Here is a 72089-nt window from a genome sequence, read left to right on the forward strand (position 1 = left end):
TGAAGCATGTGTGATAAAGAAGACTTTTTTTTACCGACTTGTCATATATATAGTTTCATCAGAAAATACTTAAAGACAAGAAATTACTTGAACAATTGCATTATTCAAATAAGTATTCATGCACACACACTCAGAGTGATGAAACTGGAGCAAGAGTAGAAACATCTCAATAATGTTAATTTTTATTTATTTATTTAATATATTAATATATCAAGATTTTTTTTGTGGAACTGTGTTTTAGGTTTTTATATTTATTATAGCAGTGAAACGGGAAGTAAATGCAACTGTACCTCTCTGATTTCAGGCATTTTAAAAATAATTGGACATAATGTCCAATTGGGCATAATGTCACAGATTTTCACTTTTGAAATATAGCATCCCTATTTTAACGTTTACAAATTTTGGTATGTTCGTAAGCTTCCTCATGTAACAAACAGTTAACGTTTAATTTTGCATGTTGTATTAAAAATATCATAAGTATTTAGTAACTTTCGTTAATTCATCGCATATAAACAGTCATCTAAACGGTAGATTTTGACGGAATTTAATTATTCTTTAATAATCGAGGATAAATGTTTGCTGCAAATGAGTAAAGTAATTCAATTATAATTCATCATATATTATGCAGTGACATTTTGAGCTAATAATGTAAATATTGAACAGAATTTCGGGATTATACTTATTATTATTATTATTATTATTATTATTATTATTATTATTATTATTATTATTATTATTAAATTATCAAATGACAAGTAAAAGGAAGACTGTACTCATCAAACGGATAACGAACTTCGTGACATTAATCCAGAAGATTTGAAGGCAGATCTGTGCCGAGTTTCTCAATGGGCGCTTAGGCTTAAGCACTATTTTTTTTTTTTTTTTTTTTACTTCCAATGGACCAATGGTTCCCAAATTCTTCCTGAGTGGCGAAAAAGACTATTAAGACCTGCTGAAATAAAATGAACCGTGAATTTATATTTAAATTACAAAGGCATTTTTTTAAATTTTATTTTATACTTACTTTAGCACGATTTTCCAAACTTTAGATGAAACAAAATTCCTAAACACTAAGATTTTGTTTGTGAATTTCAAACGTGTTTAGAAATATTGGCCAAAATAAGGAGACAAAAAATTATTAAAATAAGTTAATAATGATTACAGTCAAAGTTCTAGAACATTTGAGGATAATTTGAGTTGAAAGTAGAAAATTATTCAACTGGCTTGTAATTTTGTAAAGCAGTTTACATTTTTAAGAATATAAATTAACAATATCAAACACCAAGTTATTTCAAGAAATAATTATACAAAATTATACTTACCTATTATATATTATTATCGTTGTAATGTTATATCGCTCAATCCTCAATATGACATAAACCTAAAGAGTCTAAAATAGATATTGATAAATTATTATTTAACATATATGCATCCCTACCTAAAATTTAACTTGGGATCATATGCACGGCATGAAAGTGTAATTTCGAGGTTAACTCGAACTCAAAAATTCAATGGGTGCTCGGTACCCATTAAATACCTCTAATGGGTGCTTGAGCCCCGAAGCACTCACGCAGTCGGTGCTCTGATCAAATCTATGACCCACTAGACCCGGTGACCCAGGTAATCCAGAGACTACTAAACATCGTCATACACATGAGTATGTAGGAAGGTGCTAAGATAATTCTCTCAAACACGATATTCTCTGTCTTCTCACTAAACATACGTTTTTCTTTTTCATTTGTTGTGTATGTAAACGTATGCGCACTGAAAGATAACTACAAGATCTATCAGGATATAAGCGTGTGACAACAGCAGGAAAGCAAAGCTATAAGTTTTCTTCTTATGAAGGATTCTCCAAATTTAGTCCCTCGAACTTGTAAAACTTGTATTACAATATCAACGATCCCGCTGAGCCCAAACAGAGCTTTCATAAATATTTTTGTATATTATGCGTCCAAAACCACTACATTATATTTCAGTATGGGAAGACAAATAAACATGAGGTTATATTTGAAATGTTCAAGACAAGATACTGTTATTAAGATATGTCACACCAGAAATCAAACAAATGACATTCGAGTTCGAGTAGTTGACACCATTAACCAACTATAAAATTCTGCAGTAATGTTGCAGAGATTCTGGGTCGCCGGGTCAGCTCGGGTCACTAGGTCTGTCTGCGTCTTCTAACACGAATCTAGAAGCGAGACCCAGATCCACGCGTGATCCATGTCAGCCTGTGACCCGTTTCCATTACTGGACTACACAACTTCGCTTGTCTCTCAAAACTAAGCTTTTTCTCCATATTACTTGCTATTTACCTGGTCTATCCTGATTTCCTTTTCTTCTATTTTGTACGTTCTCCAATTAATTTCTAATACAATGTCTCAGTTTGAAGTTATTTATTTGGACATTTCAATCTGTATCTTTACAGATTAATTTCACTTAAATGTTAGTTTCTTGCTTCCCTTCTTTGGTGTATTCATGAGTGCAATTAAGTTATGCACTAGGCTTGTCATGTATGCAATATTACTAAAATGTAAGGCAACCTTACAAACATCGTTCTCATGGGTTTTCTCAGGGTACGCCCGTTTCCTCCCACTTTCTCATTCCACTAAATTCTTCCATCATTATTCACGTGCTTTAATCATCGTCTCCCTTAGTCTACCAGGCATAATTATGGGACGTTAAACTTAAAGATTTCACTTGTTTCCAAGACAACCTTTGTGATAACGAAGAGACTCTAAAAGTTGTAACAATGAGTCGCTCTTACAGTTATGAATTTTAGTTCAGTTATTCCCTTAATACCAACAGTGGAGTTGCGGATCACTTCTCTTTCTTCTTTGAGTGAATAACCGGGATTTCTGAAATAAAACTACTGCTTTCTTCAGCGATCGCTCTGTTTCGTGAAGTCAATTTGTAACAAAACGAAGAGTTCAGAGGAAGAAACATATATATATATCAGTAAACCTGACCAAAACTAAGGCAAAACTTTTGTTTCAACAAGATCGAAACTGAGATAGAAGTGCTTTAATTTGAACCAGGCCAAAACTGATAGAGAACAACTTTTTTTCAGGCTAGATCAAAATTAAGATGGAACTAAGATGCCTTTGTTTGAACAATCATCAGATACCACAAAATCATTGAGGGTCCGCTGATATTCGCTTAAGAAACATTTAAGCAGAACGATCGTTAGGAGAATTTTCAATTTTATAATTGAGTTTTCATGGTTTCCTTGTATTTTCCTATCCTCAACCAGTATTTATTTGTCCTAGTTTTTCTCTTCCACTCTCCAAATTTAAGTATTCACCTAAAATATTTACATGTTATTATGAATTGGGATAAAAGGAGGAACTTACCTATAACATTCCAAAATCTGACTATGGCATTATAATATGAAACAGGAGTAATATTTCCTGGAACTTCTTTAACTAATGGCAACCCTATTCGTAAATCTTTTCTCTTAAAATATTACGGTATTCTAACTACAGTATATACCCACGAGACATAATTTTCGTGATGAGTTAAGGTATGAGATAGAGTTTTTCTAATAGAAACAGATACTCTTGCCGAGACCAGAGACGACTTTCACGATACATTTGCGAGACGGAATATTTTCAATTCTTGTCACATCTAATACTAATAGATGAGAAGTTTCCTTTTTTTTTTTATTTAAGACATACTTATTACAGAATTAGTCTTGCCCTATAAGAGTTTAACTGAATAATAGTTAACTAGCCTGTCCCTTAATTAGAAATTTCTAAGTGTGAAACTTGACCACCCAAACAAGTTCTGAAACCTGTTGTGCTACGTAGCTAACTTTGAATACCGGGTTTCAATAACTGAATATAAAATCACTGCTTCAGGAATCTGGATTAGCAAAGTTGCATTTCAAGGGAGAATGAGAACTTTTGAAAATTGTTGGCTCTAAGTCATCTATCGTACGTAACTATTGACTAGATAAGACATACTTATTTTTCAAGACGTGTCTATTGTAGAACAAATTCTTGGTTTTAGAATCTTTTCAGTAACGAAATTTGTATTGCAAACTGGAACTGTAATTATCTAAACAAATGGCTACTTCTGTTTCACTTGATGCACTTGATCAATTTGTCGTTATTTGTGTATTTTACAAGTTTTTGTATTATTATTATTATTGTTATTATTATTATTATTATTATTATTATTATTATTATTATTATTATTATTATTATTATTATTATTATTATTATTATTATTATTATTATTATTATTATTATTATTATTTGATTATATTGAAATTGTATCAGTGAGACACTGTAAAGAGGATTTAGTATTCCCACATAACCCTGCAACCTGAATTCTTGAAACAAGTAGGCCTACTCGTAATATTGAGACTGAGAACAACATCCTTTCTCCTGATAAATAGTTTAGGAGAAGTGGCTCTTTTTCTCCAAAGAACAACGTGATTTCCAAACAGGCAGGCATTCTTGTTCCTTCCATACATGGAGGTGATCACCCATTGTTTTCTTTCAACTTGGCATGGCGTGGGTGAATTAGTTGGGAAGAGGAACGGGGGGAAGGGGGTGTTATTCCTCCAATTTGTTTTCTATCAGTTTTCTGCACCAGCTGTTTACTCTTCGACGGACGAAGGCCGGGGGAAATGGAGGGCGGGAGGTGGCAATGTATTATCGCATTAAATTAGCTTCTAATCCTTGCGATCTTTGAGCAGACCGGAACCCGATTTCCCCCGTCTCATTAATCTCTGTCATAGTCGACTCTCATTGATTTAAATCACGAAGGCCTCCTCTTCTTTCCCTCCTGAAGTAGATAGGGAGGCAATGCTTGGTTGGTTGGGTGGATAGCTCGAGCTAGGATAAAACCAAAATCCGAAGTAGCAGATCTCTCCACATCCATTAGCAATGATGAAACTATCGGAAAGTCGGTCGTTCTCTGAGAAGACGGATTTAAAAGCCTACGCATGGAGTTTCGTATGTCTCTCCCACACTCTCTCCCCTTCCTTTCTCAATCCATCTTCTTTCTTACCCCTTTCACTCACAACTTTTCGATGTACTTTCAATGTCCCGTCATGTTGCAAAAGAAATTATGTTTTCTTCATCACTAACTTGGTGACGCTCTAGTATAACATGACCAAAGTTGTACGTACTCATGAGTTCGTAACTTCAACAAAATCTCAAAAATCTGTCCTAATTTGAGAATGTTTTCCTCAGCGTACAAAAAAAAAAAAAAAAAAAAAAAGTTTATTGTTTAAAGGTCATATACGTATATTCGGGTCGGGAAGAATTGTGTAAATCAGTGGTGGCCAACGCGTAGATCGTGGTCTACTATAGAGGTAGCCCGTAATGGTTTGTGTTAAACTATCTATATCGCTCATTGGTATTGTGGTATTATTCGCTCTTTCAGGTTATTGAATAGACAAGTAAACCGCCAGTTATGTCTGAAATGAAAGGTAGTTCTCGAAATTAAAAAGGTTGGCCACCCTTGGTATAAATGTATCTCCAGTCAAATGAAAATCCACACTGAAAAAAATTCCTTCTCCGGTATATTGTACAAATATGCGGTATCCTCTTGCTTACTACAAAGATCAGTACGGAGCATACGTTATCCGTATGCTACATAGACACTGCCCTTCGTTGTTACATCAAGCCGTTGCAGGACGTCTAACATGGAACAGTCTTCCGTATATCACATGCATATACTTATGTTACATTCCTCAGCTATATGTTATATACGCCCATTTGTATGTGAGATCCTGACCGCCTATATTGTTTCATACGGAAAGTACGTATAGATGGAAGGAACACTTATACAGAAAGTATTATAAAACATGTGTTTTCAGTTATACGTTTGCTGTACGTCCAAAAACTACAGGATTTACAAAAGTAATATACGATTTTACGTACGCCACATACATTTTTTTCTCAGTGCACGATAACATTAGCAAGTTATCTGGACCACGGAACACAAACAAAAGACATACAATTGTAAAGAAATGTGTTCCCATCGAGTTCAATCTCATTTTTGAAAATGACCACCTCCTATCAAAGCCTTTCTAGAAATTCCTAATAACCGAATTCTTTGTTGCTTTTCTCCTATGGCTCGAATCTAATGTTATTTGTTCGATGTTCACTAGATTTATTCAACTAGACCTTATAAGGAAGCAAACACGAAAGCTTCTATTAATAGAAATGTTCGTGCTATTCGAATGCCTTACCTTATACTTTACTTCTACGTCGCACCTTATATTTGTGTTGAAAAAAAAAACTATTATTCGAAGATACGTTTTCTGTAGTATGTATTTTTCAAAAGAGTTGAGATTTTTGTTTTAGCCATGTTAGTTTTATCTGACAAATAACAACTTTAGTTTGAATTCATTTAGAAATGACTTTTTGAAATGCATGTTTAAATACTTTTTCTATAAAAAAATGTTCCTTCTTTTAGAAATAGAACTCTCAGTAAACTCACTAACCTACAACGCATTGCCTATGCCTACAGTTTCTTTTAAATCTTGTTTGTTTTGTGTATGTTACACTGAGCCACATTAAATGTTCAATTGTTGAAACTATAAGCAATTTAAAATCATATAATATTTAAATGTAACACGGAAAACATTCGCCAAGAGTGCAGTTAGCAGAGTCCATTTTAAGGGTCGAAGTGAATCTCCGAGAACGAACGAAGAGACTGTCTTTTCCCCGCAAAACCGCTGCTGCACTGCCAATTACAAGACCCCTTTGCATGCAAAGCGGGGAATTTCCTGAATTGAGGAAAGCCAACGCGAAACCAGAGCAGAGGCGGAAAAGGAGCCTCAGTGATCCCAAGGGAAGAGTTAAACGTGGTAGACCATTGTGGCTTTTACTTCGCGCATTCTCTAGCATTGGGATTTCCAGCTAAGCAAAAGGGAATAAAACGAGAATTGTTGTTGGGCCGGGGATAAGCACAATTGCTATAGAGAGCAGTTTTCACATGTACAACTTCTTGTATAGCTTTATACGGCCTACGATAATTCTTTGAATTTCCCACACAGAGGCTATTACAAAATTTAAAATTATGCATATAGGAAAGGGGGGCAAGAGTACGCAAATTTTAATTAAACTTATATATTTTGGTAAAAAATAGTTACAACGGAAAACTTTTACATGGAACACAAAACTTGAACTCTCCTTTACGAAATGTGAACTCAACTTTTATATACCTCTATTCTTAGAGGAAGTAGAACTCATAAAATGAAAACATTCAAATTCGTACTCTTGCCCCTATATGTGGGGCAAGAGTACGAAATCAAAGGGGCAAGAGTACGCACCCAAAACAGCATTAACAATTATCAGAGATGAAGGTACTACTCCTTTATATGATGTGCATTGTTCATGCCACCATTCATGGCATCTTGCGCACTTGATCCAGTCTTCTATTGGTGGATCACTGTAAATGATATTGCATAATTGACACTCGTACACTACTTCCTCACTGACCTGAGGAGTTGTAGCTACAATTTCGGTTGTAGCTTTCCTGGTGCAAGATGATGTTTGCCATTGCTCTTTGGAGGGCGCCGTTTCGAAAGTAAGTTCTGCTTGAAAGGAGAGGATGTCAGAATCTCTGATTGACTTCGAGAAGATCAAGATCTACTGGTTGAGTGCTTGGTAGCAGTTGGAGGAGGACTGACAACCACCAAAGGAATGCATGGTGTAAATGGTCCACGTGGGCCCCCTGCTTACCTCCCTTACTCCTAAGATCTAGTTTACTGGTTGAAAGTTTGGTAACCGATGAACGAGCAGCCAGCAGAGAAGTGTTTGATGTGGATAATCCGCATGAGCTCCTGCTTGCTTCTAGTGAGAATCCAGTGTTACTGGTTGAAGGTTAGGTAACAGATGAATGAGAACGAGCAACCGGCAGAAGAGTATTTGAAGTGGACAGTCCGCATGAGCTCTTGCTTGTTTCTAGTGAGGATCTAACGTTACTGGTTGAAGGTTTGTTAACAGATGAATGACAACGAGCAACCGGCAGAAGAGTGTTTGAAGTAGACAGTCAGCATGAGCTCTTGCTTGCTTCTAGTGAGGATCTAGCGTTACTGTTTAAAGGTTTGGTAACAGATGGAGGAGGACGAGCAACTGGCAAAGGAGTGTTTGATCTGGATGTACCGCATGGGCCCCTTTTTACTTCCAGTGAATCATCCGATGAACGATTTTGGGCTCTATTCAGGTCTGATGCTTGATTTTTTGCTTCAGGAATGCTTTCGTCTTCAGTCCTGGCATCTACATTTAAGTCTATCACATCCACAATAGAAGGAAGAAAATCTTCTTCAGTGAACACATCTGGATTCAGTAGGACAACTCCAGATTCTTGAAGGCTGGATACCAATGTTTGCAGCTTTGTAGTCATCATCATCATAGGTATTCTGCCTTTATTGGCAGGTCACTTGCCGCAGCTGAGAAGCTTCCATGCTCCACGCTTCTCCGCTAACTTCTTCGTCTTCGCGTATGATCTTTCTGTTTTTATATCATCCATTAATTGTAGTCTCCTTCGCCCCCTCCCTCTCTTTCCCGCCACCATACCCTCTAGGACGTCCCTCATGATACAATATCTTCTTAGGCAATGTCCCAACCAGTTTCTCTCCCTCTTCTTAATAATATCTAAAAGTGTTCTTTTCTCACCCACCATTTCTAGCACTCTTTCATTCGTTTTACGCTCGACCCAACTAATTCTTTCCATTCTTCTCCACACCCGCATTTCGAAGGCTTTCAGTCGATTTTCATCCTTTACGTAATGTCCACGTTTCCGCCCCATACAGTACAACACTCCACACGAAGCATTTTATGAGTCTTTTTTGTAGTAAGCCTCAGTAAATAAACTCGTGGGATGTTGGGATGGATGGTTCCTCATCCATTTATCACACACAGTTGAATATCAGGATTTCATCGGGTCAAAAAAGGAGCGATCTAATAGTTTCAAATTATGACCGGGATTTGGTGGTAAACTCAACATCACTATCCTATTTTGCCTGCAGAAATCAATCGGTTCGATTGAAATGTGAGAGGTCTGATTGTCAACAAGTAAAAATACCTTTTTCGTAACCGAATTTGATCGCACATGTTGGTGTAAATAATATAACCATTCTACGAAAAGTTGTGAGTTGATGAACCAGAATTAGATATTCCCACAGAACCTGGCGGCGAACCATCGAATAATTCTTGTTTCATTTGTTTTGTGGGAAATATCTGGGGAATAAAGGAACCAGATGCACTCACCATGAAACAGCTGTTATGTTAACTCCAAAATCACTAGATACAGTTTTATTCACAACTGAGTTTTAGTCGCCTTTTGGCACTTTATGAGGAACCGTGTTTATTCCAGTTTCGTATATGTTGTAGGTATCCCGTGGAGAAAAGACGTTTTGTCTTACAAGATATTTTAGACAATTAAAAAAACATTCAACTTGTGGCTTGCTAAAACCACGAGCTCTACCCAGACCAGTCTTTGAAGGCTGTTGCAAAGCACTTGTTAAATGTCTACGACGGAAAGACTCTGTCCAATCTCTTTCTGCCATTCGATTCACACGACTAAAGGATATGGGGCACCTAGTTACGTTCAGCAAAATTGTATGCCATTCTTCTTATATCTTTTAAAGTTAATTCATAGAAGAATTGATCCAGTAATGTGATATATTCCACTAATTCGTTCTCCATTTCTTCGGTAAATAGGCCTACTGGCTTTATTGTACCTAAAGACGTTGCAGATTCTCATTAAAAAAAATAAAGAAAAATCCTTAATTCTCCTTATATCAGTAATAGGAATGCATAGATACAAAAAAATCAGATAATATTTAGACCCTTTATAAAAATATATTTCCAGCTTATTCCATCAGTTACAGAATGCTTGCCACCTACAAGGGTAACTTAAAAACTTCCCGACCTATCCTTGATGAAGCTACATATTGTCAAATGTTAGGTTAGGTTAGCTTCATACATCTTTATAGAATCCCTTACCAATCATTGGGCTGATACCGCCTTATGCAGAGTCGTTTTAACGTATGATTACTAAAGGACTGACCACTACAGGAAACATACGGTAGTCGAACTTTTTAGTATGGCACTAATCACGTGTCAGAATGACTCTGCATAAGGCCCATTGAAATTTATTACTGAAGACTACTGACATTTAAGATAAAAGAGGACAAAGCGTAGTATTTCTGAAACCTGAATAAAATAAGCAAGCGTAACGTTATTCAATAACTGCAGATGTCACTATCTCGCACGTTTATCTGTTTCGAAAACTCAAACACCACCTTAGATACTGTTATGTAAGGAATGGAATTTAGAATAAAAATTTATCCCTCGTACATAAGAAAATATCAGGATTCTTCAGAATTCTTAACGTTAGAGGCTACATATGGGAACCAGTATTCGTAAAGTTTGCCGTCACTCTCTATTACAACGGAATCTACATTCTTTTTTGATTGTTAGTTCTATATCAAATTTGATTCTTTTTCATAGAACAGAAGGGGCAAGAGTACGCACGCGTACCCTTGCCCCGTAGGTATCTGCGTACCCTTGCCCCCTCACCTCACAATTGACTTTCCCGTGATGTTGTACAGCCAACTGTTGGAAGAAAGTCAATTTACTCCATCCTGTCAAACAATGGATATGTTAGAAACTAACGCTTTATAGTACTTTGAAATCGTTATAAAATTGTGTAAGTTATTCATTAACTACTTATGTTCCAATATTATATCGAACTATTAGAAAAACATAAATAATTACCTAGATAGTTTGTAGTTTACCGCAGCACACTCAAATTTGTTTAGGTTCTAGACGCCATTAACATCAAACTCCACGTGACGCATTATTGCCATACGCGAATATATTCACCTGATTTTAGGGAATCGTATCCTTACCCCCCACGTACTCTTGCCCCCCTCTACTCTATATTTCTGCTCTATACAGTAAACAGAAGACTCAATACTTACTTAAATAAACATTAGCTTATATTTACAGAGTTAGTATCATATCTACCGATGTCTTATTTATGTGATATCTTCAAATAGATAAAAGAGTCGAAATGTGGAACAAGAGCACCCTAGACAATATTATTTTACATGAGAAACCGTTATCACGACTCACTTATCTGCTTTCGATTTCGAGCCATTTTGAAAATCGGCATTTATTTTCGCGTATCTAAACAGCTGAAAACGGAAAGCCGCTAGGTGACTTGTGATAACGGCACCTCACGCAAAATAATATTGTCTAGGGCGCTCTTGTTCCATATTTCAATTATCTTTTATCTATTTGAAGATATCACATAATTACTGTAAAATTAGCGGTATTTTAATTTCGTCAGGATGAAGACTCTTTAAGTCGTAGACTGAACACAGCTATAACATAAAGTTTGACAGCAAACATTTACCAGGAGCAATAGAATAACCATTTTAACATGTCTTTCATACCAAATGTTAATTTAAACTCAACATTTTAAAGGATACAACCTGATACAGAATTACTGCACTATTGTAGGCCTACAATAAATTGTATAAAAAGAACGGAAAAATTCCACTACGCTGGTGCCGGAACATCAGATATTTCGGACTGTTGAATGACGGACTAATGGAAATTTACTGTATATCACTTATGACAATTTAATAATATAAATCTAATTTTTTGCTGTTCTTGTATGATTAGTATAATATTATGAGCATTATAAGATCATGTATTCATGGTAAGTGTGATCAGAGACACCCACGGAGGGGGTTCACCGTGTCCGGAACCCCCAAAGCCATCGTAACCCTTTTTAATATTTGTATTTTGTCTGCATCAGGGGCGCAATCATGGACCAGCTACCAGTCCATACCCCGTCCTATCTTAATAGCTCTACAGACATGTGTGCACTTTCTTAATAAAACTATACTTGCTTTAACAGAGATTAGGATTTAAATTTCTAGCTTTCAGCATCTATGGCCATGTTAATCCGTCATGTATGAGGAACAATGTCCCTCGGCAATCACACAATCCGAGGAAAGGCAAGGAAGGAAGCGGCTTGGGACCTGTATGCTAGGTACCATCCTGGCGTTTGCCTGGTGTGAATGAGGAAACCTCAGGAAAACCTCACTCAGGATGGCTGGTCTGAAAAAGCTTTTACACTTTTTCGACCGAGTGTCCACACCAGTAATCGAACCCGGGATCGCTCGCACCAAAGGCGAGAGCGTTAGCGACCACACTACGCCACTGCTGGAATGAAAAGCAATGATTGATGTGGCCTAAATATCTGCTCTTATAGTACATGTCTATTCTTTCTCCTCTTATAAAAACGTAAATTTAAGTTTGTTAATTTCATTCTATGAAAGTTCATTATTCTTCAGTTGCTAAATCTATTTCAAATAATTATGAGATTAGTATTATTTTACTAGACATTAGCTCACTCAATTGAATTGATGTGGCACTTCCCCATACATCAACGAAGATTGAATATCCAGTGCTTTCTTATTAGAAAGTTCCTTCAAATCGTCAATAACATGTCTTTCATACCATTCCTCTTTCAAATTGCATTCACTTTCTTTCTGGACCTCCTCATATTATAACTGTTCTCAGATCACTGTAAAGGACACAGTGACTCAGTAGTAGAGGGATTATTTCTGGTGTGAAAGATCCCTGGTTTGATCCCATGCCATATGAGTCTGTGGTGGACCTGGACTACGGAACAATTGTATCCGTGGATTATATTGTGATTTCTCCGTTTCCTCCTGTATTATTATTTCACTTTTTCATAATCATTCACTATTATTAATCATTCATCTGCTTTTGCTTACAGGGCACAACCGTGAGATGAAAATTTAAAAATTGTATTTATTTATTTTGAGTTCAACGTACGACAATTACGCACCAGGGATAAGGTTGACGGTGATGATAAGAAAGATGTTAATGTTGGAATGATGAAAATGGGAGGAAATAGAAAAACCCGGAAAAAAAACCTACACACACGCTGTTTGTCCACCATAAGGCCCACTTTGTGGGAGCTGAGATCAAACCAGGAACGCTTTTGCGCGAGAGATAAATGCTTTACCACTGAGCCACTGCCTTCCCCTTAATTTTTCTTCAGACCACCCTCATAAATGTCTTTTAGTCTCTTGGGAGTGTAAATGAATTGTTCCATACGACGTGGTAGCATTAAATTCTGTAATCAAATTAACACAGAAACTATTCTATGTAGATATATGGAAGGTTCTCAGTAACCAAATTATTAATGAGCTCTTAAATTTAACAAGAGAATTTAGATCAGGATGCGAACCAAACTGGCCAAAAAAAAAAAAAAAACTAACACCACCACGCTATCCTAGTACATTTGAATGTATAAGAAAAGTGATGCAAGAAACTGCTTACAGTGACCTTAGAGTATCGAATTTTAAAAGATGAGATTATATATATTGACTTAAGAATTGTATTATTTTGTTATGGACTTACATTTGCGTAACATAAACATCAGAGGCACAGATTTCATTTACTGAATAATGTAGTGTTGTTATGTGTTAACGAGTACGATCAAAGTGTACGATCCATGAGAACATTAAAGCTGTCACTCTCTTAATACAAGAGTTACATAATTAACACTGTTCTTTCGAAGTATACTTCAGGATCTTAAAAACCTTGAATGATTTGTGTAAGTAGAGGACAAATGCATGGAGAAGAAGAAGGCAGGTGTAATGGAAGAATTCCTTTCAAGCACTTCTTACTTCGCAGCAGCTATCTTGCAAAGAAAGAGCGGAGAAGGGGAAAGGTTGCAAAAGTGGAATGAAGAAGCGCTTTAATTGCTAATTAGAATCATGTTGACACAAGAGATACAGCATGACTCCCTCAGAGAAGTTTCCAATAGGCTTTTTTCAACTCGTTTTTATTTTCCTCTTCGCTTCCGCCACTTCGTTGTTCACAGTCTATGTCCAGTAAAGGAGAACTGGCAAAGAGAGGCTTTCGAGTATCCTCGAGTATCCTTAAGGATCTCTCTCCGCTCTTCATTTATTGGATGTCCATTTAGATGAAGAGTCTGAAAACGACAAGGACTTAGTTTGAATGATAAACACACCTGAATCAAAGAAGGTCAATCGAAGCTTCGTCATTATATGCTTTTTTTTTTAACCGAATAAGGCATTTTCTTTATACTCATCTTCAAACTAAATAAAACAAATTTGACCACTCACAGGATTACGTTTCACCTTTCCAAGTCCTTTTTCCACAATTTAATTCTGTACTAAGAAATTTCACCCAAATCAACATAATGGTGATAGAAGAGGAATCTCAGATGGGCTTCTCGAAAAGCGTCTTAGGTCCAACCACCCTTGAAAAATGTGACAAGACTTGATGGAAAGTGTTGACATTTCTCTATTTGCAAGCGAGTTCATAGCTCTTCGTGTAAATACATCATATATGCAATAGGTTGCTCACGGTAGCTTGGGTTGTTAAGTGTGAAAACGTGAACATTTATTCACAAAATAAGTATGAAGTACTTAAAATTACAAAAAAAGAAAAAAAAAAGACTGTTCTTTGTTTCATATGGTGTGTTCTGTGCACAAATGAATTGTCTATTTTTCTTTTTTTCTTTTCTTTTTCTTTTTCTTTTTTTTTTTTGTCATTTTCGATTCATTTTATCTTTAAGATCTCTAGCTAAAGCTCCTTTTAAAGTTTGAAAGTTTCATTTCCAGACATAGTAAATAATTTTTATAATAAAATAAACAGACGAAAACCATATTTACGAAGAAATTAAATGTCAACTAAAGGCAGGAAATTCGTGTTAGTATTCAGTTCAAAATCTCTTGTCATCGCGAATTCTGTAGAGGAATTTTGAAGATTAAAATATATAAAACGATAATCATACCCATTCTGTATGGTTGCGAAACATGGTTGCTTACTTTGAGGAAAGAACATAGACTGAAAGTATTTGAGAACAAGATCCTGAGATGAATATTCGGATCCAAGAGCAACGAGAATGGGGTATGGCGGAAACTTCATAATGAGGAACTACATAATTTATACGGTTTACCCAACATTGATAGGGTCGTCAGGAGGCTTAGGTGGGCAGGTCATGTAGCTAGAATGGAAGAAAGTAGAATTGCTTTCAAAGTCTTAACTATAAGTCCAATCGGAAAACGACCATTAGGAAGACCTAGGCGCAGATGGGAAGACAATATTAAATCTCACAGAACTAGGAATACAAAGTAAAAACTGGATCCAGTTTGCTAAGGATAGAAGTCAGTGGAGAGCTTTTGTGAACGCGGCATTGAACCTCCGGGTTCCACAAGCCACAGAAAAAATGAAATCTTTGTTTTAAGTCCCACGATTATGCCGGTTAGGCTAAAGAAGACCATAAGCCATAGAGTTAGTTAGTTAGTTAGTTCATAAAAAAAAAAAAAAAAAAGTTTTAACTTCTCCATGTACCTAAGCATAGAGTACAAACTTTATGTCTCTTTCCTAAAACTTTGGTTATTGGATCTGATTCCCATGTGTTCTGAACATCTTATATATTCATTATATATTCATGATTAATAAATAAGTGTTGCATATTCATGTAATGTTGTGTTAGGAGCATCCATACAGACTATCCACATATGTAGTGGATAATTTAAAAAATCATAGTCAATTAAGCTTAATTAGAAATTTCATTTAAAATAAAGTTGAGATAACTACTAAATTAATGAAACTTTGGCTGTAGAGTAATAAAATATTTAAACTAATTATCGTCATCACATGTATTCTGCTCTTATTGGCAAGTCACTTGCTGCAGCTAAGAAGCTTCCATGCTCCATGGTCTTCCGCTAACCTCTTCATCTTAACGTACGATTTCTCTGTTTTTATATCGTCCATTAATTGTAGTCTCCTTCGTTCTCTCCCTCTGTTTCCTGCCACCATACCCTCTAGCACGTCTCTCATGATGCAGTATCTTCTCAGGTGAAGTCCCAAACAGCTTCTCTACCTCTTCTTAATACTATCTAAAATTGTTCTTTTCTCCCCTACCACTTCTCTCATTAGTTTTCTGCTCGACCCAGTTAATTCTTTCCCCATTATTTTCCACACCCACATTTCGAAAGCTTCCAGTCGTTTTCATATTTTTTACGTAATATTCATGTTTACGACTCATACAGCACAATACTCCACACGAAGCATTTTATCAAAAAGAAATAATTTATTTCCTTCCTATAACTATAGAATTATTAGCTACAATGATTCCAAGAATCAACTTTTCTCACATACAAGACTAAATAGTAGTTTTGGCTCCACTTTCAACAGGAAGTTCTGTCCTTTAACCTTAGTGATCTATAAGCACTTGAAGCAAAGCATTATCCCAGTAGTAAATGATCTCCGCAGTACGGCATTTTCTGTTCTCTTGTTTATAAATTTGCTTTTAATACATACACGTATACATATGGTTATCAAAATAATGGAAGCACCTGAAGAAAATGCAACTTACCTGGTTAATAGGACGTGCGATTACTATTGTCAGTGTGCAGAACATTTATGATTCATTATACAATGGAAGCATGTAAGTCATGAACGATTTCCAGAGGAATATTGATTCATTCCTCATGCAATGCTGCATTCAACTCCATCAACAACGATTGAGTAGGGTATGTGGCACGAAGTCTGAGTTCCAGAACTGACTACAGGCTCGATAATGTTGAGGCCTGAGAATTGGGCGGGCCAAGGGAAGTGTCGTAGTCATTCTGATGTTAATTAAACCACCCCCTAACATATTCAGCAGTATACATTGTCTCATGTAGTAGTAGTGGCCGACGTATATTGAGCCGAGTCAGCAAAAATTTTCGTGACGTCATAGGCCAAAGGTCAATGACCTTGGCCCGGGGTCAATGACCTAGGGGTACCTAGGACCACCCCCTTTAAATTTTGGCAGGGGTACCATGGCCCACCCCCTAAATTTTGGCAGGGGTACATAGGACCACCCCCCTTAAATTTTGGAAATTGCCAAATCTAAAAATTTGGTATGGTAGCCTAGGACCATAGTATGTACCTCTATCAGTATTGGGTGTCTATGTCGTTCCCTTTCATGGGTAAAAAATTGCCAAAAATTCAAATTTCGGAGGTTTTTGACCTAATTTATCCCCTTGGATGAGATGTTTTTACCCTATATAGTTATATGGGCGTATACAGGGGTTCATTACCTTTCATAAGACATGGGTATATTAATGCACCCCTTTAAATTTTTGGGAGGGGTACCTTGGCCCACCCCCTAAATTTTGGAAATTGCCCAATTTCAACATTGGGTATTATAGTATAGGACCCTAATATGTATCATGATAAATTTGGGTGGTCCACCTCATTCCCTTTTAGGGGTACAAAATTGCCAAAATATAAACGTAAGCAATACGTAGTACCACGTGTTTGGTTTTTGGTCGATTTTATCCCCTTTGATGACGTGTTATTATCCTATATAGTTATATGGTCATGTATAGGGGTCCATTACCTTTCATAAGATATGGGTATATTTGTGCACTCCTTTAAAAATTTGGGAGGGGTACTTTGGCCCACCCCTTAAATTTTGGAAATTGCTCATTTTATATATTTGGTATTATAGTACTGGATAGTAAAATGTATTATGATAAATTTGGGTGGTCCACCTCGTTCCCTTCTAGGGGTACAAAATTGCCAAAATATAAACGTAAGCAATACGTTGTACCACGTGTTTGGTTTCGACCCAAGTTATCCCCTTGGATGAGGTCCTATTACCTTATATGGTTATATGGTCATGTATAGGGGTCCATTCCCTTTCATAACATATGGGTATATTGGTGCACCCCTTTAAAAATTTGGGAGGGGTACATTGGACCACCCCTTAAATTTTAGAAATTGACCATTTTACATATTTGGTATAATAGTATAGGACCCTAATATATATATATATATTACTATAAATTTGGGTGGTCCACCTCGTTCCCTTTCATGGGTACGAAATTGCCAAATTGTTAGTACAACCACGTGTTTCGTTTTTGACCTAATTTATTCCCTTGGATGAGGTCCTATTACCTTATATGGTTATATGGTCATGTATAGGGGTCTATTACCTATCATAAGACATAGGTACATTTGTGCACCCCTTTAAATTTTTGGGAGGGGTACCTTGGCCCACCCCTTTAATTTTGGAAATTACCCATTTAATATATTTGGTATTATAGTATAGGACCCTAATAGAGATTACTATAAATTTGGTTGGTCCACCTCGTTCCCTTCTAGGGGTACAAAATTGCCAAAATATAAACGTAAGCAATACGTTATACCACGTGTTTGGTTTTTGGTTGATTTTATTCTCTTTGATGAGGTGTTATTACCTTATATGTTCACATGAGCGTATACAGGAGTCTATTACCTTTCATAAGACATGGGTATATTGATGCACCCCTTTAAATTTTTGGGAGGGGTACCTTGGCCCACCCCTTTAATTTTGGAAATTACCCATTTAATATATTTGGTATTATAGTATAGGACCCTAATAGAGATTACTATAAATTTGGTTGGTCCACCTCGTTCCCTTCTAGGGGTACAAAATTGCCAAAATATAAACGTAAGCAATACGTTATACCACGTGTTTGGTTTTTGGTTGATTTTATTCTCTTCGATGAGGTGTTATTACCTTATATGTTCACATGAGCGTATACAGGAGTCTATTACCTTTCATAAGACATGGGTATATTGATGCACCCCTTTAAATTTTTGGGAGGGGTACCTTGGCCCAACCCTTTAATTTTGGAAATTGCTTAATTTCATCATGCGGTGTCATAGTACTGGATCCTAATATGTATCATGATAAATTTGGATGGTCCACCTCGTTCCCTTTTAGGGGTACAAAATTGTCAAAATATAAACGTAAGCAATACGTTATACCACGTGTTTGATTTTTGACCTAATTTATCTCCTTGATGAGGTCCTATTACATCATATAGTTATATGGTCATGTATAGGGGTCCATTCCCTATCATAAGACATAGGTACATTTGTGCACCCCCGGGAGGGGTACAATGGCCCACCTCTTTAATTTGGAAATTGCTCAATTAAACATTTGGTATTAAAGTATAGGACCCTAATATGGATCACTATAAATTTGGGTGGTCCACCTCGTTCCCTTTTAGGTGTACAAAATTGACAAAATATAAACGTAAGCATTACGTTGTACCACGTGTTTGGTTTTGACCTAATTTATTTCTTTGGATGAGGTCCTATTACCTTATATGGTTATATGGTAATGTATAGGTGTTCATTCCCTATCATAAGACATAGGTACATTGATGCACCCCGGGAGGGGATTCGGTATCATAGTACAGGCCTCAACATGTATCATGATAAATTTGGGTGGTCCATCTTGTTCCCTTTCATGGGTAAAAATTGCTAAAATATAAACATAAGCAATATGTTGTACCATGTGTTTGGTTTTTGGCCCAATTTCTTCCCTTTGATGAGGTTCTATTACCTTATATGGTTATATGGTCATGTATATAGGTTCATTTCCTATCATAAGATATGGGTACGTTGATGCATCCTTTAAAAATTTGGGAGGGGTATCTTGGCACATCCACTCGGTTTTAGAAATTGTTTAATATAAGCATTTGATATCATAGTACAGGTCTTCAATATGTACCACTATAAATTTGGATGGTCCACATCGTTCCCTTTTCATAGGTAAAGAACTACCAAAAATCAAATTTCGGAGGTTATTGACCCCTATTTAGCACGTTATATGGTTTATTACCTTTATATGTTTATGTTCCCTTTTAAATTTGGGAATTATCGAATAACAAAATTCGGTAAACGTTTTCTAGGACCCGTTGGTATTCCTCTTATGGCCAAATATTCAAAATTTAAAGGTTATTGACCGGCTTTATTATTGAATAAGTACAGGATTTATTACTTTTTTCATAAGACACAGGTGTATTTGTGTACCAATCTTAAATTTTGGGAGGGGGTACATTTCTTATTGTCATATCAATAATTGGTAAATGTTCTTTGGGTAAATCATTGTGATCACGTGATCAGTTATTGACCTATGATGGGATTAGGAGTCCAGGACATTGGTACATTGAAACTTTGTAGGATAATTTGAGAATGCGTCATTGGTATTGATTATTACAGCCAAATATAAACGTAAGCAAGACGTTGTACCACGTGATTGACCTTGATGAGGTAGTGTACAGGGATACATAGCTAACCTTATTGAAACTTATGACTCATAGTCTTAAGGGAATACATGCTACAACACTGGCAAAGTTATTGTTGATGCAATTTGATTGGCTGATCACTATCTTTCGTGCAATCTGATTGGTTGATCACTATCTTTCGTGCAATCTGTTTGGTTGATGAGTTTTAAATCTTTGCTCTATTCAGTTTTTAAGTTTTGTTTTACATTTAAAAATCTTGATTTTGTTCAACATTTTGCACTCAATGATAAATATGATCAAAACCGTTTATTTGTTAATCGAATAGTTAAAAACCGGATAAAGTTTGACGGTTAACCGTGAAACGTAAAAATTTTTTAGTTTGAAATTTTTTTTGCTTGAAACATTTTGTTTGAAAATTCTTGCTTTCAAATTTTTTGTTTGAATTTTTTGTTTGAGAATTTTGTTTGAAATTTTGACAACTTTTGTTTCAAAATTTTTTTTGTTTAAAATTTTTTGTTTGAAATTTTTTTTCGTTTCAAAATTTTGTTTAAAATTTTTGTTTGAAATTTTTTCGTTTCCAAATTTTTTGTTTGAAAAAATTTTTGTTTGAAATTTTTTTGTTTCAAAATTTTGTTTGAAATTTTTTTCGCTTCAAAATTTTGTTTGAATTTTTTCGTTTGAAATTTTTTGTTTAAAAATTTTTCGTTTGAAATTTTTTCGTTTCAAAATTGTTTAAAATTTTTGTTTGAAATTTTTCGTTTCAAAATTTTGTTTGGAAAATTTTGTTTGAATTTTTTTCTCGTTTGAATTTTTTCGTTTTAAAATTTTGTTTCAAAGATTTTTGTTTGAAATTTTTGTTTCAAAGTTTGGTTTGTCATTTTTAAAAGTTTGTGCACTTATTAGTAAAGAACCGGAACTGTTTAGAACAAAAACCTTTGACAACATTGTGGTGCAATAGTACACGTCAGAACCTGGGGTTGTACTTGAAATGAAAAAACACAATTCATTGAAATGGATCATTTTATTACACTCCACATACATCCATACCAGATAGTGGTTCTGGATATTGTCGATACAATGTATTTTGAACTTCTTGCACTAGTTTGTCTTTAGCATATAATTTTAATTCCAGTTGAAGTCTTTTAAGGTCTAATGCAATATCAATTGGTGGAAACTCAATGTCCATTTGATCACAAATAAACTGTTTATCAATACAGGTATGCACCCACGAACGATGTTGACAACCATCACAATATCTAGATACATGTTGTACAATATGCATAACACATTTTTCAAAATAGTACTTTTTCAGGAATATACTTGTTTTGTTGCACATTTCCACTGCATGTTTCACACACTGAAATACGCTGATGAATTTGTTCCATTCAGTTTGTGTTAGATACACCATGTTGCGAGGGACATGGAATGTACTCTTTTTACGTAACAGCACCATCTTCTCTTCGAGGACTGTACGCAGCACCACTTCGTGATTTGAGCCTAATGATTTGACTATGGTCACATTTAGCTCATCATTCATTTGGTCGATTCGTGCCATTCTTCACAGGTCAGTTGTACACCAAATTGTTCTGCTTTGCCCAATCGAATCACAGGTTCAAATGTTCTAGCACTGATACCAATCATCACATGTTTTGTTTATTGGATAATAGCTTGCGAAGATGAACTCTTTATCGTTAGAAGTGCACATCTTTCCTCCTGAAAAGGACTTGCTCAAATGATTTCGTGGGATGACACTGTATTTGCTGGTTTATAGTTATTGCTGACGTCATTGGTAAGGAATGTGCTGATTCATGATTTCATCACAGTTGCTGACGTCATGCCGACCAACCACATTCATACAACTACAGCTGACGTCATTGGAATGTACTGATTCATGATTTCATCACAATGGCTGACGAATCTGGTTGTGTACTAAATTCAAGTTGATGACTTCGACCCAAGAGTCTTTTATAGCATAAAGATACAGATCCAGTATTTAAGAAACGCAGCAGTTCTTCTTGTTTTGATGCTTCCATGGGTAAATATCTTGCTGGTAAAATTATATTCTTATCATTTTCAAGCTTCACTACGATTCTTACTCCAAACTTTGTAGGGATCATTTGGCTAGCTAAGGTACATTCTGTTGTAAATCAGTAATCTTGGTAAATGATTTCATCACATCACGTGTGTTTAGAAACTGCAGACAAGTAGCCATGATGATGTTATCATGAATACTAACTCGAACGATACTTATATATGATGCAAAACGGATGACGTTGCATTATCATGTTCTGACGTGTACTATTGCACCACAATGTTGCCAGAGGTTTTAGTTCTAACAGTTCCAGTTCTTTACTAATGAGTGCACAAACTTTTAAAAATGTCAAACCAAACTTTGAAACAAAAATTTAGAACAAAAAATCTTTGAAACAAAATTTTCCAAACAAAAAATTTCAAACGAAAAAAATTCAAACAAAATTTTCCAAACAAAATTTTGAAACGAAAAATTTCAAACAAAAATTTTAAACAAAATTTTGAAACGAAAAAATTTCAAACGAAAAATTTTTAAACAAAAAATTTCAAACGAAAAAATTCAAACAAAATTTTGAAGCGAAAAAAATTTCAAACAAAATTTTGAAACAAAAAAATTTCAAACAAAAAATTTGGAAACGAAAAAATTTTCAAAACAAAAAAAAATTTCAAGCAAAAAAATTTCAAACTAAAAAATTTTTACGTTTCACGGTTAACCGTCAAACTTTATCCGGTTTTTAACTATTCGATTAACAAATAAACGGTTTTGATCATATTTATCAGTGAGTGCAAAATGTTGAACGAAACCATGATTTTTAAATGTTAAACAAAACTTAAAACTGAATACAGCAAAGATTTGAAAATCATCAACCAATCAGATTGCACGAAAGATAGTGATCAACCAATCAGATTGCAGGAAAGATAGTGATCAACCAATCAAATTGCATTAACAATAGCTTTGCCAGTGTTGTAGCATGTATTGCCTTTCGTCTATGAGTCATAAGATTCAATAAGGTTAGCTATCAGATTTCAAATCAATCACCACCAACGATCTTAGACTATGAGCTGTGACTAAAGTTCAATGTATTGTTTCAAATTTCGCACCTTATGTTAAAATTCTGTTTATCACCATTCCCAAATTTAAAGAATACTTCTCTTGATATACCTAAGTCTTAGAATTAATCATATCATTATATGTTCAATAAGGTCAATAATGTCCGTCAATTGTTTACCTGAGTAGAACCAACTGTTTAATGTACTCAAACTTAAGAAGTACCACAACAAAGGAAATGAATCCCTGTACACTACCTCATCAAGGTCAATCACGTGGTACAACGTCTTGCTTACGTTTATATTTGGCTGTAATAATCAATACCAATGACGCATTCTCAAATTATCCTACAAAGTTTCAATGTACCAATGTCCTGGACTCCTAATCCCATCATAGGTCAATAACTGATCACGTGATCACAATGATTTACCCAAAGAACATTTACCAATTATTGATATGACAATAAGAAATGTACCCCCTCCCAAAATTTAAGATTGGTACACAAATACACCTGTGTCTTATGAAAAAAGTAATAAATCCTGTACTTATTCAATAATAAAGCCGGTCAATAACCTTTAAATTTTGAATATTTGGCCATAAGAGGAATACCAACGGGTCCTAGAAAACGTTTACCGAATTTTGTTATTCGATAATTCCCAAATTTAAAAGGGAACATAAACATATAAAGGTAATAAACCATATAACGTGCTAAATAGGGGTCAATAACCTCCGAAATTTGATTTTTGGTAGTTCTTTACCTATGAAAAGGGAACGATGTGGACCATCCAAATTTATAGTGGTACATATTGAAGACCTGTACTATGATATCAAATGCTTATATTAAACAATTTCTAAAACCGAGTGGATGTGCCAAGATACCCCTCCCAAATTTTTAAAGGATGCATCAACGTACCCATATCTTATGATAGGAAATGAACCTATATACATGACCATATAACCATATAAGGTAATAGAACCTCATCAAAGGGAAGAAATTGGGCCAAAAACCAAACACATGGTACAACATATTGCTTATGTTTATATTTTAGCAATTTTTACCCATGAAAGGGAACAAGATGGACCACCCAAATTTATCATGATACATGTTGAGGCCTGTACTATGATACCGAATCCCCTCCCGGGGTGCATCAATGTACCTATGTCTTATGATAGGGAATGAACACCTATACATTACCATATAACCATATAAGGTAATAGGACCTCATCCAAAGAAATAAATTAGGTCAAAACCAAACACGTGGTACAACGTAATGCTTACGTTTATATTTTGTCAATTTTGTACACCTAAAAGGGAACGAGGTGGACCACCCAAATTTATAGTGATCCATATTAGGGTCCTATACTTTAATACCAAATGTTTAATTGAGCAATTTCCAAATTAAAGAGGTGGGCCATTGTACCCCTCCCGGGGGTGCACAAATGTACCTATGTCTTATGATAGGCAATGGACCCCTATAAATGACCATATAACTATATGATGTAATAGGACCTCATCAAGGAGATAAATTAGGTCAAAAATCAAACACGTGGTATAACGTATTGCTTACGTTTATATTTTGACAATTTTGTACCCCTAAAAGGGAACGAGGTGGACCATCCAAATTTATCATGATACATATTAGGATCCAGTACTATGACACCACATGATGAAATTAAGCAATTTCCAAAATTAAAGGGTTGGGCCAAGGTACCCCTCCCAAAAATTTAAAGGGGTGCATCAATATACCCATGTCTTATGAAAGGTAATAGACTCCTGTATACGCTCATGTGAACATATAAGGTAATAACACCTCATCAAAGAGAATAAAATCAACCAAAAACCAAACACGTGGTATAACGTATTGCTTACGTTTATATTTTGGCAATTTTGTACCCCTAGAAGGGAACGAGGTGGACCAACCAAATTTATAGTAATCTCTATTAGGGTCAGTAGTTAGATGTAAGGATGTCCCCAGGATATCCTGTTTGATAAGACTGATTTATCAATGTATTTCCGGTATTGGTATACACTATGTTATAGAGAGACCCTATGTTTTGATATTAATGTTTTCCGGATGCTGATAATGATAAACGTTAATTGGATGTAGTGGAAGGGGGTGAGTGGTATGTTGTTGATAAGTAGAAAATGATAAATAGGAACAGGATGTAGTAGAAGAGGGGTGAGTATCATATAAATGATAATAATAAAGATAAGTTCCGGAAAAACGCGACGTGGCGCGGGGGTGTGGGCGCAGGGACGCGAACGGGAAATATGTGCGGGCGCGGGCGCGAGCGCGTGACGTCATTGAAAATCTTTCTTTAAATATTACTGTTAAAATTTGAGTGTATAGTTTTGTCAGCCATGGACAAGCATCACTTGGTTGAAGAACTTGTTGAGAAGCGAAAGTCTGACGATGAGAATGATACATCTTGTAAAAAGAAATCAAAAATAGAAGACCATCCAGATTCTCCCGATTCATCATTTAATGAAACGTTGTTAGAAAGATATGCAAATAATGTAGAAGTTTATCCTTGCTTATCATCAGATAGTGAAGAAACAAATGATTTATCCGATGACGAAGTGTACGAGTTTTCGGAGGATCAATTGGATTCTGAGGCGGAATCACACGAAGCCGTGGTATCAAATGTGGATACGTCGGCACCATCACCTGTTGCATCGGAATTAGCTTGGAATTGTGAATGTAGTGATAACCAGGTGGATGTAAACTGTATTAGAGATTGTATTGTGAAATGGATTCCTGATGGTTATGTGATATGTTATGCATGTTATTGGAATGAAACATTTCAGTGGGCTCATGAATGTTTTTATTGTGAGGATGACATTTTAGGTATACGTGCATGGTCTGTGTTGATGACTCCTCGTGTACAAGACGAATTGTTTTATATTTACGGATTAACTCATGCTATTGGTCCATTAACAAGAGACTATTTTAATATTACATATGGTGAACTGACGGTTGATATGAATGCACGTGAACATCTCGTACGCATATTACTTGAAAAAGACAGATATAATCCTGATAGTGAATGTGATTGAACTGTGTTAACAAAATGTCTTGCGAAAATAGTATATGTGTATATTGTAGTGATGATGAAATTAGTGAACAATGTGTTTTGAGAACTATAAACGTATACTTACTCTTTAATCCAATTGTACTGAATTCTGAGAACGTTGGTGATTTTGCAGTGCAGTATTTATCCAATGAAATAACTCTTATTGATTTGTTTGAAGTGTTTGAAGAAAGACATAGTGAAATCTCAAGTATAAACTTTATACGAAAAACGCGTGAATGTTTAAAGAACATTGAATTTGTTGGACAAATTATTCCATTTTTATTGCAACGTAAACATGAAATTTCACCATTTGCTAATGAATACATTATTGACATACAAGGTTTCAAGATTTCAAATCATGAATTTATTATTCGTGAATTTTGTTTAACTGCATGTGATGATACAGTAAATTTGCATTGCTTAATAAGATCACCAATAGAATATAATTTACTACCGTTAGGTTGTCAAAAACAAATTGATTGGTTAACATTACACTTACATGGACTAAGTTGGAATGATAAATGTGGTTATACTGTATCACACATACGTAACCTTGTATATCAACTTTGTAAACACGATGCAACCTTTTATTCCAAAGGTGCAGAAAAATCAGTTTGGATTAAAAAGATTTTTGCATTAGATAATGTTATTGATTTAGAAAGGAAACAATGTCCATCATTAAACACATTGCATGCGAACGTATTTAATGATTTGTGTTCGTTTCATGAACAAAATATTAAACTTGAGAAAAAATCCGGATGTGCATTTCGTAATGCACAACAATTATGTTCTTGGTGGAAACATGTAAGATCAACATCATTAACTAATGCATTTGCAAGAATGTGATTATTGTTGTTGTTGTAAATAAAAACACAAGATTTAAAATTGTAAATAAAACATTTTATTAATCTAATCTACTTGTTTTTTCTTTTTTTTTAATATTTTGGTTACATGGTTAAATACAATTTTATCATTTTGTTTAAGATTATTTATATTGAATAAATTTAAACATGCTTGAAAATTTTTCTTGCGTACAATATGATGAAGAAAATATAGAACGAAATATCCACACAAGATTGAATTTCCATCTTGATATGCGGAACTGTTTGTAAAATATATTTTGCAATTTTTATTTAAAAACGTTTTTATTTCTTTTGGTATTGGTAATGCCAGGCTATCAAAGTAATAGCCTCTTTGATTTTCATCAATGAATACACACACCCAATGTGATCCAGTAGAAGCAGAACTGTCCAAGTTTATGATAAGTCCACCCGGTGGTTGCACATTTTTAGGTATTCTATCAATTGCATAAATTCCAGTAATACTTGCACCAGTGAGTTTATCACGAAGTAACACTTTTATTATATCGTCCGTGTACATGACTTTTTGGAACACATCACATTTTATACATACGTGCGTATATGTTGGAAGACTTAGTGACGTATATGAAATATTCTCATGAATTCAATTAACATATTGAAAATATTATTGACAGATATTTTTATAACTTTACCAATAATTATAAATGGTGCTAACGATAGGAAAATACTTTTTACACACTTCATGGTATGACACCTTGCAAACTCTTTTAATAATCAGGCAGTATATTACAATATAGAATGTCTAGCGCCAACTTTGTACCAGTAGAACACATGTAATTTGATTGATTGATTAGAAGTTTACAGTTATACTTCTTTTAGTAAAATGATAATTTTAAAAAGTATTATCGGTATATATATTCCTATCTTTATCAATTTGAATTAAGGAATCGAACTGTGCATATACAATACAAGTTATAGGTTCAGTTAAATTTTCAGAAAAAGAAACTTTGATATTTACAGGTGCATCATGCACAAGGTCCCAAGTGCAGTCATCTAATGTTGCTGTAGGTGATAGGATAAATGCATAAAGAGTATAGCCGTGTGGATATTCTTCAGGAGTAATAGTATGTGCATCATCTTTATAATATAAACCAGTACCGGAAAACAGAGAATGGTAGCTTAGAAGGTACAAATCATTTTTAAAATCAGGGGTAAGAGGGTTGGGAGGAAAAGATTTTGATCCGACCTGTAGCTGCAGTTTGTTAACGTTAAAGTGTTGAAAATGAAATGGATTTAGTTCAGATTTTCCATTAAATGCCGAATTAGAAACAAACCCAATAACGAGACCTTTAGGTACGTTACCCAAGAAAATATTATCAAGATTGTATGAATTAACATTTGCAGGAATAGTATAAGATCTGGTTTGAACTCTTGTGAGAGGATATTTTGTTGTTTCCCGAACCATGTTAGTATTAATTTCCATTGCTAAATGGGGTGCAACATCTATACGTCGAATATGTAAAGTTACATCTTCAAGTTTTACTTTATAAGAAGTATTTGCAGGAGACATTAAACAAAAAGCATCTTTAGTACGATGCAATTTTATACGAAGACCTACTTTATTTACCAGTGCTCGTGGCAATCCAGCAATGTCTGTATACAAACGACCATACATTTCAAACGATTTACTATTTTTAACATAATTAGCACGTTGTTGAAAACCTGTATTATCAGCAGTTAATGTATTGAATTGTTTTGCGGTATCTTTGTACCACATACCTAATTTTAAATGTGTATCAGTAGCATCACGGGAATAATTTAATAATGTTTCAATGTATGCACGATAAGGATAAAATCCTGATGATGAAGTAATTAATTTATCATTTAATGAAATGTCAATTTGACTAAATAATGAATGTAAAAAATTATTGGTTGGTGCTACCTTATCATTTTCACCTAAAGGTGTATCATCGGGTTTTGTAATTTTACAACGAACATATAGATAAAGATATGCAGTATGAATAAATTCACCTGTTTCACCCGGTATAAAAAATTCAATAGGACCATCAGAAGTTAATGTAGAAATAGGACGATATTCAGCATTGATTGAAGACTCAATTGCAGTTTGTGTCATTGGCGTACTAAATAAATCAAAATCATTGGTGCAACATTCTACACTGCCTGAATTAAGTAATGCCATTATGAAAATATATCTTTAACACGATTTATTTTCCTTTTTCGTTTGCTTTTACTTTTGTTTGTGCGTTTATGTTTTGTTGGAGGCCCAAATCGAATAATGGTCGGAGCTTTACGTTTGCGTGCCCGTCTCTTACCACTTCCAGTTAATAACTGACCAACATTGTTAGCAGCTTTTGTCTTTAATGTTTCACCAGCTTCTTTTACACGTGCGCGAACAGACTCTTTAAACGGTTTATCTTGTAATACATCACCCGCTACTTGTATTCCCGTTTGTAATGCTTGACGACCTATCGTTTTTGCACCTTGTTTAAGAAATGGTAATGCAAATCGAAATAAACCTTGGAAAAAACTACCTATGCCATGTCCCCGTTGATATACAGGTCCTGAAAAGTATGGGATACCATGCCCGTAATGTCGTCTAAATTTCATGTTTTAAATAAATTATATTTTATTAGGAGCACGCTTAAAATGAAGTGTTACACTCAGCGTCCCAGAACGAAATGGCAAATTTCGCCCTGCATGGTCTTTTAGTAGTATTTCAATAGTGTTGAAGGAAAATTTTGCAAGTGGTAAATAATGAATATCTTGAAATGTTAATGTTCGCACTTTACCGTATTTCACATTTGATATTGTTCCAATACGTAATAAAGGTGCTTTTGTATCACCTAAAAACTGATATTGTATGATATCAGTATAAATAAAAATTTGATGTGGATAACCAATATCAACGTACGGTTGTTTAATTCCGCGAGGATAAATTACAAGATTTTTATTTTCAGGAAAACCTAATTGTAACGCTAATGTTGGTGACAAAGTAACCGATTCAACGCGTTCATTACAATCTACTTGCACAATAGTTGATAGAGAAAATTTTATATCTTTTGACACTTTATTTAATTCATCAATGATATGATGTACAGATGGATAATATCCACTTACAATTTTACTTTTTTGCGGTTCATTGTTCTTTAGTTTATACCAAATAACATTTTCACCATCGGTAACATTATAACATGTTAAAGGAACGTGTAATTCAGTTAATCCTACATACCAATCGGTTTGTGATAATTGAATATTATTTTTTAGTTGATTTATAAAATGTGACGGATTATTTTTAGGATACACATCGGTACTAGCATTTGAAACTAATGTGATGTAAAAACTATCATCTATACTTTCAGAAATCATTTTCGTTTAAAGTGAAGTGTCAAGTTTGAAGTTCCAAATTGAAATGGCAATTTTAAACCGTGCTCATCTTTTAAGTTTACTTCAATTGTGTTAAAATATGATTTTTCAACTTTTACATAATGTGGTGTGTGAAATAGAAAACATTTTACATGCCCATGTTCAATATTATACGCACTAATTTTACGAAGTATCGGACCAATATTTTCTTGCTGTTTTACAATATCAACACAAACATTAATAATGTTTGGTATATTGTACTCTAAATTACATGGAAATTTTGCTCGTGTTATTGATGGAACTTCTATATTAAAAGGTTTTAGAAAAACAGTATCGTGAGCATAGCTTGTATTTTCATTTAGAAATCCAAGGATATGTTGTAATCCTTCTGTTATACCAATTATACATTGATCTTTTAATTTTAAAGAATGCTTAATGTTAATTTGATTTTTATTTTTATAATATTTTAACATGCGTACATGTTCCGGAATCATATCTAAAATAGATTGAACGGAAGAATAATATCCTGGTATTATATGAATATCATTAATTTCAAGTTCATCATCAATGATGCTTTGAATTACAATTTTTTCCTTTTCACGAACATTATAAAAGCTAAATGGTATATTAAGTTGTGTTAATGCAACATACCATTCTCCTTCACTTAAGTGAATAGGTTGTGCAAGCTTTACTGTAAATGATGACGTTGTATTATTACTAAAAATATCACTACTAGCATTTGAAGGAAGAGTAACATAGAAATCATGTTTTATCGTTGAACTCATTTTGAAGACTGAACAGAACTCGTTTCAATCCATGAATTCATACTTGACGGATAACCTAACCATTTTACATACATCATATCTTTCTTTCGTTTTAAGACTTTTTCAATTAAAAATGTTTTGTTTGAATTAAGATTTACTTTTTGTAATTCTTGTGTATAAAATATACCTTTAATTTCTTCCCCATTCCAATCTTTTAATTTATACGTAATAGGATTTGTTGGAATACATTTATCAATAATAAAAATTTCCTGTGACCATTTTGGTAAATACCCCTTTTCAAACTTATGTTTATATTTACTAACACGTACATAATCACCTGGATGAAATTTACATATTAATTTCTTTTTATCCAGTTTATCACCGTATAACGTATTCCACACTTGATCTACATTAGAATCATTTACTTTAGCAGGTGCCATTTTAATACTTCTGTGATACGTATGATTATAATTTTTTACAAATTGATCTAAAACATCTATATAACGATATGTATTTTTAGCAGTAAAATAACGATACAATTTTTCTTTTAATGTTCTTATAAACCGTTCTGCTAATGCACATTTAATTTCTGAATGCACACTATAATGATTAATTTCATATTCTTTAAATAAGCGTTTTACATGACGATTATAAAATTCTGTACCTAAATCAGTTTGTACATTAAACACGGGTAGTTTAAAGTTGTTTAAAATTTTTGTGATTGCTTTTACCATTTCAGGACCTGTTTTTGTTTTTAAGGGAACACAATACGCGTATCGTGAAAAAATATCTATACAACACAAAATATATTTAAAATTGTTGTTATACTTTGCAATATTTTGCATATCTGCTAAATCCATTTGTAATGTTTCATTTGGTGCACTAACATAATATTGTTTACGTTCAAATACTTTACGTGCTGGTGCATGCAATGTATAGGCATCTTGAGAAGCTAACCAATCTTTAATTTTCTTTTTTGATAATTTGGTTTTCTGTTGTATTGTTTTAATACTAGATAAAGAAGCAGGATTGGTATAATCATAATATAATTTTGATAATTTTACCATTTTCACATTTTATAATCTTTCCAATTTTTAAATATATTGGCTACTATTGACGGACTTCGTGATTTTTTAATTTTATTATGTGATTTTACTATAGGAGTAGAAATAAATTCACGTGGTACATTAAGATCATCTAATAAACTTTTAAATTCATGAATGCCTATTGGATTTCTTGAATATTTTCGTGTACGTACAACATCATTTATTAAATCTATAATATTAGAACCTGGTATTGTTTTTCCTTGAATACGCACTGTTCCTGATTGATCCCAATGAATTTTATTGGAACTTGTTAATTGTTTTAATAATAGGTCTGTTTTCCTTCGTTGTGTTTTTGGTACTGATTGTAAAATATCAGATACAAAGGGTAAAATAGAATTATTCTTTTCTTCAGTTGTTGTTTCAACATCTTTTTCAATAATAGGCAATGTGATAGGATTTTGTGAAACTGATGAAGTATAATTTAAGTACTGTTGCAATGCTTGTTGATACAATTTCCATTTTTCATCAATACTAAGATCATTACGTTTTAAAATATTATTCATTTCTTCATCTAAACGAGATTGATGTGAATCTATTGATTTCATATTTGTATGCATTTGTTGCATAGCATTTTCAGGAACTAATATCATTTTACGAAATTCTGACATAACTACCTTCCAAATAAACTACTTGCTACTGCACCAAGTAATGGTCCTAAGATTAATGGTAAAAATGCACCTCCTTTTTGTAATAAAATTTTCTTTTTCTTTTTAAGTGATGAACGTTGCGCAGATAAAGCACGCAAGATCTTTTTATGTCTACGTAAACGTTGCTTCTGACGCGAATTTAACGGAATGTTTCCTTTTATTGTATTTTTAGCAACTTGTGAAATAGTACGTATTAAATCACCAGACGCATGTTGAATCATTTGTTTCCGCTTTGCACTTTTGCATTTGCACAAAGCACGGAGACTATCAATGTGTTGTTTCACCTTCAACATCTTGAACTAAACTAAACGTAAACTACAGAATTACTGTCTTTTACATTTGCATATACGTGCAGTGTTTCACCAGGAAAAATATTTGTACGTAATCGTAATGCATCACTTGTTTTTTGCGTTAAATCAAATAACAAATAAGTGTGAGGTTGGCGTGTTACTAATTCGAAAACATTTACAACTTGTTTACTATATCGGGGCATGATTTGTCTAGCTAAATATTGTATTTGTAATTTATCACGTGGATTTTTAAATACTATAATATAATGTGCATTTAAACTTATATCACGTGCATGTTTTCCTTTTGGAAATAAATTTTGTACAATGAATATAACAGTTAATTTTTTATGATGTGCATATTTTGTGAATAAGTTTGCAACATCACCATTGGTTTCAGACATTAAGTCATCTAATATTAATAATGAATTTTCTTGTATTTCAAAATTATTCATATCTGGAATTCCTTCTACGAATCTAATTTGTGCACTTGCATCCAAATTTGGTATTACTGCACCGTAACACCATACAATTTCATTAAACTTTATAGTAAACATTTCATTGCGTTCATTTAATAAACGGTTCACAAAACAGGTTTTACCTGCACGTGAAGGACCAGCAATTAAAATAGTAGAAGGATGTTGAAACTTTAACATTTTGTTTTAAACTGAATGCATACAACAAATACTTTACTTTATATACATTCATTCAAATACATACATACACACACACACACACACACACAAACACACACACACACACACACACACAGACTTAACATTTTACAATGAGCTCTTAATATAATCACACATTTTAGTATTTTCGAAACGTAGTTTCTATTTATGAGCTTCTATAAGAAGCGATTCAACTATTTGTAGGTTCACAATCTACGATTGTTGAAGTAATCATTACAAAAAGTTAAATAAATAAGCTGAGTATGCTTAGCATACGATCCAACTATTCTTGCATTTTAACGAGTTTCCAAAGGAAACGATCCAACTATTTGTAGGTTCACAATCTACGATTGTTCAGAGCTTCTATAAGAAGCGATCCAATAAATAATCACACTGTAAGTGTTCTTACGACTTTTCAAAGAAAAGGAGAATATAAAATATAAGAAACGATCAAATAAAATAATCACTTATAGGTCAGGCTAAAATTACTGTACATAACCATGAGGTAAACTTCGTGTCTTTGGTATAGGTCCAGTATAATGTATGTCGTCAATTCGTTTTCGTTTTTTGTTTACCTCCTGGTGTGTTTTTGTTTCTTTACGTGAAAAGATCCTGAACCCCTGTTTTCGCACAATACTATTTGGATTCTCTATAGTTGTTGAATTTATTTCACCACTAACTAATGCATAGAAGCTCTCAAAGTTTATTTTTTGAGAAGTTCTATCATTCAATGTAATTCCCCTAATTTTGTGTATATATCGAAATTCCCCAGAGGCATTTTTAAGCCTAATACTGTAGTTTTTGGGCCCAAGACCTATAAATGTTACAAACTCCCACCCTTCTTCTATTTCATCAGTTAGATCACCCAAATAGTTCCCAAGCTTTAACGGAGGTTCCTTATCTTTTCTGCACGTAAACATAATACTGTCAGTGTCACAGTAAATAGCGTCATTAGGTCCTACAGTTAAAAGCAAGTCATATAATTCTAGCCTAGCCCATGAGGTAATAAACCCAGCAAGTATGACGTTGGAAAATTCCAGAGGTACATTCTCAGTTTCCAGGTCTTTATATGTGAGAATAAGATGTTCGTCACCAACTGGAATAACACTATGAACCTCATATCGCGGTGTTGTAAGATACCTATGGAACTCTGCCCCACTATCAACAATGACACACTGCGTCATATCTGTACGTTGTCCCCATTTTCCGTATAACGAATTGAGGTACAACTTTGCGCATTGCCTAAGTCCAGGGTTCGTCCTAATATTTTCTTTATTTAATTTGATGCCTTCATGAGCATAATAATCGTCAATGTATTTTTGTTTGTCTTCTTCAGTTTTGCACCAAGCAGGATAGCCTGAAGCTTCCTGCTTCATTTGAAGAAACGTATTCACATAGTCCCGGAATAAACTAGGTGAATTCCGATCTTCAGAACCCATAAGTTCGAATTCCCAAATTTCATATATTTTGACGATTTGATAACCGTTTTCAAGAGCACGGTGAAGCTCTGGTGTACAAAAAGTTCCAGTCATTGCGCGTTCAGAATCGCTATGTGTGCAATTGTTAATACTTTCTTCTTCCATACATGTTCTACAAAGTCCAAATAGTAATCGACCTTGTGCCACGTACGGGAGAATGGGAAAAAAGAGTTGTTTTGGAGCCATTACAGTACATTTTATAATCCCATTTGTTTTTCCCACATCTGGGAAAACTGGCCCCTTATGCACCTTAGGTGGTCCCACCGGAAGAGGTTTCCTTGCCATGACATGGGGGTATAACGATGTAATATCGTAATATTTTACGGTTTCATTATCCGTACAATCCACATACGAACGAAAGACTTCTGTACGTCCTCCGTTATAGCAACTCTTAGGAATAAGAAAGTCGCTTGCATTAGTGCAATGTTCTTTAAGGAACTTTTGCAACTGTACATCTGTGCGAACTTTATCATCCCAAGAGCACTCCCATATTTCATACAAATTCATTTTTAGAATTTCCTTGAAATATTTACGACGGAGTTCCGTATGTTCGTATCTTTTTTCGAATGTGCTATACGGTCCATGTGCGTTATCTACTACGGCGTTACGGTTATACGGGAAACAAATTCAAAAACAGCGTTAAGCTCTGCGTGGTATCCGTCAACATTATACCTTCCAAAAGATTGTTCTCCGTTTCGTCCAGCATGCTGGATTTCTATACCCAATTGGTGTTCCATATATGTTAGCCATTTTATTGCTTTTTCACTAGTTTTAGTTTTATGATGGAACCCCAAAGGTGGTATAACAGAAATACTTTCTTCAGGAAGATATGATGTACGATACGTTTGCATGGCTAAACTTGCAATTGTAGACGAAACAAGAAAACATTGTAACCCATCCGTTTTCTCTTCTATAATATTAGTAAATTTGATAACAGCTTCTGTGAGAATTCTCACATCGTTTTCACAGTACTCCAGCATTTCCTTTTGCAAATTAAATTGCTCTCCCAAACGCACACGTTCTTCGTGCCATGCCTCCAACCGCTGCTTTTCTTCAGCACTCTGCGATTCAGGGTCATAGTATTCTATTTCCGGATATGGTCCTACATAATTTTGATTTTCTAAAGTATTAAACAAATATGGGAAATCTCCCTTCTTCAAATTTCCAGAAAGGCCTAATGTTTTTGGTAATTTGCTTAATTTGCATCCAAGAAAAAGAAAAGAATCTCTAAAAATGATTTTATCTCGAATAGAAATACTAAAAATCTTTTGACCCTGAATTAAAGTTTTTGGAATAATATGCTGGGACTCAATGAGAGATCTCAAACAGAAAATGTTGTCATATTTACCCCCATTATGTGCCACTACGCAAATCTTAATAAATAGAGGTCTATCTAATAAAATATGTGTAATAAACTCATCAATGGTTTTATAAGAAAACGAACGATTACCGTTTTCATCACCACATGTAGTGCAGGGCTCATCAATGTTTTTGTTTATGCATACATGGCAAACATGTCTAAGACAAACTAGGCAAACTTCATGTTCCCTTTCCCCACGCTCATTTTCCGGCTTGAGCATGGTTTCCACGTCATAAACAATATAAAGAAACCTCTTGATATGAGTTGGTTTCAGTTTCTTCACATAACATGTGTGACCTTCCTGTACATGTTCACGACATGTACTACAAAAATATTCCCCACATGTATGATCCGATTTCCGTTTTCTTAAATCATAGAATGCATTACAGTTGGTGCAAACTTTAACATATTCACACACACTTTTGCCAGCTTTATTACCTTTTAAGTGATTGTCAAAACATTCACCTCTAGTAAAGTATCTGTTGCATGCATTACATTTCATTTTATACATGTTAATATCTCGCTGATGACAATGTTCACAAGATGAACACACTACTTCACACTTATGTGTTCGAGGATTTCCATTATAACCAACTAAACAATGTAAACAATACTTTCTCCTTCTTAAAAATGAAGTAATGGTTCTAATTGGTCTAAAATGACCAATACTCCCCCTTTCGTCATAATAAATGTAAATTGGTTTTGCACCTTGTAAATCTGTTCGCTCTACTTCTGTTCTTGGGTAACGTATTCTAAATTCCCGTATTGTTTCCGGAACTTTTTCATAAATAATAATTTGATAGTTTGGGCTTAAATGTTTTTGCAATAATTCAACATCATTAAAATCACATCCATTTCTTCCTTTAACACTAACACCTGCACGCGTACAGAGGGCAATAGCTCTATGCTTTAATGTGTTTCGATCAGGGTCTGTTAAATGACTTAAATTTTTCCGGTTTTCAGTATGCTTAGCTATGCCCCAAGCGATACTCTTTGGCAAACAAAGTTTGTCCGTATCGCTCCCCGGAAGATCTACTAAATGCTGAACTAAAAATTCGTTCAGGGGTAAATATTTGTTCAGTGAGGAATTATTACTTCTACTTTTTCCAGCACCGAACATTACGTTTACTATTTGAAAACGAAACAGAACATGATGACCTAAAAGGAAGTCTTCATTACTATTTAACACTCTAGTAATAGAAGCTAAGATGGATTGTGCAGAAATATCTTTGCGGCGTCTCCACGGAACATACATTGCCTTGTTATCCTTACTATTTGAGGAATCAATGTACATCCCAACAAAATCATTAGGTCTCGCATCAGTAAGTACATGATTTAATGCGAAGTTCATTAAGTTTTCAATATAGGCCGCAGGATTTCTAATGTCTTGATTTCCCCTTGGCCTAACCGCAATTTCATGTCCCACCAAGTTAAACTTAGTGAAACTTTTTCTGCTTTCACGTACCACTTCGAAGTTACCTTCCCCTGTATTTTCAACATCTTTTTGTGCGCTACGTTGCACCATAGGGACGTACCCAGACGTTCCGGGCTGTGGAGACCTCATCCCGTAACCCCGAGTATCGCGTGAACATTGTACACTTGATTGTTCTATTTCCTCAGGTACAACATTCACTTGATTTTGTCCAATTTCAGATAATTCATTAAACAAGGCCTCCACATAGTCAGATGTTCCGTATTCATCACGATTCACGACCACAGCGGAATTTTGATTCATGTGTGTACCATCTGTTTCATTTACTAAATGTTCATTAAGAATTTCATCAATTACATTAAAGTCTTCTTCTTGAAGTGTATTTTCCAAGGGTTCACTTTCTTGGTGGACCGAAGTTACGGGATTCTGAACAACAGATGGCACCACGTTATTAATCGAAATAAATCGCGAACCATAATTACAAAATTCGGCTACCTCCGCTGCATTTATTCTATCAACCTGTCCTTGATTAAAATAATTTAAATGTATAAATTTATCATGTGCCCACTGGTACATGACTTGTTCACGGAAAAATCCATGTGTAAACAAATCAACAATGTCAGCGCTAGACATTGCGTATTGTAAGATTACCGCTGATTATTTTGATAAAATTGAAACAGAGTGGAAAGCAAGCTATCATACCTTTCAGTTCCCCGTAGGCCTTGGCGTTGCTTATCCATAATACGCCACCAAGTCTCCAACACGCGCTCCTTCGTGTGCAAGCCTTCTATAACAGCAGCCAGGTAAATTTCGTCGATTTCTTTAAACTCATTTACCATCGATGCGCCGAGGAATTCCATCTGAAAATATACATAAAATAATTTTGAGTATTTTATAAACAAACAAATACATACAACATATACAATAGAATTTTCATCTTAAAAATCAACATCAAAACAGCTATACTGTCGTAATATTAAAATTTTAATAAAACACTTAATGAGTGTAAACCAAAAAATATTTAAAATATGATTTGAAAATAATAAATACATGTGTTCGCTAAAATCGTTATACATAAATGTATTAAGTTTAAATAATTGTATTGCATTATTCAAATACTCGCATATATATCAAACCTAATAATTATAATTTTCATTAACATTCAATATTTCTTTCAAAATCAACCTTAAATGATCAAGTATGTATAATATAAATGTACTTACGATTTTCTTCTAATTTAATCTGCTAACTCTGCTGGAAGTCTGACAACAGTTCTTCTTTTTCCCCTTTAGCGTTTTTTTATGATGTCTCTTACACTCTCTGCTATTCTTAAAATCTTCCTTTTATATGTACAACTGCAAATATATAATGAATATTACAATACTTCTTTTATGTATTAACTGTGATATCTTTATTATAAAAATATTAGCTTAAATTTGCACAAGCAATAAAACACGTCATGCAGTTGTCCTCGCCAACAAATCTATGATAACATTCCCTGAACAATGCAATATATATACACTACAAGATAATAAACTGGTTCAAACCAGTTTCAGCATGTTTCAACACATGTGCCAACACAAACAAAAAAATCGCTGATAAAACAATAGTAGGGGGGGAAAAACAAACAAATGCCGCGCCAATGAAAATACTTTACTGATAATAAGGAGAAAAATACCGGAAACAAACATTCTTTATACCGTCAATCAAAACTTTATTAATGGTAGAAAAAAATCAAATTATTTGTTACTTTACTATTACAACTTTCAGTATTTTTCAACATTTTCTCTTTATGAGCTTCTATACAAGCGATTCAATAAATAAATAAATAAATAACGAGATTCTTTAGAAGCGATTTATTTACAAGTTCGAAACATATAATTTTATTCGATCACAAAGATTGTTCAGAGCTTCTATAAGAATTTCAATATTCTCGCAACTATGTTGCTCTCAGTTTGCATAGCAAGCGATACGTAAAAATCACAATCTACGATTGTTCAAGTAATCATTACAACAAGTTAAATAAGCTGAGTATGCTTAGCATACGATCCACCTAAAATTCAAAACGTATTTTCTGTATATGAGCTTCTTCAGAAGCGATCCAATAAATAATCACACTGTAAGTGTTCTTACGACTTTTCATAGAAAAGGAGAATATAAAATATAAGAAGCGGTCCAATTAAAATTCACACTGTAAGTGTTCTTACGACTTTTCATAGAAAAGGAGAATATAAAATATAAGAAGCGATTCAATAAATAATAACAATCATAGATTGTTCGGAGCTTCAACATGAAGTGAACCAATTAAAATTCAATAAAATACTAAAACAGTATTAAATAATCAACTCAATTAAAATATGTATATGTACTACATCCTATAGTACGCACAACATTCACATTAATACTAACCGGTACGTATCCTGTGCATTCCACTTACAACAAACTAATATATTCCCAATACAAATTAATATGCACTGTGCGTATTTGCTATACGTACTATAATTAAAAATCAAACGTAAAATAAAAATGGTGGAAAATTAACTAATTTATACTGTACATATACCAATCACTATGACTATTTTAATACGTACAACATAATAAAAACAAATGAATATAAAAATGGCGGAACATGAATATTAATTAGTAACCAATTGCTATACATAAGCAGAAGTTAATATTTATTTACTATAAATGTTATCGTTACCCACTACAGTGTATAATATATCGGATAAAAAAAGGCAATAAAATATGTTTGCCGTATAATAAGCCAATAAACCTCATACAAAGTGTTAGTGTGTATACATGCAATGGTATATTAATATATGTATTGTAAAATGAACATGTAAGCTTCATACAAAGCGGTAGCCAACCATTGTATATATTTCCTATACACATAAAATAAAAAATCTGTTAATATTTCCTTGCTGTCTACAATATGAGTCGGTATGTATCACATAAAGTGGTAGCTGGTATACGTTCATTCAAATAGTAATATAAGTATGCTGTAAACCTAATACAAACTGTTTTGCTATCTATTCACTGACATAGTAAAATTATACGGCCCATATGGCAACCACTACGGTTCTGTGCTGTGCTTTATTCCATATACCGTAGCAAAGGTGAAAATGTTCACATTAATATTAGTACTAACTGATATCCGGTATGCATTGATCATATCTACTATACTTTATTACATATAGCACCTAAAACGTACTAATATAAAAATGGCGGGAAAGTTTCACGATTACTAAAAGCTAGCCGGGCAATGTATAAATGTACAATGGTCTACTAATACTTTATTATAATAACAAATCTCCAATACTTTATTATATTCTAATATAAACCCTTTATGCTAATATTACGTATTATGCGGTATGTTTCCCATGTATTATGTATATCAATATATATACGAGGCATAAAAATCAAATTGTGCTAATACTAAGTGGTAACCGCACCTATTTGCAATACATAAACAAAATCAAACTAAATTATAGGGTATCCATGCCACCCAGTGTACGCCAATGTCTGTATTATGCATGGTCGCCATGTTTATTACATATAATGTATATAAGGAAATTCCTCACACTATTCTTTTCTTATGTTATACGTTTACTGATCATCCATTAGCAATAATGTGTACTATGTACACGATAGCAGTCGCTAACATCAATAATGTAAAAGCTATTCCATTTAGTACGCGCTTTGCGTCTATTTTCCGCATCCATAAAATCTAATGTATACTATGTACACGATAACAGTCGCTAACATCAATAATGTAAAAGCTATTCCATTTAGTACGCGCTTTGCGTCTATTTTCCGCATCCCTAAAATCTAATGTATACTATGTACACGATAGCAGTCGCTATCATACCGCCGCTGTGCTAATGCTGTATCTTTCATACCATGTTACTGTCACCCGCTATACAACTAAGTTACATATCCATAAGTATAATTATATACGTCATCCCTTAATATCATTCTCAACCATCATATTTACTAAATGCTAAACTTGCATTTTCATACGCTATATACGCCATCCGTTCATGCTGTTGTCACCCATTACATCCATCTAATTTTGCCCTTCCGTACGCTATATACATCATCAATTAATACTAGTGTCACCCAACACGCATTATACATGTATTTTGCATTTTCCATACAATATATACAATACATCATGACTTCCCGCTGTTATCCATTGAATTTGCTATACACTGTTCACCCATTTGCAATATTGTATGCTGCATATAGCACAGCATCTATTGTTGTGGTCATTTATTACCATTACTACTCACGGTGTACCTATATGCAATATAGTATACTGCATATAGCACAGCATCTATTGTTGTGCATATTTAATGCCATTACTACTCACGGTGTACCTATACGCAATATAATATACTTTTTTTTTACATTATCATAATCATTTATTGCCATTAATATTCACTGTACATAAAACTTGGCAATGTCGGCCATCTTTGTTTTAAATCTGCGACTTTGCATACTATAAGCGGCCATTTCCACAAATATCTCTTACGCACGCTTCACCATAATACGCTACCGTCAAAAGCATATAGGCAATGCCCGCATTTTTTCATCGCACCGCATCGCAAAATACTTTACAAAAGTAGCAGTCACAAAATTAGTGGTCACGCAAAACAAATCAAGTTCCGTACACAAAATCATTCACAAAAGTATATTCCGCATACATATAAAATCAGTTTACTATAAATCAAGTAAATTCCTATGTTCTTTCATTCAAAACATGTACAGTTTCTACTATACATTAGTATCAGTTACCGTAACGTAAAGTGTGTTCTGCCATATGGACATTAAGTAAGTAAACTGTTTCTTGTTTTATTCCACTATTCATAAGTTCGGACCAACACAACAATATACTAACTTAAATTTCATTATTGTCTGCAAGCTCGCGTAGCGTAATCACACTCAACACTCTCGTCTTTGGTGCTTGGGGGTTCCTGCTTTGATCGATCCCAGCTCGCGCTAGGTGAGCTTTGTGGTGGGCAAACACCGTGTGCGTGCATTTTTTTTCGTGGTTCCTACCACTTTCTATATACCTTTCTTTACAAGTTTCATAAAACCATTACTGCAAAAATTAGTGTCTCCTTTTACCTCACCGACATAATCGTCGGACGTAACACAATAAAATCGTTACATAGTTCTCTCAATATTTCCCCTTCTCCGCCCATCATCATTCAGTTACTTTAATCATACGTCTCCCGTTAAACTCACACATCTCATTTCGCAAATGTACCATACTTTGTATGCCAAAACAGTCTCTTTTTTTCTCTACATATTTAAATAAGGCAATGTCATTTAAAACTTGTACACCATTTATTCATTCATTCAAAATCTTTATGTTCGCCATTGCTTCTTACTCTGCTAAAACAAAAACAAAATGGTGGAAAACCACCAATGACCAATCTATCTTAACCGACACTCCACCCATTAAAGGCAACCCTTCTGTCAATGTCTTCAACACCCTCTGTAAGATAGCACTATTTTCAGCCCCGCCTTCCTGTCAATTTTCAACAGCTTAAAAGTCCTTTAGGTCAATTTTCAAGAGCTCTGCAAGATACCAGTTTTCAGTCCCGCCTCCTGTCATTCAACGCTAGTGATAGTTAACAAGACTTCAGCCATTTTAAAAATCAAGCAAAGTCTCTTCATTATTTTAATAATTCTGTTTTAAAATTACATGTAAATAGTTTCTTTTTTCAAATAAAGCTCTTTTAACTTCCAAGTTTAAAGCGCTTGGCTTCAAACCCCAGCACCAAAATAAACATCCGTTGTGGCTAGCGTACGCATTTTTTTCCGTAAAAAATCCAAATTCCATTCCCGGCGTTAACTAACATATGCGTCTTTGCCGTGGCAAAGCCGGGTTCCATTCCCGGCATTAGCTAACGTGCGTGTCTTTGCCATAGCAAAGCCGGGTTCCATTCCCGACATTACCTAACGTGCGCGTCTTTGCCGTGGCAAAGCCAAATTCCATTCCCGGCGGCAGCTAGCATACACGTCTTTGCCGTGGCAAAGCCGGGTTCCATTCCCGGCATTAGCTAACGTGCGCGTCTTTGCCGTGGCAAAGCCGGGTTCTATTCCCGGCGCCATCTTATGTCTTTCAAATTGTTAATATAATCATTACAAGCAAAGTCTTGTAAGCATATACAACAATATAGCCTCGCTGCCAATAATTGAGTTAATTCAAAAGCAACTCAACAATCAAAGTACTACCATTATATATCTAATTACAGGGCATTTATCTCATCTTATATTTTTAATATTCAATTCATATAAATAAATAAAATTCCTTACCTTCAATAATAAATCCAACCGTTCCAATCAAATTACACCGTCTACAAACAACTTAGCACTTAAAAACACAACATTAAAATCATGTAAGGCAATATACTTTATTTATAAATCAGTTTTTGCTTCTTATCCACAAAAGGAGGAGGGATTTATCTTCGCCCACATATTTCATCCCACGTTCATGCAAACGAAATCAATATCTCTATGCTTATTATCCAAAACTTCCCTTTTGCCCACGCAAAAGGAGGGAAGTCTGCTCCAATTAAAACAAGATGATACACATATCATTACTTCCTTTGATATTCTAATCGAACACACAAGTTACGTGACTCAAAGCATATATTGCTTTCCGTGACTATCTTATATTCAGTTTCCGCTACAAAAGGGGAGAAAAGAAATCATATCACAGCCTCTTCCGCTCTAATTAAAATTATCATTAAAGATTTTCAAAGTATCAAATTTTCTTCCGCTCCAATTATCGACTCACAAAATTAATCATTCTTTGATAATTTTTATCACTTCCGGGTCTAATCTCCCCCAGTGCTATTCAAGGGAACACACAATGATAATTTCCACAGTATACTATACGATTTAATATGGGAATTAAAGTCTTATCGAACCCGGACTTCCTGGGGACATTTAAGCTATTTTCTACTAGGGTCCTATACTATAATACCAAATATATTAAATGGATAATTTCCAAAATTAAAGGGGTGGGCCAAGGTACCCCTCCCAAAAATTTAAAGGGGTGCACAAATGTACCTATGTCTTATGATAGGTAATAGACCCCTATACATGACCATATAACCATATAAGGTAATAGGACCTCATCCAAGGGAATAAATTAGGTCAAAAACGAAACACGTGGTTGTACTAACAATTTGGCAATTTCGTACCCATGAAAGGGAACGAGGTGGACCACCCAAATTTATAGTAATATATATATATTAGGGTCCTATACTATTATACCAAATATGTAAAATGGTCAATTTCTAAAAATTTAAGGGGTGGGCCAATGTACCCCTCCCAAATTTTTAAAGGGGTGCACCAATATACCCATATGTTATGAAAGGGAATGGACCCCTATACATGACCATATAACCATATAAGGTAATAGGACCTCATCCAAGGGGATAACTTGGGTCGAAACCAAACACGTGGTACAACGTATTGCTTACGTTTATATTTTGGCAATTTTGTACCCCTAAAAGGGAACGAAGTGGACCACCCAAATTTATTATAATACATGTTAGGGTCCAGTACTATAATACCAAATATATAAAATGAGCAATTTCCAAAATTTAAGGGGTGGGCCAAAGTACCCCTCCCAAATTTTTAAAGGAGTGCGCAAATATACCCATATCATATGAAAGGTAATGGACCCCTATACATGACCATATAACTATATAGGATAATAACACGTCATCAAAGGGGATAAAATCGACCAAAAACCAAACACGTGGTACTACGTATTGCTTACGTTTATATTTTGGCAATTTTGTACCCCTAGAAGGGAACGAGGAGGACCACCCAAATTTATCATGATACATATTAGGGTCCAGTACTAAAATACCCAATGTTTAAATTGGGCAATTTCCAAAATTTAAGGGGTGGGCCAAGGTACCCCTCCCAAATTTTTCAAGGGGTGCATTAATGTACCCATGTCTTATGAAAGGTAATGAACCTCTGTATACGCCCATATAACTATATAAGGTAATAACACCTCATCCAAGGGGATAAATTAGATCAAAAAACCCCAAAATTTGACTTTTTGGCAATTTTTTACCCATAAAAGGGAACGACATAGACCCCCAATACTGATAGAGGTACATACTATGGTCCTAGGCTACCATACCCAATTTTTAAATTTGGCAATTTCCAAAATTTAAACGGGGTGGTCCTATGTACCCCTGCCAAAATTTAGGGGGTGGGCCAAGGTACCCCTGCCAAAATTTAGAGGGGGTGGTCCTAGGTACCCCCAGGTCATTGACCCCGGGCCAAGGTCATTGACCTTTGACCTATGACGTCACAAAAATTTTTGCTGACTCGGCGCAATATACGTCGGCCACTACTACTCATGTTCATCTTAGAAAATTGTACCCGAAAATAACATATGGACTAGACCATAGGATGTAGGTGGTCGCCACCTAGAATGCCCGCATGAGCATTGGTAGTAATAGTAATGCTTACCTGTAAAGTAATCATAAGAAGGGGCAGTTTTGAATATAAGCTTCTTGCTAGTCCTATCATTTTCGAAGAAATGAAAATGAAATCTTTCAGTTTTACGTCCCACGTTTATGCCGTGCAGGCAAAAGGAGACGGTGATGATGAAAAATGAATGAAATGGTGGAATGAAGAAAGTGGAGGAAACGGAACAACCCCGAGGAAACCCAAACACACGGTATTTGTCCACCACAATCGAGCATTATAAGGCATTAATTAGGTTAACGATCGCGATATCTATCTGTCGAGGGTTAAAATCCTCTTCAGGGTATGGGTGTTACTACTTTTGTCCTTTCACCACTTCTTTTGTCCTTTTATAATTTTATCACTAACCAGGCCCGTATCCAGGGGGGTATAGGGACCCCTAAATTTCTGCTTCCCCCCTAAAATTTTCACGGCAGGCTTGCAAATGAACTATAATATGATTGGATCGCCCCCCTCTAACTTCAGCTGGGCCTTCTCTACATTTTTGGGCTGGCTACCGGCCTGCCACCAACCATTCCTCATCGACTTCTTTTGCCTAAAGCATTTAACCATGTGAAATAGAACTGGAAAATAAATCAATAAGTAATCGAATTTGCTTGATCCAGAAACCAAAGCACTGTCAGGTGACATGTCCATATTTGTTGAATACGATAGATAAAAACAAGAAGTGGTCACTTTAGAATTGGCGCACGTGATTTCCATTCGGTGGTCGAGGTTAGGAGTCGTCATTGAAAAGGTGCTCAAAATATATTAACCTGACAACAAGAACGTACGCTGGAATTTATTTCGAGAGATCGAAAACATTTTGGAGGGATCCAAATTCCATATCAGGATAAATTATATTAAACTTTGTAAAAGTACCCCTAAACTTAGACTACATTTACAGAAAAATCGGAAATTCGGGGGTTTGCTTTGCAAGGGTAGTAGTCATTGTAAGAAGTTTCACTATATACTATAATAAAAAGCAGAAGCAGATGACATTTTCTCCGACATTTTAGATTTTACTGCAGAATTTGTTCAAGTTTATTAATTTCGTTAGAATGCACTGTGTTGTCCAGATTAATAGTTGCCTTGAATATTTAAGACTATGATCGCACAGTAGAATTCCGCAATGGATGCAGAAAATTTGTTTTACAAAGAACTACTTCTCAATATGGAGACTTCCTATATTATTATTTTTTGTAATAATGATATAAACACATTCTGTCACTAATAAACATCCTATAGAAGTCAATGAACCATCAGATGACCAGATTTAATTCAACAATGTGTGGCCAATAGTTAAACTCAAATAAAAGAATTCTTGATTTTCTGTTATAGTATAATTTGTCACTCGTGACCATGCGCGACGCGTATTTTCGAAATACACTGAACGCTAGCCATAAGACATTGTGAACGGGGTTACGCTTGGCAACAATGTAGGAAAAATGAATGACGTTTATATCGCGATCACGAGTCATGAGTGAGCTAGCGCAACATTCTAGTAAGGAAAATCGTTGTTGGCCTAGGTTCAAGTCCTGCTTTAGGAAAGTTTTTCTTATTATTTAAAAAAAAAATTATAATACTTCTTTTCGTTAAAATAAGATTAAAATAATATTCAAAAAGTGATTTAACGATTATTTTTTAAAATTTTCATTAAACTTCTTTCATTAAAATAAGTTTGCCCTTGTACTTATACAGATCCATAGCAAAAGTAATAATAATAATAATAATAATAATAATAATAAATAAATAATAGTAGTAGGCACGGGTTAGAATGCAATTCAGCACTCATTTGTTTCCGTGCGATGTTGCCAAACCTAATGCCTTCTGGCTAGGGCTGAGTGTATTTTGAAAATATGCATGCGCGACAAGTGTTACACTAATCGCTTAGTTTAATTTCTTCTTCTTCTTCTACTACTATTATTATTATTATTATTATTATTATTATTATTATTATTATTATTATTATTATTATTATTATTACTAATAGTAATAATTAGATACCGAATGTTAGGCAAAATGCCTATTCTTTAATATTAAAGATATGATCGAAGAGAACATTTTAAAGTTTATATGGGGGTTATAGTTTCAATTTAAGCCAATTTTGTTTTGCCTATTTCGCCCATTCCTGCCTAAATATTTGCTTTAGTGCCTAATGTTATCTATTCTATGCATTTTCTTCAAAATAAGACTTTATGTGGAAAAAATATATAATTTAGTATTTCAAGAAAGGATTCTGCGTCTTCCAACAGTGTTGTTTGTAGGGATAAGATGTCGTAAACCTTTGGACTGCTATGTGTACTGATAAGTGTATAAAATTTGTATTGCTGTGTGTAGTGATGAAGTGCTGTAGAGAATGCATTTACCAAATATATATGGAATAGATATAGGGCCTATGCCAAACTTCGTTTCTATATATACAGTGAAAGAAGATGTTAACAAACAGGTATGTTTGTATAGTCTTTGAACATGATCTATGACTTGAATTTATTTTTTTAATTGTATTGATTATTTATCTTCATTATTTCGAGTTATATTTTAGTGTCAATTTTATTGCCTATTTGCATGCCTATTTTCCAGGTTTTTATTGCCTAACATCTGATTTCTAGTAATAACATGAAGAAGAAAAAGATCAAGAAGAAAGCTGTTAAGTGATATCCAGCTAACTTGTAGTGAACAGAAGATTTGAAAATTAGTTTATAAGTGACCATCATTTATAGTATCAACTTAATTTTTTGTAAAAAGGAAGCAAAAACGAAAATGGTAGTAATCATCATATTTCTCCAACAACTATAAATTGAGTTGGTAGTACGAAACAAATCTAAATACCAAATTTGCACTTCGATGCATGAAAATTTATAAGGAATTAACACAAGAGAGAAAGGTTAACACGTCAGAATATATAGAATTTTACACATGAAATGATGCATAAATTGGGATTGTACACACTTCAGTGAAGAGAAGTCTATAAATTTTCCCTCTTTAACAATAAATGTCAATATTACATTCATGGTGGCACCTTGCAAATAAGTAGCCCTATCCTTTTCAACTTCGGAAAAAGAGAACTGAGTGTGTGTACTGTGTATAAATGCAGTTCCACATACGAATGACAAAAGAAGGTAGCAGCATCTGCTGCTATAGAGGACGTTTTCTATTGCTTTTCACGCAATAACACATTAACAATGGCCTCCAATTGCATACAAAAACGTGAAATATGAGTTGCAACAGTAGAAGAAGGGAAAGAGAACCTATTTCCCTTCTGTTCGTCGTTCTTACCTCTATTTGGAACTTTTATTTGAAAAGACAAAATCCCATTGAGGTGTTGCGGCCTACCTCTATATTTATTGTTCATAGGGACAAGGAAGCAGCCACATACCACATTCTAACAATTGACATATGCTATGCAACAATGGGATGAATGACCTCCAGCCTTGTATTACATGAAACTAGGAACACACTTGAAGTGTTTGCATGGAAATTTTACATTTTTCTCTATAGTAGATATGCCACACAAAAATATTACATTGATGAATTTATGCATTTATATATTATAAGTAAAGAATCACCCTATAACATACGAAGTACTGAGAAACAGAATGATCCATCTTCCGAAGAGGCTGAAATCAATCTTTTATTTTGCTAATTGGACTGATAGTTCCCTTGGTAGACGTTGGAGATGATTAAATGTAGACAGGGTAGTGGAGATTAAATATAAACTAGATATAAAAGCTAGTAGGTGATGACCAAAAGGGTACATACATTTGTAGAAAAAAAAACAAAACAAAGGATAATATCATGTATGATATCAATATATGATATCATTGGTCAGATTATCATTAATAATGTTAGGATACTGGAAAAAATCAAGGGAATTGTAAATGAGTAATTACAATGTTGACAAGTAATCAAATGTTATGGAAAATTGTGAGACTAGGAGAATGTGGACATGTTAAGAAAAATAAGGTTGTGTAAAATGATAAAATGTTCGAAGTCATTGTGTAGCGATAAAAAGTATGAGATAATTGAATATATTAATATAAGTACATAATAATACAAGAATTAGGTGTCTATTATTATTATTATTATTATTATTATTATTATTATTATTATTATTATTATTATTATTATTATTATTATTATTATTATTATTATTATTAAGGAGCTACCGTATATAATACGGAAAAGCAAATTGGAGCATCTCATTCTTCCATTTCTAGAATAGATTTATAAACATTTACAAATTTCAGTAACATCTAACTGTTTCATAGTAGCAAAATTGGTCCTCGGTTTCTTTCGATAACTCCATTCTCTAAAAAGCAAAAATAAGCCACACTGGATAGCAACGCTCACCCCCATGAAACCATTTGCAACTTGTCAATTATTTTACGAAAAGAGGTTGCATATAAGCATGACATTCAGTATAATACAAGTAAAAGAGGAGTTCTATAGAAAGAGAGGACTACTGTCATTAAGAAAAATATACCATCAGCAAGCAAGAAAGTAATTAAAACCGTCATTATTAAACTGCAGTGCTCGTGTGGTTTAGTCCAACAATAGTCCTCCATTTAAAATATATTAAATTTGTATACAGTTAACGTTTATTGTGTATGAATTCCATGTCAATGGATTATCTACCTATTTTTAAATGCAAAAGGATCTATTAAGATAACAAAAATAATAAATTATAATAACAACAGAATTTACTGAAAGGGGGGCCGCGGTGGCTCAGTGGTAGAGCGTTCACCTCTGGTGCATGGGGTTCCGGGTTCAAACCCTGCTCCCGCCAAGCGAACTTTGTGGTGGACAAACACCGTGTGCGTAGATTTTCTCGGGGTTCTCCCGTTTCCCCCCACTTTCTTCATTCCACCATTTCATTCATTTCTCATAATCACCGTCTCCTTTAGCCTAACCGGCATAGCCGTGGGACGTAAAACTCAAAGATTTCATTTCATTATTTTTTTAATGAAAGGTTAAAAAATCCGTCTGGAGGACTATTGTCCTCCTCGCGACCATTGCAGTGTTAAAGAGTTTTGAATGAAGTATAGCTTTATATAATTCAGAAAACTGAAGACTAGATGTCAGTAAGAAAGAAGGAAAAATGGAGAAATCCGAGACGTGGTGTCCGAAGTGGCCACTTAACTTTCCTACTTTAGTTGAGGAAGGGAGAAGATAAACACAAATGTGTAAAAAATTAAATCTTGAAAATGTCTCATATGACGTGGAAATGCGCGAAAACTATGGTGGTTACTCATAAACCTAATTCCTTTAATTGATAGCTTGGCTTTAAAAAAAATTATAAAATCCAATTATTCTACACACTTTGTAAAGTAACTACTCGTTGAAAACAGAGTAGTCATATTAGTAAAAGTGTCAGCTTACTGACAGCACTTTATTATTTTTATTCTATTATTGTTATTTACATTACATTACATGTCTGTATTTGTGTGATACTGCAAGTAGAATTTAATTCACATTGGTATAGCACAGATTTAGTCATAGATGGCTTATACAGTAACAAATTGAAGACAAGTAGCCTACGTGCGCAATACATCACGGTGTACGAAGTCAGAATACAAAATTTGAGCGTTTGCTTTGCGTTGTTTATTTTATTTATTTATTTATTTATTTTTTTACATTTTGGAGACAAAGATAATATCTATCTTGCACTCAGCACCAATAGCTTTCTGAAAATATTCTCTTTTTTAAAATTCTCTCTTCCAATTCTTGAACAAGACATTCTACACGTTTCCTTTTAGATGCGATGACTCAACTAATCATTCTGCGACAGTAACTTTTCGAATATAAATTTAAGTTGTTGATGTAAAGTCACAACGCTAGTTTAGTGATAACGGTAACAGTGATGGAATGGGTAACAAACTTCGTAAACAGTGACTCGGAGAACCAAGAGGCAGTCAGACTCATGACCCATCAATTCCATAACAAACTCATAACATGGAGTGACCTGGTCTGGCCCGAACAGACCCATGATCCGGAATGATTCGCTCTGACCCAGGCTGACTCATAAGCCGGAGTGGCCTGGATTGACTCGTTGTGACGCGGTTATACCTGTGGCTTGGACGAACTCGAACAGGCTCATGACTCGGAGTGTCCCAGTGACCCAGTAAGACTCGGGGGCGTAGGGAGTATTTTTCGTGAGACTACTAATGCAGTTTTAACAAATATGATTCTCTTCTTTTTCATTGTATTCTCACTAAATATAATTTTCTTTCTACCTGATTATTTGCATCTGTGTGTGTGTCACACGTTATACTGAAAGATAAGTATAAGGTTTATCAGAATACAAACGAGTCAGAATCACAGAAAAGATAAGCTATATCTTTCACTTATTCTATGAGAGATCGTCAGTTTAATAGACCCGCGAAGCTTGTCGTTTGGAATATAAAAGGTAACGTTGAGCTCAAAGAGTGTATTGTTAAATAATTTTTCCGTAGGCTATGCCCAAAAATTACGTATGAGAAAGCGAATAAACATGAAATTATATCTTTCAAAACATAAATTATTCAAAATATGGTATCTTGGTGAAGATATGTCACACCAAATACGAAACAATAAATGCTGAAGCTTGAGTAGTGAACATTAATAATCAACTATAAAGTTATGCAGTAATGGTCCAGAGATGATATTTCGGCAGCTTTTAGGTTGCTGGGTTTCTTTGCATCATCGAATCAGATTGGGTTCAAGAAGCGAAATTCAGACCAGGATGACCCGGACAAAATTCGTAACCCAAACGACCGAAGTGATCTGCTGACCAATGACCCATTCCATTACTGAATAATATACGGCGAAAAGAAAATTTTGTGTTGGCCATATCAACGAGAATTAGCAATGCATATGAGATAAGAATTGAGCCTGTCTCGTCTCGAGAAAAGTATCTGTTTTTAATAGAAACAAAACTGTCTCGTCTCGTAAATATATGAAAATGAATAAAACTTAATAACTCTTGAACCACCCGAACGATCTAGATCAAACTTTCAACACATGTTTTCATCATTTTACTTTGACGGCACAATGTAGGGCAGCGGAAGGAGGGACATATCTAAAAAAAAAAAAAAAAAAAAAAAAAAAATTTCAACATACATGACATTCGGGCCTGGGATAATTTTTATCATTTAACTGATCTCGACTAAATTTTCAACATACATGACATTCGGGCCTGAGATAATTTTTATCATTTAACTTTGACGATGCAACGTAGGGGAGGGGTGGAGGAGGTGACCAAATTTTCAATCACCTGACCGATCTTGATCAAATTTTCAACCTAGATGAAGTTCGAATCTGAGATGGTTTTTGTCATATCACTTTGACGTCTAACTTAAGGAAGGGGAGAGACATTTGAAAATGATCGAAAATGACCGATATTAGTGTCGAATCTATAGTTGTTGGGGTCACTGAGATGAGCAATGACACTTCTGTTTTTTGGGGTCGCTGAGATGAACAATGATACCTAAAATGCCGTGCCCCACAACATGGGGAAGGGGAGAGGATGTATAAAAATCACCGAAAATGACCAATATCAAAGAGCGCTTTAGTAATAGTAAAAACAGAACATATTAATATTTTTTCCTTAATTTAACCCAGTGCAATCGGGGTGCGTCTTAGATTCAAGGACGTCTTAAATTCGAGTAATTATAGAGAAATTCTTAATCCAAGATATTATTAATGTGTTATTAAAACTACTTTGCTAGCTATAAATATTTTAAATTTTGTATCATATTCAATCATTCAGACAACAGTAGTGCCCTGCTGTTGCGGAGCATGTGGGGGTTTTCTAGTTGTTTTAGTTGCCATCAGCACAGGTTCACTTTTTGCCCTCTTTAAGATCATATCCAGAAAAAAATAAATATATCTCGAGATTCTATCGCAACCAACAATCCTGTTGCAAAATGACATTTTATTTAGGGTAATATTGGTAATTTAAAGGAGGGGAGTTCTGACTTCCTAGTATATTGCTGATAGGATCTGCTCTTAGCCCTCACCCATAAGTAATAAATAAAAAGTTCCCCTAGAAAGATTATTCATCTCTGATCAGAACATTATAAAATAGTAATGAATGTCGGTGACAGACAATATATAGTTAATAAACATGAGGACCACTGTATAGTTTTCGTTTCACTGGGAGTAAGGGTTTGTTACACTGAGTCATTCGCACGGAGCCAACCACACGTAAAGATGGCGAAGAGACGACAAAGAATAGAAATGACACCGACGTGGATGAACGCCACTTTTACGGCAAATGGCACGGGCAGCTGCACGTATTCATAGCTCTTTCTCATCTGCGGCGGAAACCATCCATAATTCTGTCAACCCTTTTTCTTCCGTATCTTTTCACAGGCCTTGTCGCATAAACCATCCGGAATTCTTTTTTTTCTTCATCACATACATTGCATACACACATACATACAAATACATGCGACTAGCTGTCCTGTCCTGTTACTATTCACAAAAGAGTTTATTTATCTCCTCTTCCGACCGTCAAACAAGCTATGGATGTTGAAACATAAAGTCAATAATACAGGAAAGAAATCGAGCCTCGAAAAGAACAGCAGAAGAGATGCAGAAAAACAAGTCACTTCTTTTGTACAATTGTTACAAGAAGAAAGTGCAAATGCTTCTCTATATAGATATGTGTTGTGTGTGAGAGTGTGTTTTCAATTTGTGCTGCATAATTTATCACCATCCTATGACACGGATATATATTACTATTAGCTTCGGCCCCTTCGTCCCTCTTAACGAAATCGATCTTTACAGGAGTCAGGAGGAACATATACGTATACTCCTCTCAAAATCTTTTCTCTTCTCAAAACAAATCTCCGTGTTACAGTGTAACAAATGTAATGTATCGCTGTACAGAGAAAAGCAGCTGGTAAAAATATTACGCTTGTAATTCATTGAGGGTTGCTAAATGTATGAATATCATCGGAAAAACTCGCAGACATTTTGTATAGAAAAAGCATTTCCTTCAGTCCTGATTGGTTCAGAGAAAGGTATCAAAGAATACCTACATGGTGGACTATTTGATGCTACATTAATTTCTTTGAAATCAATATATATATTATATTGCATCAATACATATTACATTTGACTTGCGTTGCGATGGAAACGATTTTTATTGACTTCAAATTTGTCAAGAAAGATGTGAGAAAACTCATGGGATGTTAATGTTACAATAAGTTGCATGATGTCTAAATTTGGAGATTGAAACAGATGGTAGGTATTTCCCAAGATGTAATTCTCATTGATGGCTCTAATTAACCAACAAAAATTTCGACTACGTTTCGATACACGTTTAATACCTTTTGTCGAAATACAGAACAATTATTTTAATAACTTTTTGAAAAATAAGACCAACTGTTTTTCAACAAATTTGATGGACAGGAGTCACAGAGAAAATTACTTGTAGAACAAAAATTATATAGCTATTTATTTAAAACAAAGTCTTTTTTAATGATATGTACTTCTTTATTTATTCAGTCAAACAAAGTGGTCTTGTCGAATTCCACCAAACAAAGTTAAAGGTTCAGTTCAAAGTTAATATTTTTGAGGATTTTTTTTTTTTTTTTTACTCATATGTTAGTATGATAAAAGTTTATTTCTGCATCATATCTTGTTTAGAGTCTGTTAAAACCAAGAACCCACTTTGTATACGCCACTGGTAGAACTAATAACATTAATTCTAAGGCAATTATACAATTAGTTGTTATCTTTCAGTATTTTTTAAAAGAATAATTGATTGATATTAGAAGTTCCAATTTAAATTTACAGAATTAATCTCGACAAATGTAGGAAATAAACACGTTCATCACGTTGGAAACTTCAAAAACCGATAGTTCTAGCTTTCTTACAGAACAAAAGTACAGCATTTTTATTGCTAGTTTTGGAACTCGGAACCTTAAGTTTCATTTGCAAATTCACGATATTATTATTGTTTACGAAAAAAGAAAAAAAAATTAAGTTTCTCTCTAAGCTTGCCTTTCTTGTAATTTCAGAAGTACAAAATGCAGGCAGATGGATTAATTCCGATTAAACCAGAGTCAAGATGTTTAATGAATAGTAAAGTTTGAAAAAAAAATCTTAATTATATGTTTTCTCAAAATATTTGTTGCACTTGAATTTTTGTAATACTATAAAACAGCTACTTGTCTATGTTATCAAATTAAACCTACTACGGATGTGAACTTCATAAATGTAACTTCAGGAAGAAGTAAGGATGTAAATAAGTACTATCAGATTGATATAATTTAATAATGAAGATTTCTATGAAAAAAATACATATTCTACTAACTTTTAATTTGCTTACATGATATCCTGAATATACTCAAACATAAGATGTATACTACATATTAATATAAATGAAACAGTGAGTGAAAAGTAAAAAAATCTAAAATAAATAAAAAAAATAGAAGTCATACATGGAAATAGCAATATCTACAGTAGCTATATGCATGAATATAAAAGCAACCTTTCGGCCAAAATTTTCTGGAATCCGGATTCGGAAATTCTGGAATTTGGAAAAATCGAAATTCGGAAAAATCCGGAATTTGAAAAAATTGGAATTCGGAAAAATCTGGAACTTAGAAAATTCCTGATTTTATCCGAATTCTGGAATTTTACTGACATCGGAATTTTTCTGAAGCCAAGGTATATTTCCGAAATCCGGAATTTATCCGAAATCAAGAATTTTCCGGATTCTGGAATTTTTTGATTTTACTTTCCGGATTCCGGAAAGTAAAAATTCCGGAATTGGCCATCCTTAGTATTAGCGAAGTAGCTCAAGTAGTAGAGCGTTCGGAAGGTCGTGGGTTCGATTCCCACTGCCGACCATCCTGACTAGGGTTTTCCTCGGTTTCCCTCAGTCCTATTAGGCAAATGCCGGGATAGTACCTACTAAACAGCCCCTGGCCGATACCTTCCCAAATCCTTTCCATTGTTATTGTTGTTGTTAGATATCCAGTAGGGTATATAAAATGGCCCTTGAGCTGTATCTGGTGATTGTTAAATAAATAAAATAAATAAGTCTGTCTGATATAGTTTCGGTGCTGAAAATGAAGCTTAAACTCCAATCAATCAATCAATCAATCAATCTCTATACGCTTTTGAGTTTACACCATGGCTTAGTGGTAGAGCGCTGACTTTTGACAGCTGATTCGATCACAAGGCATGAAAGTTTGAGATGGACAATATTCTACCTATAGGTCTTACGGCGCATTTCCAGTTTCCTTACCTGATTGTAGATGGGCGAAGAAGATTCAGAGAGCGGATCAATTTAAGTATTTAGTGTAGATCATAGTTATAGAAGGAATATAGACACTGTAATCAGTATTGAATACAGCTAGAATGGAAAAATTACAATGAGAGGACAGAAACTATTTGTGATAACAAGATCTCAAGTAAACTAAAGGTAAGGATGTATACTATTGAAGTGACACCAACAATTGTGTATAGTGCAGAAACAATACACTTGAGTACAACTAACGTGAATCAAATTAGGACAACAGAAATAAAAATGTTGATTTGCATTCTGAAGCACAAAAAAATTAAAAAATAGAAAAAGAAAACTGAATAAGGAGTGAACGAATGAGTATATATTGTATAGTGAAATTATGAGATTTAAAGCAAGATATGCAAGAAAAACGATAGCTGTTATGGGAAAGATGGAAGCTGTGTGAGGGAATAAAAATAATGATGTTGGAAATCGAGGTAGAATTGAAAAGATGAGAATGATGGATGATGATGATGATGGGCTTTTAAGAAAATATGAATGCAGATACACTGGTTAGAGAATCAGTAAAAGGCAAACCAATACGGAAGAAATTCATTAAAACAATAACATATAAATACAAAAGCATTGACTATATTATTATTATTATTATTATTATTATTATTATTATTATTATTATTATTATTATTATTATTATTATTATTATTATTATTATTATTATTATTATTATATAAACAGAATGTCTGTTCTTCGCTCTAAGAGAATGCGTTTCATTTTGGACATAAAGGGCATCAAAACTGTCACCAATCAATTTAGTGATCTCAAAAACTATGAATTCGACACTAATATAGGTCATTTTCAATTATTTTTCCATGTCACCATCCCCTCTTAGGAGTATTAATGGGGGCTGAATTTGGATTTAAATGGCATTGGAAGTGTTACTATTCATCTCAGTGACCCCAAAAACTATGGATTCGACACTAATAGTCATTTTCGATCATTTATATATATATATCTATCAATCTCCCTCCCTTAAATTGCAGCGTCAAAATGAAATAATAAAAACCATCCCAGGCCCAAACCTCATATATATGTGGGAAACTTGATCGGTCGGGTGGTTCACAAACAGTGAGTGACTTATATATCGGATACGATTGTATCTGTAATACGAAAAACGCTAGAGAGAAACGAGATTGGTAGACACAAATAATGGTTATTGTAAGCTAATGTACCGTCTACATATCATAAAACAAGTAAAAAGAGTAAACTACTCCTTCTGGATTTTTCTTTCAGAAAAGTAACCCCACATTATAGGATTGTTAAGGAAATATTAATGTTTGAAATTTAAACAAAATCATTAGGGTCGTTTTCGAGAAAATTTTTTTTTTTTAAATCGCCCTTCACTAAACTAACAAGGACAGGACAAGAACAGGGACAAGGATTACAATTTTTTTTCATCTTCATTTAAAAATTATCTTCCATAATAAGCTACCATCCGCCAATCTCAGTATTTGTTCACTCACTCTCGTTTGCCATTAATCTATCAGAATATACAGTACTTTTTTAAAAAAATAATGTCATAAAGGAGGTCAACTAGCAGTATGTGCTAAATCACGACATTACTATTATTATTATTACTTGAATCTATGTTTATATAAAAGTAGGGGTGTTCGATAAGGCTGAAGACCTATCGAACTTCGGGAGTGAAAATTTATTGAGTTGTCATCGGTTACTCGAAACCGTTCGAGTATTTGAAATTATTGAAGTTTCGGGTATTATCGAAATTTCGAGTATTATCGAAGTTTCGGGTATTATCGACATTTCGAGTATTATCGAAGTTTCGGGTATTATCGACATTTTGAGTATTATCGAAGTTTCGGGTATTATCAACATTTCGAGTATTATCGAAGTTTCGGGTATTATAAAAAGTAGTGATGAACAGTTCGGTTCCTTCACCTCTCCAATGATTTCTTCTTGCAGCCAAACTAGTCAAACAACTTTTTTCATCTGATAAGTTATTGCAAAGTTGTATTTGTCGAAATCATATGTAAAATTATTTTTCTGCCTGCCCCGTTATTGGCGCAATCGGCAAAGTGACTATTATTAGACTAATGTTGTCGGGTGATGCATGTTTTCAGTTCCTCTTTCTCTCTTCTGACAGACTGCTTAAACCTTGTACAGATCTGTGGCAAAAAACTTTTCCTTCACTACATTGCTAAGGAGAGAAGTTATAAAATGAACAGTCTGCAAATATGTAATACATATTATATACAACTATGATAACCTCGAATACATCGTTTCTTTCGAATACTCCGATAATCCCGAACTTTTCTAAATATTCAAGCGACTCGAAAAATGCGATCATATTGATATAGTTCTGTATTTTCTGCTTTCAAACAGTTTGAGATTCTCGAACAGTTCGAGTGTCTCGAAGTTGTCTAATGTTTCTTACATTTCGAGTGCCTCGAACACTTCGGGAGTCCCGAACATTTCGGGAGTCTCGATCATTTCGAGAGTCTCGAGCATTTCGGGAGTCTCGAACATTTCGGGAGTCTCGAAAGTTCGATAATTCGATAAAATTAAAATTCTTTATCGATGAAACGGTTTTGAAATTTTATCGAATTGTTATCGATTACTCGATTATCAGAACAGCCCTATATAAAAGGTATTCTGACTACAAGGAACATTTTGTCATGAAGAAGAGAACAACAACCGTTAAAATGTCTAGATTCTGCATCTAATGATGACATCTACAACGATTTCTGTCCGGGTCATCCAGGTCTGGGCTTCGCTCCTCGGATCCGGCCACCTAATGATCCACAGAAACAACAGAATTAACAACTCCACATCATTGCTTATACTCACTAATGATCTTCTGAGAACTTTATTCCAAAAACGACATTAAAAAATAAACTGTGGTAGACAGTGAAGAGTATCACTCACTGGAAGTTTCAATTTCGTCCAGTAGATGTCAAGCGCTGGAGGATGTTTGCTTCCATCTAGCGACGAGATATGTAACTTCTACTACCTTTGTTTCAATAATAGAAAATGGGACATACAGTAGATAGCTATCGTTACTTGAGAAGATGTTAATGGATTCACTGGATTCAGAGTCGGATTTAGGTTTGGTGGGGCCCTAAGTTATTGAAGGTAATTGGGCCCTTTAAGAATCAAGATGAACGTAGGCATTCTATATACAGAAATGAAGAAACTTGAGATATTTTAGGAAGAAGGCTAGCAGAAGGGGCCCCATTTCTACATCATAGGAGTCTACACAACACTAAGCACTTTTGCTATATGTAGATTTTATTTTGTTTATTATTTTTCTTATATCTTGAAAAGGCATATTCAGTTGTTTCCTTTAATTTTGGGGGCCCTAAGCTATAATTTTTTTTAGCTTATACGTAAATCCGGCACTGACTGGATTAATGAACTCACACTAATAATTGCTCTTTTATCTATTGCTAGAAAGAGCATTAAAAATTTAGCTTTCATTCAAGTCATCGTGTTGAGTTACGGACAGACGTATATCATCCGTTACCCGCGTAGATGTTAATAGATTGAATCCATTAACGAACTCAGTCGAGAGAATTGTTCTACCTATTCTATTTATTACGAAAAAAATAGAAATAACTTTCGTTCAAGATGTTATTTCGTAGAGTAACGGACGGACGTGTGTACTAACATTACAATATTGTAATTATTTGTGTGTGATACTAATAAAATTCAAGCAAATTACATATCACATAATATAATGGAGAACCTGAAACAGGTATATATTATACAGGTAATGAATTGCACAATTTAATAAGAGAAAGATTATACTAATTCTAATAGCTTATATTGGGATACGATGGCTCAGCGGTAGAGCGCTTATCTCTGGTGCGTGTGGTCCCTGGTTCGATTCCTAACGAAGTAAGTTTGTGGTCAATAATATCGTGTTCGTAGGTTTTCTCGGGGTACCCCCGTTTGATCCCACTCTCTCATTCCACCAATTCTTCCATCATCATTCACTTGCCGTATTCGTACGTTTCCCTTGCCCTAAAGGTCATAATCGTGAGACATTAAAATGAAAGATACAATTTCTAATATCTTATACAGAGAATTATTATAAAATATTCATGACAGCTTCAGATTGAGTGTTCAGAGCTCAAGGGAATCAATTCAATTACCAAAGTTTTAAGAAAAAAGACAAAGTTTGTTCGGTACGTTTTAGTACGTAGAAAAGTTAGCACTGTTTTTTACATAATAAGAATTATTTACAATATCTATAAAGGTAACCAAAAAAGTTCTGTCAGAGGTGGAGGTCTGAGTTCAATTGGCCCTCATATCGTGAGTGAAATGAGAATGGAGATAACGCCAAGGTCAGTTGTTGGTGTGGGTATATCCAACGTACTACCTGGATGTGGCACTTTAGTTACACCGTCAACTTGCATAAGGACAGATTGCACATGCTACCTCCACCGAGCGTCATAAGGGCGTGTATGCTGTACGAGTTCAAACTGTGGTCAAACGCCGCTGCAGCGGGGCGGAAGATATGCCAGGCCTTTGGTGAGGGTGTCGTGACTACGCGGACAGTGCAACGGTGGATTAACAACTTTAAGGACGGTGACGAAACACTCGAAGACGCACCACGTGCCGGAAGACCAACACATGTACACAATGAAGATCTTCAGGCAGCAATTGAGGTGAACATTGGCCAGACATGTGAGGAACTGCGACTATAATTCAATGTGCATATGAGTGGAGAAACTATTCGGCAGCACCTCCATCAGTTTGGGAAGCACTACAAGCTGGGTTGGTGGGTCCTACATGATTTGACTCCGGGCCAGAAGGCAACGTGAGCATACACCTGTGTTTCGTTGCTGTCTCTCTGCTCTGAGGAAGGAGCCATTTCTGGTGAATGTGTTGACACGTGATGAGAAATGGGTCCTGTACGAAGCTCCACGGCGCATAGTGATCGAAATAGCAAAAAAGCTGAACAAAACCACAAAAATGAACTCATCACTGGAACGTACGTCTGCAGTCTTTTAGTAAGGGAATGTCTACTCTATGTAGAACAGATCTGTTTTTCATCCTGGCATCACTCGTCCATGAAAAAGCACCCGGTGAAGTTGGGTGATTTGCCGTCCTTGTAAAAATGCTTTTCGTGTATGGTAGTATGACAGAACTGTTACTCTTAAGTATATTGATTGGTATGAAATGTTAAATATTGGTATTGTTGATCAGAACAATAGCAATCCTTTCAGGCCAAAAGCAGGCCTCTGAGGCACTTCCTATGGCACTAGGAGCATTGTTACAATACTATATTCAAAATCAATGTTTGCTATACATTTGTAGACTTTTCAAATTTTCCTAGGAAGTCCAAGGTTTCATTTTCGTTTTAATATTTTCTGTGGTCTCTCAATTAATGATTTTTGTTAGAATTAGCTGCTACTACCTGCTGCCTAGCAAACGAAGCGAACTTCAATGAGTCTGGACGCACGATCAATGCTCACAGAGACTGACTGCTAGTCCCGTTGTGTCGTGTCGTCTTGCCACCTAGACAGTCTTCGCGCACATGAAACATCGCTGGAAGATTTACTATACCCGTAGCTCCTCTCCCAATAGAGATGCTATCAGGGGAGGAAACTCAGAAGTCTCGAAACAGACTTCCGCAGGTATCGCGAGAAATGGTACCGGAAAAACTCTAGGAAAGATACGAACCTAGACTTGCTACACTTTTTTTTTTGAATCGTCTGACCCTTCATCCTTCAGACCCAGTATGCCCCAAATCATAACACTATGCCGAACGAAATGCTACAACTTTCAAGTTGCCATCGCCAATCTCATGTTTGGGCACCAGAGACTTTTGAAAGTCATTAATTTCAAAATCGAATTTTGTGATTTTTCTTGTACTTGATTGGACAACTCCCACTGTTTTGTTTTCAAATATGAGTGTTGCGAGATAGTTTCGTTTCTGTAACTATTTCTTACACGGACTGACTTTTTTGGTAACTTCATTGTTCATGTTTATATGCAATTTTTCATTACTTTCCAAAAACATGTTTATCTTGTTTATAATGAGATTTTAATAACATTAACACAAGTTTTAAATTACTTTTTTCATAACGATCCAAGATGGTATTTGTAAACTTGATTTTGAAAATCTCGACTTTTTCGCCACCTACATGGGCAACCCGCATCACTGACCATAAACGCTAAATTATTCTTCAAATTACAACAGAACAATCGAAAATAGCCTAATATGCCTTCAAAAAATACCATATCGACAAAACCACGCTTTCAATGCGTCCACAAATAGTTTTGCCGCGTTTTCTCGTTATTTCAACCATTGTACGGCGCCGTCATCATTGGTTAGCATCCCATGAAACGGTTCCAAAACAGCAGAAACCAGCACTGCATCAGAAGAAGGTCATCTTGTGTGTTTGGTGGACAGCTTGCGGCATTGTGCATCAGGAACTGCTACCAACTGGTCAGAGCATCAATGCAATTGTGTATTGTCAGCAGTTAAGCCGTGTTCAAGAAAAACTCAAAACTCTGGAGCCAGCACTGTTGAATCGCAAAGGGGTCCTCCTGTTACAAGACAATGCTAAGCCCTATGTGGCTAGGATGACCCGGGATACCATTCTACACCTTGGATGGGAAACACTATTGCATCCGCCAGACTCCAGGACATAGCATCGTTCGATTATCACCTGTTCCATTTTGTGGACAATTACCTTAGAGGACGCCAGTTCAAATTCCTACTAGAGGTGCGAAATGTACTTGATACCTTCTTCGCTTTACCGCCCACCAAGTTCTACCATGGCGATGGAATCCATGGCCATCCAGAACGTCGGTAGAAGGTTATCGATACTTGTGGGAACTATTTTTGATCTTCTAGGTACGTCTTAGGTGACATATCGATGTTCCAAGATGGTAGGTGATAAAGCGATAGAACTTTCTTGGTTACCTTTATAGAAAGGAATCTTTTAAGCTTTGAAAGGAGCTTCAAATATAGATCTTAAGGATTAAATATGGACTTGATTCTCTTATGCACTGAACATGAAAATTATATGTGTGTGTAACTTAATATGCACGGCAGTTCTTATATTAATACCACAATACGAACATAAAATTAAGGGAACTTTAATTAATACTGTTTTTAAAATGTAATTGTACTGGAATTGACATACACTCGAAACGACAACAACAATAATAAAACATTTGCTTTCGTCTGTGTAGTAGTGTAGTTCGTTCTGTAAAACGTTCTGATTAATAAAAGTGGTCCGTACTCGAAAAAAAAAATTTGAGAAACACTAGACTAAAGGATAAATTGACAACACGTTCAAAGGCGTGTTTTAGGCATCCCAATGACACTTTCTACAGGCTGATTTAAAACTCCTGTGACATCCATGTACAGGAGGAGACACCCTGTAGTGCATCAGTAAAACCTATCTCATCAACTTGAGAGACTGGTTATCCCTCAAGTGCAAGCTAAATGTCTTATCGATCGGGTTTGTTTTTAGTAAGATGAAGCACAAGCCCAATTAGATTGCTATTCGGGAATATTTGAACGAAGTGTTCGCTAACAGGTAGATTGGACATTATTTTAACTCTTCCCAAAACACATAAATATATAAGGGATGTAAGGGAACTTTTGGATCATCCTGTACAATTACAGAATCTTCTATTAATGCAATATGCTTATGTATTTCTTCCACTTTTGTCCATGAACTCTGCAAGTCTTGGTCGAAGCCTTTCGCAAAAAAAAAAAAAAAAAAAAAAAAAAAATTCAGTTGCTTTGTATTGAGCTTGATTAGGAAAATTTAATTGATCTAAAACATGTTATAGTTAAGAACTTGTTGGAATCTATTTCAAACTTGCCCGATAAGTTTGGTTAAAACTGCATGCAAAGAATGGTAATTGGCATTCCAATTACTGAAAAAAAAAAAAAAAAGATCCCATTAGATGAATTCCAGGAATTGTGTTAGTAACTCTATAATAAAAGATCATTTATTTGTAGTTCTAGACTTCTCAGCAACGCAAAATTCTCAATTTTCACCTACAAAAATACTATAATACCGAGCTAGACCAACATTCTTACGATAATTATAATATTTTGTTCCACTGTCGTGATCTATAACTTTACAGTTAATTTCGTTGAAGTGACTTTTTCTGTGACGCAACAAAGTGACATGAACTCTTTCCCTTCAATCATTTTTCTCTCCCAATTCAATTTCCTCTCCTCCCCAAAACTTTCCCGCGTGCATTCTCGCCGTAGGTAATAATAATTCCAAACAAAATTTTCTATGTATTTTTCGTCTTATGAGACCTGCGGCACCAGACGTCAAACTGTTGATGATAATCACCATGTTTCTCTTACCTCCTTCCCTCCCTCCCTCATCAATACGTGAACAAAACTATTTCCTAACATAATGTTTCAAAATAATATACTGGCGTTTTCTCCCTGAGAAAAACATAGTAATCTTTTAGGCGGAGACTATAATACACGGAAGCCTTACCAAAAGCCAACGGAATTGCTGAGAGCGATAATCACGTAGCAACCAAAGCCTTGCTTATATACAATCACAAAAATGACGACGCAACCGTTTTAAAATTTCAGCCGACTTGTTGTTTGCAGTCTGTATTTACAAGGGATGGATAAAATACGACGGCTGATATTAAGTGGACAGCTACTTCGGAAAATTACTATGTTTGAGCTGAAAATTACCATCGTGCTGCTATTGGTTTCAATGAGAAATATTGTTTTGGTGAAGACGGCACGGGGAGGTAGGTGGTAAAGGGGGACAACAGAGAATTCTAGCTCTACAAGAAACTAACTGCCTAAGAGAATGCCAACAGGTCATTCGACTCGTGTTCCACCCTCTTTACATTGCAAAATACACAACTCATATAAGTGAAAAGATTAACATACCTCGTTTTGATGAACAACGTATTTTAACATGAAATCACGAACTTCTGAGGAGAGATTTGCAATAATTTTCGATGGAAGACGAAACTAGGATATTTGTTTTAATTTTATTTGTTGGGTTTAAATCCTACAAGTGTAAGTTGTACAGGGTGGTCACGAATTGAGGGTGCATCTTTTGATTTTAAATTATATTTATATAACAGCTAAACTAGATTTATAATAGATTTTGGAATGTGTTTATAATCGACAGATATATCATTTAACTTTTTCACATGTTTTTACTACACATCTCAATAGGAATTGAATTAAATTCATGAATGATGATATCATAGTTGAAACACGTTCAATAATTTGAACAACATGATTGTAAACTCTGTTCTTCCAGGCTGAGAAAGTTAAATCAGACTAGTGAGGAGCTGACTATTCAAATGATATAGACCTCACACATTAGGGAACCCTTAAATTCAACCATTCCCTTATGGACCAATCTCTTGTCTTTCAAGTAGCATAGGGTTCCTATTCTAAAAATTGAAGGAGAGACCCATCAAGCCTATAATAATCCACTCTTCTCCATACTATCATAACAAAGCTATTGTTGTGTTCGATGCAAATTATCTTTTATGTATTAGAGTGTACAGAAACAATAATACACTGTCTTTTCTTCTTCTCACTTCTCAGGCAGTTTTTCCAACAGGCAGTTCTTCAGGCAGTTTAAAATTGTAATCTGGCCTTTGGTTTGACAAAGGAAGAGATTACATTAAGGCATACAATTTTAAAACCAGACAATTAGACCCAGGATAATCAATTTTGAATTGGACAATTCATATGCATTAAAAAAAAAAAACTTACCTTAAGACTTCACATTCGTTTAACGCTCTCTCTCTGTCTCTGCACTAAAGTATCAGTTGTCGATTGCAATTTCAGATCAAAGTCCTTAAGTGAAGGGCCATTGATGATAATTGTCAGCAAATTATCCAGTTTATCAGTCTTCAGTGAATTTCTATAGGCAATCTTAACTCGGTTGAGACTGCTGAAGCCACTCTCACATGAAGCAGCACTCACAAGTAAAACTGCACAAAATGTGACAAGTGGAAACAAATTTGGGAATCTCGTAATGAATGAATGAGACTGTTCTTTTTGTCTCTGAATCAACGTCAATGAAGAAAACAAATGTTTATATTCTGCTCACTCTGAAAAGACAATGTCCACTTTTTCAATGTATAAATCCGGTTGCAAGTATTATTTTCGTGCGAAACAAAAGTTGCGTAGCCCTGTGAGTTTAGGCAGAAACCATTCCTACTGAACACTGGTCACCAGTTCTCAATTTCTAGTCTCCAGTGGCGACCTGGCGACCGGAAATTTTGCGCTCTGGCCTAAACACTTCGAATGAATTATCTCTTATTTTTGTAGAATGTTTTGCTGCTATGGGATTCCAAATAGCTTATGCATATTCAGCTATGTCAATCTAGATTTAATTTAACTTGATAAGCGTTTTCGATCCATTAAAATTATTTCTAAATCAGATTATCATTCCTAGATTTTTGCCAACTTTATTGATTATCAAATCGGTTCAATATCAATCTGTTGATTCTGTGATATTTCCAAGTCTCTAACGTTTTTATTTTGATTGTTTTAATTAATTAATTCAGAACAATGTAATCATAGCTTATTAAAACCCACTGACGCAAATCCCCGGGGTAAGGGAACAGGGGGACATGTCCGCCAATATTGGAACTGGGGGACTGTTCCCCTAATAATCCGTGTTTTTTTTTTTTTTTTTTTTTTTTGCCTAAGTAGAAACATACCAATTATAAATATGCATGTATTCAGATTTTAAAATATGTTCACGGCATTGATTTGTAATACTGATATGTACTACTACTTCGTCTACATCGCCTGTTATATAATATACAACCAGTTTACCTCAGAAATCAGATTCATCTACTGTAATATGAGTCTCATCCCCTCCTCCCTGAATAAGCCTCAAATCTGCTGCTACCCTAATGTTGAAGACAACTTTGCTCCCCTGATCCTCCACAGCATTGTTTTTCAACTTCATAAATATTTTGAGCATCGCTTAAAAAAAAATATGGGAAAGGTCTTATCATCCGTTCCCCTCCCCCAATGTCGAAGACAGATTTGCGCCTATGTTGTAAGCCAAGAGACGAGACGAGACGAAAAATAAGGTTTTCTCGTGTCGTCTCGTAATATGATTCATGTAAGAAATTTATGCAATGATTTTTTTCTTTATTTTTATCTAGAATTTATCAGAATCGTTTTCGCGTCATGAGAAGTTAACGAAGGTCGTAATATAACAATATTTAAGTCATATTTATTATAGGAGTATATTGTGTAATGACAAATGGTTTTCATTGTATTCGTACAATCACGTTAGACAATGGTTGAGATCTAAGATTTCGGTGAACACGAGACCCGAAAAAATGTCTCGTTTTGTCTTGATTTTCGTCTCAAGAATGAGACGAGATCTGTCATGTTTCTAGTTTCGTCTCGTCTCAAATTTCATGATGCACTTCTTGTCTCGTGAATAACAAGATAACGTTTTTCATTGGTATATATCATAATAATCCATTTATTAAGATTACACCAATTTACAACTCTGCCCGAATCTTCTTCAATGGTTCACAATCTTTTTCAATAGTTCACAATCCAACTAATTGTTTTGAGGTCCTTTAGGTCATCAGGAAATGCAACTTACTGCTATTAGCTATGCAAAAAACGCATGTCAGTAACGATAGAAGAGGAGCGGACCAAGATTGGATCCTTGAGAAACACTCGATGTCATTAAATCGAATGTAGAATTTCTTTTTTATAATATACATATTCTTTAAGTTCATAAAGTACGATTTGTAGAAAATAATTAATGAAGGTCTAAACATTTTAAGTTTTCCTAAAAGTATATTATGATTTGGTGTATCAATTACTTTTGGAAAGTCTGTGTAGATAACATCTACTTATCCGTTGTCTACTTTTATTTTTAAGATGTGAAAATTGAAATTCATTTCGATAGATGAAATTTTAAATTTATTATGAAAATTAAAATTAACTTTTATGTTATCTTGACTTTGATTAGTGGGTTGATTTTATATCTTTGGTATAGTATGAGGGAAGTACGAAATGCCTTCTACCTCTTTTCACCCATTTTCTTCTGGAATTGTCTTTGCGGCCTCATAATCTAAGGCCATCTATACAGAGAAAAATGTGGCATTTATTGGAATTATAGGGATCATTTCTCGTTGTGACCGATGCGATCACGGAGATGTCTTCGACAAATGATTCATAAAGGCTGGACGTGTCCGATGGCAGATTGTGGTGAAGGGGTTATAAACGGATAGATCAATGGACCAAGAGGGTTCTCTCCACTTCGTGCTCTAGTTTAAGAGCAAAGTAGGGAGCCTTTTTCTCCCCCTTCATTGGAAATTCTCTCATGTTCCCTTCATATGACAAGCTGCGAAGACTGCAGCAGAAAGCAATGCCTGAAAATTGAGCGTCTGTAAAAGAGAGTCATAAAGTAGCAGCTAAAGATTTTATGTCGTACTTTGTTTTCAGTAACCACTCTTGAAGGACAAAATGTTTGGAATGTGACAAATTTCTCAAGAGTGGTTCGGGCCCAATATTATGGACGTGCTATTGATTTTCGTTTGCTCGTCTCTTTGCTATCCTTTATGTATAATGCACGAAAACTACAAGGAACAAAGGAAATCAAATTGCAGGTTCGTGATCTGATCACAACCACAATTTTTCAAGACAGTCTCAACACACTAATATCAGGGCTGTTACATTGTGCTCCCTCTGCTGCTTATTATTTTAGGTTATACGAAAGAATATAGTGTAAGCTCTACCTAGTCAGAATTCTGAAATTAACCATAGTAGAATGTACTTATTTATTAAATGAAATAAAAGGAGAGAGGGAGGAAGAGTGAAAGAAAAGCAATTTTAAAATCAATATCGACTATCACTCTGGTTACAAAGAGAGATAGTTGAAGCAAACGAATTTGATCAAGGAAGGATGTTCCTATCTTGAAAATGTAGTAGTTACATTCTTCTTTTTCTAATCCTAGAGAAAACAGTGCTGCCTTTGTATTTAGTTCAATTACACTAGGCAAGAGAAAGATCTCTCCAAACAGGCTTAAAAATTTTGAAATAGCTTGATTTGCATAATTTAACTTAATAATTTATTTTTTAGTGTACGTATTTATATTTATTCTTTCATAATTCAGTGGAGCTCTGATTCCTAGGATTTTATTAATGTACTAGCTGAACCTGCATTCTCTATACAGCGCATTATTCACATATGAGCATGAATCTCCTTGTCGTTCCTCACAACATATGTACATGTCTGATTACAGACAGACACAAGTGAAAGACGTCTTGATTTAAAAAAAAGAAAAAAAGAAAGAAAAGAAAAGAAAGAAAGAAAGAAAGAAAAGGGGTACCATAAGGGAAGATTTTTTTCGATTACTTTTTCAATATCTCTCACCGTTTGCAAGATTTGTGCCTACTTTCGGTTGGAGTTTCTAATTCATGTATGATCTTATTGTTCAGTGTTTTCTTTCTTGTATGCAGTATGTAATAAGCAAATACATTACGCACACAATTAATTATAATATCAGTGATATCTGGTATTCATTGGACAAAACAATCCAAACAGTAAAGATTCATCTTATAGTACTGGAGAAACAGTTTACCCTTGATTTTTCATTATCATTTGGCCATTAAAAAATGCCGAAGAGATATACTAACCCCGTATACGATTGTGCGGTGTTGGGATGTATAGCTCGTAGGATATGATGCTTTAGGTATACTTTTTTAAAAATTTTAACACTTCCAGTGTACCCTTAAAAAATGTTATAAAGAAATAACGGTCATTTATTTTAAATATTCAGTTAGAACTGAACAATCTACACAAAATTTGCAATCGGTCAGTGAAAGCGGCATCTTCTAAAGTTTGTGGTTTCCGAGGTATTGTCAAAAGAATTGGCCACAAACGTATAAATGTCCACAAATAAACTTTTCCTGACCACAAACATATTTAATACAATTTTTGTATTTTAATATATAGATTATATCCATGTATTGTTGATACTAAGATTATATTATACTGTATAATTAAATTTCTGTTTGAAAATACTATACTACCGAGATTCTTTAATTAGATGT

The sequence above is a fragment of the Thermobia domestica genome, chromosome 5 (assembly GCF_964235325.1).
Source record: "Thermobia domestica chromosome 5, izTheDome1.hap1.1, whole genome shotgun sequence".
Classification (NCBI taxonomy): Eukaryota; Metazoa; Arthropoda; class Insecta; order Zygentoma; family Lepismatidae; genus Thermobia; species Thermobia domestica.